We start from the raw sequence: 69,457 nt of genomic DNA, 5'->3' as shown, positions 1-69,457 counted from the left end.
CCTGTGTATTAGAGAGCAATAAAGAGCCAGCCAACGTCTCTGCGGTTACTGAAGGTCGTCACAATATTATTTAATGATATGGTTTATATGTTTTTTAATTGCATTAATTTGTCCACATTTTTAAAGCCATATGCTCTGGTATTTTACACACACACCTTTGTGAAACACTTTTTGGATTTTTGTATTGCACGCTTTCGCTTGACGTCACGCGTTAAACGAGGTGACGCACCTTCCGTTCTCTCAACTTCCGCCTTGCACGTGTGTTTACGACAAAAATGTGGACAACTTGACTTCAGTAACATTGTTAATAATATTCAACTCTCATTGACTGTACATTGGTAGAAATATGGGAAAGCTTAATGTTGTGGTGTTGAGATACTTATCTCGAGACGATTTCCGGGTCCTCACGGCGGTAAGTACAGTTTTATCCGAGTTGAGTTAGCCTGTGCTAGGCTAAGGTTGAGATGTGTCGGTGTGTCAGACAATACTGTTACAAACCTGAATAATGGAGCAGTACACATGTCAGCAGCTCTGATAGTGTGATGATAGTGTGTCGCTGTCACAGCGGGTAAAGTAATGATATTGTTGTCATAGCATTGTACAGGTATAAAAATACTGTGGTTACATGTGAGATATGATTGTAGTGCTTTCAGCAGATACAGTGGGTAATATGGTGTCAATACCAATTCTAAATAGGGTGGCCAAACAGGTCAAAAATGTAAATGGGAAAGTCTTACAATAGTTTCTGCACCCACCAAACGTTGGGTGACTCCAAAGAGAGTGATTAAAAAGGGGTGGTTAAAACGGAAAAAGCTGAGATAACCTGACTTTTAGAGTCTCCAGTAACTCTGTATCCTGAGTTTGTAATGCAGACTTTAAGCTATGAATCTATTATCGCGATTACATCATTGTGGTTATTTAATTAAAGTTGTCTAAGCTTTGCCAGTGCTAAAAAAGACATAACAACTGTGTGAAAAATTGGTGGGATGGCTCTTTAAGTAATATCATCACATTTCTATAAATATATTCCCTGACTGAGGTATCATTCAATAAACAGTACTCATTTATGTCTGCATGTCTTCCAACTCTGCAACTGATGTGGCACTTTCATCACACAGGTCGAGATGGGGATGAAGAACCATGAGATTGTTCCAGTGAGTCTTGTCGCTTCCATTGCCAGCCTTAAACACGGTGGCTGCAACAAGATCCTCAGGGAGCTTGTCAAGCACAAACTTGTGGCCTATGAGCGCACCAAGAGTAAGAAAACACATGCTTGTTTTATCTCGTAGAAGTCCTGATACATGTTAAAAGGATGTATGTCATGTCAAACATGTAGGTGTATAGTTCTAATTGGTGTGTATACATTGATTCCAGTGGTGCAGGGCTACAGGTTGAACAACGGAGGATACGACTACTTAGCCCTGAAGACCATGTGCTCAAGAGAAGTGATCCTATCAGTTGGAAACCAGATGGGAGTGGGGAAGGAATCAGGTAAACAAGACAATCACTAAGAGTGTGCACATATTAGTCAGAAATACTCAGTCTTGGCAATCATGATCACACACTTTTGTTTATGTTCACCTCTTCAGATATATATATTGTGGCAAGTCCAGAGGGGACCCAGTATGCTCTGAAGCTTCACAGGTTGGGTCGTACCTCCTTCAGAAACCTAAAGAACAAGAGAGATTACCACAAACACAGGAAGAACATGTCCTGGCTTTACCTCTCTCGACTCTCTGCTATGAAGGAGTTTGCATACATGAAGGTAAAGGGCCAATCTCTATTCATGGACAAAGTGTCATACATCATCATCAGCTGTTTATAAGATGTGTAGTAGAAATCCAGTTTAGTGTGGTGCATCTTATAAGCTTTCATCTCACTCCTCTCAGGCACTGTATGATCGAGGCTTTCCCGTTCCGAAGCCCATAGACTACAACAGACATGCTGTAGTGATGGAGCTTATCAATGGATATCCGCTGTATGTAAACAAGCATTTTCTCTTTCTTGATTTAATGTATTGTGTATAATCTTTATCCAGTCTGTTGCTGCATTTCTTACTCCAAAAAAGGTTTATTGTGATAAAAAAATTGTCATGGATTATTTTTCTCTCTCAGGTGTCAGGTGCACGAATTGCAAGACCCATCAGCCCTGTACAGTGAGTTCATGGAGCTCATAGTCAAACTGGCCAATAACGGCCTGATTCATGGAGACTTTAATGAGTTCAACCTTATGTTAGATGACCAGGACCACATAACAATGATCGACTTCCCTCAGATGGTGTCCACCTCACATCCTAATGCTGAATGGTTGGTGTCTATGCCATAAAGTTGAACATTAAAAAAACATTTAAAAGTAATTAGTATAGAAAAAGTTTTACCTGTTTTTCCCTTCTTCAATCTTTATTTATAGGTATTTTGATCGTGATGTGAAATGCATCAGAGATTTCTTTGCAAAACGGTACAATTATGAGAGTGAGCTCTTCCCAACCTTCAATGACATCAGGTAACCTTTTTTGTTTTGTTTTGTTTGTACTTTTTCATCAGCTAAAATTAAATACTGTACTGGAACTGGCATTTTATTGGAAAACCTTTCCACTGCACTGAGTTGTGTTTGTATGTTTGCATGACAATAATTTGTCAGATGTATAACACTGCCTAACTTTTAGAAAGAGGACATTTATATTGTGAGCAGTGTTATTTCTCTACATTTATTTCAAAGGCTGATTTTGAAGTAAAAAACAAGACAATATTTTAGTTGTTGTCAATGCATGTTCCTGCAGACGATCGTATTCTCTAGATGTAGAAGTCTCAGCCAGCGGCTTCACCAAAGATTTACAGAGAGATGGTGCGTTGCTACACCCAGCTGGACCTGAGGACGAGGAAGATGATGATGATGATGATGAGAAGGACGATGATGAAGACTCAACTGACGAGGAAGCAGGAGGAGAAGAGGAGAGTGTGGACATGGATGAATATAAACATGTAATGCTGGAACTGGAGGGTCTCAAAGTCACAGAGACACATGCAGATGAGGAGGAGGAGGAGAGTGAAAAAAGGGAAGAAGAGAAGACAGAGAGAGTTCCTGAAGCTAGAAGTGATGAGGAGACAGAGAATAACTTGGAGGAAGAGCTGAATGAAGCAGAGGATGAATGCCCAGAACTGGCGGACATTTCTGCCTCCAACAAAGAGTTCAAACCATTCAGGTAAACACAATGAATAGTTATAACAATCCAGTATCCAAAATGTGTTGTACCCGCAGCTGTGGAACAGAGCCAAATAATAAGTTTAGGTCTGTTAATAGGAATGCCTGAAAAAAATGAATTGAATTTCAGAGACAGTCACCCACTATTGAAGATGCTTAAGGAAGTCATCTTAATCCTTTTCTGAGAACTTGTTTCTTAAGAAATACAGCATAATTTGTGTCAAATTACGCAAATGCTAAGTACACCCCTGCAGTGAACTGTTTTGCTTTTTGTGTGTTATATTATAATTTTTTGTGTGTGTGTGTTTTTTTTCTCCTGCAGAGACTCAGACAGCCTTTTTCACATAGCAGAACACAGGAGGAGGACAGACAGTGAGGCTACAATGGGCAGCATAGGGAGCTGCTCTACCATCCCACCAGTAAGTAAAACACAAACACATCTAACTGCACGAGTCATACAGGAAATTGGGTTAGAAGGTTTTAATACCTTTAGCTCTCACATGATGTTGCATTTTTTTTGAAAGAATGTGACAAATAACAGTCGACGTACTGTTTGCTGTGCCGAGACACATGGTGCATGTCTACAGCGTCTGTAGTAACCTGGTGCCTCTGTTGTTATGTGTGCTTCAGGAGGTAGTCCGGCAGAAGGTGCGGAAGCAGCTCACCAAACAGCAGAAGGCAGCACAGAGGAGACGTCTGCAGAAGGGAGAAGCCAACTTGGTGACCAAATCCAGGAGAGAGAATCAAGTTAACATCAAGTCTAGTATGGAGAGCGCCTCCTTCTGGGGATAAACGGGACTGTGATCAACAAAGGGAATACATGTCAACATCCTTTTCTATGGTTAACATGCATGACGTGTTTCCTCATGGAAAAACCCAAGAAAGAGAATGTCTGCGCATCATCTCCACTGTTCCGTACTATCATGGAAAATTCACGAGGGAAGAATCACAAAACTGAGATCACAGCACAATGAAAACAAACTTTGTGTGTTCTTCTTGTTGGCTCTCACAATGTCAAGTTAGAGGATTCCCTTCCTCTATCAAAAGAGCAATAAACTATCAACATTCAGTACATTGTAAATATGGACTACTTATAATGAGGTAATTTGTATGACAATTAAACCATTTAAACTTTACTGCAGTGTGATTGTCTTTTTAAATTTTAAAAGAAGGAAAAAATGTTGTTTTGGCTCATGTGACACTGTATGAAACCTGTTAATGAGTTTGGATATATTATTTTAAACTGATACATCACACAACAACAGACAGAAACCTGCTGTCAGATTGACTAATGTGGGTCTGGATTCAAGATTCAAACAATACAACTTCATCAACATCTTTTATTTTTGCTAAACTCCAGAGATTCAAAGGTCTCTAACTTAGCTTGAATAGTTCACTACATCCACTCTCCCAGCAACCAATCAAAAAGAAGACTGACACAAGCATGTGGAAACAAGCATGCAACAGAACACATTAATACATTGCAAAGCTGCAGGAAATGGATTTGCATACCCATCACTCTTTCCCTCTGACACATCTTAACATACAGAGTCAAGCACAACATGTAAAAGATGACATGGGAGCTGAGAAACTACTTCTTTCTCAGAATCTCGCTCATTTAGGCTTTCAGAGCGGGTGAATTCAGACTTGAACAATGGCCATTCATATTGAGGACGTTGAATGGAACTCAGACCCGAGGCTCAGTGGCCTCAAACTAGATTTTGAAGTCAAGAGTGTCCCACCCCCCACACGTCTCACACTTTACATGTGCAGCATTATGATGTTGTATAGAGACAGTTTTATAAAATCATCTTGTAGTATAACAGACTTTCCACAGAACAAACTGTTTTCCTGTCCTCGAGGTGGTGCAGTGTGCTGTTTGTAGTTCAACTTGGCAATTTTGTGCAGGTCTTTAACTGTCTGACTCTGTTCAGGGATTAGCCAGCTGCACGGCTTAGGGGAGGGGCTCAGCATTCCAGCTCTCCACCTCTGTGTGTGTGCATGTGTAGAAAGAGTGAGGGGCCCTCTGAGCTAATTGGCAGCGAGGGTGACAAAGGTGGTCTGCTTCAAAAGAGAAACCCTAGTGAGATGTTCACACAGGAGAGGAGGAGGGGAGAAACGGAAAGGAGGTTTAGGAAGTTGAGAGAAGGAGAGTGGAGGGAGTTTTAGATTTATGATATTCCCATCCTGGGTCGTGATGATGGTGGAGACTGCTCAGGTTGATCTGTGCCGTTTTTGATGGACCATTTTGATGAAGCATGTGAGAACTGAACTGGACAAATTTAAAAGAAAAGTGGATTGAATGTGTTTGAGGCAGTGCTGGATGAGGATGAGTAAAGTGAAAGTTGAGGACAGCATCATGTCGTACCTGTCACAGAGTGAGAATGACCCAAACCCCAAAGACTGTGAGTAACTGAAGGATAACACAATAATAATAATCACTGAAGCATTAGAAAATTCTATTACAAGAAGGCAATTTATTGTTTTCTCTTCATTTGGTTATATTTTCTACACAGTAAAGTTATACCTGTTGCAATAGGCAGAGTTATAATTGTTTTGCACACATTTAGGGGAAACACAGGAAACTTCAAAACCTATTTCAGGGTCACAGAAAGCCCAGATGGGTTATAAAACGCTGATCTGTGTAAGTTATGGGGTGTTTCCCTTCACCTCCTAATTCTACTTAAATAAACACTGTCTAGGGGTTTTGATTTGCAGATGTCTGGCTTGTACAGGTTAACATTTACACACATTCTTAAGTGTGGTCTCAGATTCAGAGGAGCTGAAAAGATTTGGAGAAAGAATTGGATCTGATTGGGACAAATGCATTCATTTACAGTCCAACAGTGTGCGCTTCATGCTTCAATTAAGACACATTCACACTGTTGTGGTCATTAGTACTTTTACTGTTGTCAGTCTTCATTTTGACATGCATGTTTCTTCATCATGTGTGCAGTGAATGTAGTGGCCATGCTCCATAACTTTTGGGAGCAGAAGCAGACAAGTCAGTTAAATGGTTCATTCACTGAATCGGATGGTTCTGTCAGAGACGTCGCCAGCCAGGCAGAGAGCTTGCTGCTGTATGAGTCTGCATCTTCCCCATGTCCCCCGTACATCTGCTATGTCACCCTGCCTGGAGGATGCTGCTTTGGTAACTATAAGGTGTGTTTATCATTATTAAAGTCTGGCATGGTTTCAGCACTCTGTAGTTTGTGTGCTTAAACTGTCCCAGTGACTTTAGTTATATTCATGTGTTGTTGGAACTATCATCTATATGTCGTGAATACACAAAAATTATTTTAAAAAACATGAGATAAAAGTCAGTATTTAATGATATTGTAGAGATTGAAAACTGCAGCACAGTTTGTAAAAGTTATAGATGTCATGAGTTTGTCTGGTACCACTAATGAGTCGCCCTTTAAAAAGCATTTGTAAGTTGTAAGTCATTTAATCTTTAGTAACTAATTATAATCTTAAGTATTTGTTAATAAGTCATGTAGCATTGCTTTATACATCAATTGTAAATACTTACTACTTAGGACCAACTTTGCCTAGTTCACACTTTACTTTTTAGCTCAATTCATCATAAGGACCCTCTAATTGACCACCTTTGAAAAAAACTTTGGAAAGTCAAAAGCCATGTGTTAGCAATTTAATAACATGTATAACTGAATACTTGATAGCTTATTAGAAAGCATGAAATTCACAAGTATTTTTCCATACCAACACATATAATGACATTATTACTATTACTAAATATAAATGATGGATTTTTTTTCACTGAAATGTGTTATTTTTCATAACCTGGCAACCCGAAGGTTGGTCTTATAAAATATTTACTATTCATTTTTAAAGCATTAGCAAATGATTTAATCATTAATAAAGCCATTAAAAACAATATATAAACCCTTTTTAAATTGTGACTTATAACAGTGATATTATTGCTGCCAGATGCAAGTTTTGTTGCAGATTTTCATTTTTCTGATTAAAAGCATTTGTGACATGTATTAGTTCAGCAATTACAAGGATCATCTGAGGACTATTCACACAGTGACACACACTTCTGAGGTTGTTTTAAATTGATGTTGTTCAGCTTAAATCCCATGATGCCTCTCAATGGGTTCATTGTGACCCAGACATCAGCCCCCAGCTCAGAGCAGGCATGTGATTGGTTATCTGTGAATGCCTCTAATATCCTAATCTCATTGGTGATTTGAGTTCTGATCCCATGATTATTTGAAGTGTAAAATCAAAATGTGAGAGAGTGGGCAGCCACTTACAGATGGGAGTGACTAACTCAAGTTAGTCAACCCTAACCTATATATTTAGCAGGCCCTCATATTTCAGTTTGAAATGACAAAGTTGTACTCTTTTTAACATTTCATCCTCAGGTGTGTGACATTCTGGCAGAGGCCCGCAGGGATGCAGCTCGTGTGGCTCTGATGAACTCGCTAGTGAACGAGCTGCCATGTCGACGTATCACCCCTCAGTTCATCACTCAGAGTTTACAGCAGGCCGCCACAGACAGCGCTGTGAGTGTGGGCCATTCCCAACACACAGTACTGCACCTTTATATGAGGCAGATTGTTAGACTGACACTGTAAAAGAGTGTTTAGTCTCAGCATGATTACTGACTTGCATTGTCATCTCCGCACAGGTTTCTTTTGAAGATGCGTGTGATTCAAGCACAAGTATAGGAACCTACAGTTTGCTTCTCAACTCCTACATAGGCAGGAACATGCTGGAGTTCCAGGTAAAAACATGAAGCCAAAGCCTACTTTGTAAATGCTATTTTTCTTGTAGCTATACTCATAAATCATGAAGAGTCATATGGTAATCGTGTGAAAGATCTACTTACTTCAAATGATTCAGGCTTTATGAAGTGATACTTTGTGCTAAAGGATATTCATTTGTGTATTTAGAGTTGGACCCAAAAAAGTGTTATTACTTTACAAAATTGGGGATTATTAAGCCAAACATAGCAAAACTCACAACCCCTGGGTGGTAATTCCATCCTCCATTGTTATTATACCACTAGTCTGTTTTAGCCTATTTATTCCCATTCCATTGCACTCTCAGATAGACCCTGGCACTGGGTCGTTGTATGAAACACCCAATATTTCTAACTTTGTGTAAATAATCACGTCTGCAGACAGAAGGTTATTAGAGGGAGGAAATGGGTTCATTATCATTCCTGCTAAAGCACAGCTTTGAGTTCACACACACACCTCCATACAGTCTATACAGCACTCAAATGCATATACATACACGTGCATTCAAATGTTTTTACATACAATATTAAACACTGAGCATTTATTCGACAGTAACATACGGTACATGTCCCATTTTCCATCTATGTCCCATTATGTCAGATTCAGCTAATGTATAGATTGTCTCTGTTTAACACTAATGTCATTAGCTCCTAACACATGGCAGCTGTTCAACCAGACAGTGTTTTATAAATCATCTTGAAACCTACCTGGTTAATAAAGGTTTACAGTATCTTTTCAAACCAATCGTCCACAGTTTAGGTATAAGTTGAAGAAATCTCGTGATAATAATATTATATTTGTCAGAACTACACAGTCCTGAATGTTTGGGTCTAGTATTCACAAAACTTTCTCCCTGTCTTTTTCTCACTTACTTTCTCCCTATCTCTTTCCCTTTATAGGGGATGATGACAGTTTTCCAGTTGTTGCACTGGAATGGGACACTGAAGGCTCTGAGGGAAAGGCAGTGCTCTAGACAGGTACAGGTCTTGCAAAGCACATCTATTTGTTTTAGATTATGCTGACCCAGGTTACAGAAAACGTTAGTATCTCTGCTGCTACAGAGGGATTTACTTTTTCTCATTTTCAGAGCGTGATTGCTTATTACTCTCAGCGAGGACTTGATGAGTACATGCGCAGCAGCATGGCTCTGGATTGGCTTGGACGGGAGCAGAGGTCACCTGGACGACTGGGAGAGGAGCTACAAGTGGCACAGAGGGAGCTGGTGTTGGCCCGACGTCGAGGAATAGAACTGCGCTTCTACAAGGAAAAGACAGAGATCCTTAGCTTGGCTCTGAGTCAAGCATACATTCACCACACACCTGAGGCCTTCAGCCAGGCACCAAGTCACATGTGCAAGCAAGAACAACTTCCTTTACACACATTATACTGCCAGGATACAGAAGTCCAGATAACACCACCCTGCAGTCCTTCACCAACCCTCTATAAAAACACAAAGCAAACAGTCTGTCAAACCTCTGGCAAACACATGCCCTCCAACAGTTCCCCACCCAGTTCACAGCAGGCATATGCGCCTTTAAATCACTTTGAATAGACTGAAGTAGGAGGTTGAGTGTGAAAGTTGTCATATGACTTTGTGAATGAACTAAAGCTCAAATTTGACATTGGTCAGGAAGAACATTCTCTATCAAGCATGATTGTGGTCCTCATTTTTTGTAAACATAATCCTGAGAGTTACAAATACTGTTATTTTGTGTATTAATAATGTTCTAACCCTGTTAACACTGTAACATCAAATTTAGTGTTATGACGATAGAACTAAGATTTAAAGATAGTGTATTCGCAACTATAACCACAAGAAGTACTGCATTCCACTGAAATGTAGTTATACTGTAGTAGTCACCACCTATGTATGGATGAAGGTTACTAAACTTCACTGTCTTACTTTTTATTCATGGTAATTTCTGTTGTCTTTTTAGAACGCCACCTGCATCTTAAAAAATAATAATTTTATTATTTGGCCTTTAGTATAACATTACCTACCAGCATTTCAGTGCTCCACTGTGCCCCAGTCTTCCCTCCCTGTGTAACATGTCATCTGATGTGTTGCACTTATCAATGGAAATTACTTGCCAGAGCAGTTCAGGATGCTTACTGTGACTATGTTGGCTGGATGTTATAAGACAAATAGTCTGTTATGAGTCTAACACATATCTGTTCATGAAAAAGACAGCTGGATATAAAATACAGTCATATTTGTATGTAACATTGACATTAGTATGTGTCATACGGGATCAACTGCAGGTATAATTAAAGGAGCAAGCACTTATATTCTTGATAAAAGATCTAGAGCATCCAGTTGCCTCAGGTTTCGTGAAGCACTGTAAGCCTATGTGTGAAAGCATTTTAAAGGGAAATGTTGAACTAATTGTTGTAATATCTACTTGTAAATAAATATTTCTTTTTTCTCTCACTACCAAACTGTTCATCTGTGTGATCACTGCTGAGAATAGTAAGGCATTTTTTTAAATGACTACATGTGTGGGAAAGTATTAATTGTATTGTGATTTGATTACAAGACAAATAATTACATTTGAGTTACTGTTCTTGCATCATCACTACAGGGATTGAAATATAATTTTTGAAAGGTACAAACCACATCCCATCCCAGAATCAAACTGAGCATCTTGAGTGACCTTGAGTCACTCAAGATGACACTTTTTAATCTAAGACTGACACTTTTTGGGTTTATAGAGTTAAATAAAAATTATACATTATGAACTTATTTACTATTAAAGAGAGATCACATTCTAATCATAATGATAATAATGATTTTAACTTTATAGCAACTTCCATGCATAGATGCAGCCCAAAGATAAAATAAGATAAGATATTCCTTTATTAATCCCACAATAGGGAAGTTTACATTATTGCAGCATCAAAGTGGACAGTAAAAATAGAAGAGTATAATCAATAAAAAGGAATAAAGAACCATTAATAATAAGTACAAAAGCAATACAAATCAATAGTAGTAAAAAATATAAAGTAATGATAACATTATGTACAAGAGTAATATGGGTATTGACTGATAATATACCTATGTTTGATATTTTCATCGTATTGTATTGTATATTGTATTATAGGTATATATGTATATGTATATGTATATGTATGTGTGTATATATATATATATATATATATATACGTGTGTGTGTCTGTGTGTTTGGGGGGGGGGTGCTTCATGCTTGAATATTCTGATTCATGAAAACAGAAAAGTTTAACACAAAGTAAACAAAACATGGCCTTTGCTCTGCTCTGTTATGTAATATTTTGGGCTTTCAGGCTTTCCGTACAGAGGTGGGGTAGTCACGTGACTGAAGGTTGTGTGCTCAGAGTTCCTGAAATAAACAAAACAAATGACAGCTGACCAGCGGATGAGGCCGCTGCTGCATGTCAGTCGGCTGGACGTGTTGCAATTATGTTAATGATTTGAGCAACAACACTATGAAGTTATAAGACGCTGATGAATACATTACTGAGGAGGAAGACGAGCTAATAGCTACGCGTTAGCCTAGCTTAGCCTTGGAAGAGCGCCGCCAGCTTGTAAGCTAATTAAGTTTAATCAGCGTCGGTCTTAAAATGTATCCTCTTGATATTATGTCTACATTATTAAGTAGACTTGTTGTCCGTTGCTTTGATATTTTCCCCAGAGGCCATATAAGAGGAGATTTCCTTATAACCAGTGACAGTGTTTATCTAGACAACACAGACAGCCTCTAGCTTCTTATCACTAGCTGCTGCTCAAGAGCTGTTGTTTGTTTATGTGTTTGTATCATAAGTATATACTTATGAGGACTGTTCGTTTCCAATCGATCAGCTTCACCGATGTGAACTCAGAGGTGGGAAAGTCTGAGGTAAACAGACAGTAAAGATGGAGGCTGTAAGACCTAAGAAGACCAAAACAAAAACCAGCGGAAAAACTCAGGTGATTAAACACATTTACTGTCATTTTTAAGTTAATTTACGAACACACTAAATAACAGATTTAGAGTGTCCAAGTATTTGAATATCTGTCTTAAATGTAGGCCCTCCATAACATGTTAAATTGAAAGTCTCCTTGATTCGAAATGATTGAGCTGATTTACTGGATTATTGTGCTGAGATGACATAATGTTTTTGCTACATTATTCATAATGTTTAATGTTTGTTTTTTAGTCACGCAGCCATTGTCACATGTAGAAAACTACAGCTCAGGCTGAGTTGTTAACTAAGGGGAATTAAGCTGATTGTTTTATATGTTCTCAGCTGGTCAGAAAGCAGAAGCAGGCAGCAGAAGACAAAAGAGCTACAGCTCCCTCAGTTGTCTATGATGAGGCATCCACCTCTGACTTTACCGACATCCCTCTCAGCCTGCCGTATCAAGAACCAGAAGAAGTACAGCAGGACTCTGTTCAACCCCCTGAGATCACAGGACAGCCATTGGATCTGCTCCCTGAGAAGCAGAATACCTCTTCATCACAGACTTTATCCACTTCTGCATCAACCAAGAATTTACAGTCAACTGTGACACCACAAGTCACAGAGGATTTGACAGAATCGGAAAAGCGGGATGAAACAGATGGGGTGGTGAAAGTTCAGGGGACTGAGCTGAAAGGTGTACCACAGAGCACTGAGCTAGAAGGAGATCAGCAATCATGGAATCAACCATGCGTTTCTACACAGTTTGAGATCCCAAATGTCCCCAGTGCTCCTGCACTGTACCCCTCTCTCCAGACACTGGAGGAAGGCGCCATGATACAGTTCAGTGACGAAACTGTGAAAAATTGTGGAAAGGGACCTGCTGTGTTGGCACTCGCTGAGCAGGAGTCCTCTCCTATGAGTTTGCAACCTCTGGAGTCTGTAGCTGATCTTTCCAGGAGCAAACTCTACCCAGAATTACCCAAGACGGTGCCAGAGCTTCAGGTAATCTCATACATCATGTGATCACATTAAGTGAGATTACGAATCCAGTTTTAAGTTTATTCAAATAGAAAAAAACATAGAAAGTTACTGCTTTATCATTTCACTTAGAAGTGTTTCCCACAGCTTGAGAATTATTTGTGGTGGTAAAACAGCATTCACAACTTTACTTCTAATTAAGGAGGTACAATGTCCGTCTGCACTTTTGCATGTCGCATAACTTCTTAATATGACATTAATTAATATTTGGTTACGGTCACTGTATTAAGATATTTTTAAGGTGTGTGTTTTTACCTTATTAAACAGTTACAACAAAGAAAATGTATCAATACTGAATTATAAGGTGAAAAATTATATATTTGATATTGTATATATTGCCTATACCCAGTTATTAAAGGACTTCTCATCATTGTTGCCTTACATACATACTGCACATGCTTGAATGTTTTTCCTTTGCAGCCATTCTCACAGGAGCAGCTGAGTGTCTGGGAGCCAGCTGGAGGGTTACGTTCCTGGCTAGAGGGTGTTGAAGTGTGTACAACCCAGTTCTGTGCTTTGGCCCGGCAGGAGAACCATGAACTGACTGAACTGCTGCAGAACTATTGGCGCTGTCGTAGACAGCTGACCCAGTCTCACACACAGCTACACACACAGTCCTCTGACTGTAAAAGTACACAGAATCGTCTCTGGAGCTTCAGGGATGAACAGCTAACACTTCAGGTGTGTTTTTTGGAATAATAATAAAAAATATATAGTAAAAATAACTTTGATGGTTCTCTACTGTTTATAACACTTCTTACTGTATGTCATTTCTTCACTATAGGGTGTGTGTGCAGACCAGTCTAAGGTGTGCGGGTACCACCGCTTCCAGCAGGCAGACTTTAGTGAGAGTGTGCTGGCTGAACTTAGGAGACTCTTTGAAGCTCGGAGTGAGCTGCTTCATCAAAAGGTGGCACTGCACGCGTACACTGCTCTGCTGTCACGCCTTCAGGTGGAATCATACTTGTATCGCCTATTAAAAGGTGAGAGACTGGTTGTCAGTAATTGCTTTAAAGTGGACATAACGGACTCCTAAAAACATGCCTCTCACATACAACACTGATAGCAAGGACATACCTGACATTGTGACATCTGTTTTTTCTGGTTTGTATGTTTTTGTTATCAGATTGTCCTGGCAGCCAAACACAGCCTTGTTCTCTCCAACCCCTGAAAGAGGCCATCAGTGTCCTCTTTAGCTTCACACGAAGAGTCCTTGATGATACACAGTTCCAGACAGACATCCACCACTGGCTAGAAAGATTGGTATACATACAAAAAAACATGCTACAGCCTCCCTTTTTCTATATTCCTCCATCACTCCATGGTCACAGTATTTTGTTGCTGTGATTTTACATGTGGCTCTGGTCCATTATCCAGGTGGCAGTCCTGCTGCATGTTGGAGGATCTGGAGAGCACCTGTACCTGCTGTGCCATCTGCTGTGTTGTCCTGCTGGGGTGGGCAAATGGGCTGCACCTTTCCTTCAGGTAAGTTTTTGAAAACAGTGTCTTATTTATTGTTGTCATTTCAGTAGTCGTACATACAGATGACTGGAGTTTTTATCTGCTTAGATCCAAGTTTTGGGGAACACCTTTGGAGTGCAACACTTTATGCAAGCTCTGGCAATCATAATGTCACCTGCTCGGTAAATAATGAAGCACTTTCACTTTTTCTTCACCACTGACTTTGAACTGTTTTCCTTGAGAATCCAGGCCATCCACATCTCTGATCAGTGGCTTCTCTGTTTGTCTCTGTTGTCAGACATCGTGCAGAGTTTCTGGGCCATATGAAGCCATGTGAGAGCCAGAGCTCAGCAGCTTCCGGACCTGAGTCAGGCAACTGGACCCTTGTGGATGAAGGAGGAGAAGAAGTATGTGTCGCTAGGCAATGGTGGTAGTTTGAGGGAAGAAACAACTTTGAAAATAGAGAACTATCTAAAACTTGGGTTAAGTTAATATTTATGAACATTTTAAGTGTATGTTTACATGTAATGGAAAATAAAAACTATGATAAAAAATAGTTATGACAGAAAATACCCAGCTCATATGTCTGTAAAGAAATCATGAAAAGATTGTAGATGATGTTTTATAAAACATAATTTTCTGGTATTTGATCTCATCGCCTGAGTCACATTCAAAGCTGTTGTAAAAAGGGTGCTAAATAAGCACCTCTGACCATTTAAATATCAGTTGGCCAGCCTAAAACCACGACTGCTGCTAGTACAGGAACTACTTTGTTTTGAAACCATTCAAGACACGTATTACTTTGCCAAATAACATATTATGTTAATTATTATAATTAAATCAAAACAAAAAAATGCAATTAGAATTCACTTTGCACTGTTTTCTTAAAAACTGAGAAATACAGTTTATTATGACACTTTCACTGAAATGAGTTCAGTATGTGGTCATTTAACTTGCAACTGCATTACCTTGCTGTTCTCTGCATTCAGGATGAGGACCCGGAGAGCAGCTGGGTGCTGCTGTGTGAGGAGGACCTGATCTCCCTTCTGACCCAGTTCCCCTTCCAGCAGCTCTATTCACACTTGCTAGGGATGAGCAAGCAGGGTAAGTGAGTCTGTCATGTTTTTTTAATTTGTATCACTCACTGAATGTACTGACACAGCTAACTTTCCGCTTCCAGGTGTGTATGAGCCTCAGGCCTCCAGTCAGAAGATGATGCGTGTGTTTGCTTTTGCTTCCTCGCTCATTGAAATTCTCGCTCTTGGCCTACAAACCTACAACAGGGCACGATACAGACAGCTGGTCAAACGCATAGGACAAATCATACGGTTAGTACAATAGTGATACAAGCTTTTTAATGTGCACAAATGCACAGAATTGATTACATGTCTTGTCTTGTTTCTCTCAGAATGACATTGTGTTACGTCAGTGATCACTGGGCCCAGTATGTGAGTGTGACTGGTGCTGGTGAATCCAGTTCTCATGCACACTCTCTGTCTTTGGACAAGCTGCAGCTGGAATATGATCATCTCTTCCTCAGAGCTGTCTTACATGTACTCAGAAACAAGAGGTGAGGAATTCTCCTGAAGTTTTCATTTTAGCTGAATATATTCACTTTATGAGTTTTCACATTAGTTTTATCTGGTCCGCTCTCACAGGCTGGGCATTTGGTTGTTCATGTCCGAGATGCCATATGGGACTCTGTCCAGCTCTATGCTGTGGAGGGTCCTTTATGTTATGCAGTGTGCCGGGACAGCAGGACCAGAAACACTCGGCTCTGCCAATGACACACGCTCTTGCATTCATGCTCTCAGAGGTATACACACAAAATGTTACAAGAGTCAAAAACATTATCTAGATTTGGGTTGCATCCCTGTATGTTGTTGATTCCTGTTTGTTTATGTGAGGTTGGGCTTGTAGAAACTGAATTGCCCCTCGGGGATAAATAAAGCTCAATCTGAATCTGTAAAGCTGAATGTAATAACTTGTATTTCCCCGCCTTTAGTTCAATTTAAAAACATCCACTAACTTTGTTGACATATTTTTATGACCGTCTCTGTTACAGACCAAGAGCACCAGGAGAGGTTTGAGCATTGGTTAGGTGAGGTGAACAGCTCTGACGGCATCTCCCTTCTCACCGCACTAGCACAGATGGCCACACCAACTCAGCACTCCGACCCTGCCTTCATCACAACCATAACTCTGCTGATTTACCAGGTATGACAAGGAGATGTCGAGGGAGATACTATGAGGTGTGTCCGAGCCAGTAAAATAAGACCGTTTTATATGTTTTTACTGAGCTCTTTTATGTAGTCTAGTTAAATTAAGACACTGGAGTAAAGGCAGACTGTGAAGGAGACACTAACTGTACATGTATATGAAATTGGATCGAAATAAAAAATGGGTAGCAAGAGAAAAGAGGTTCTCACAAGCATATAACTAAAAATTAATCAGGTCCCTCTGGTTCAGAAGACCTACAGTGCCTTCCTTTTTTCTTTGACATTTCTCGTTATTGTTTCCTCCAGGTGTCTTATGTGAGTATGTCAACCAGAGAAACCTACTCCAAGGTGGGGAGAGAGTTGCTGGCTACCATTGCAACAGCCCATCCTTATATTGTCTCTGTGCTCCTGGAGAGACTGAGAGAGACCATACAAACTGTTGGCATGGTGAGTTCCAAATACAAGTAGTTGACCGCAATCAGAGGAAGATATGTAAATGGAACAACTAAAAACACAATTTTTGCTTCCGTCTATGTTCATGTGTGTTAGATGGCACTCTATTTGTGTAAAGAGCTGCCTCTGAGTCTGTGGCGGCCACAGCCAGAGGAGATATGTGTGATCGGAGCGTGGTTGCTCCAGCATCCTCTGTCTGCGGTGGAGAATCGGCTGGCCTGTGTTATACTGGAGGGTCTGAACTGGGGTTATTCACTGGTAAGTCACACATGCATTCAAAATAATTATTTCTTGAGTACAGTTGTGAGTTTATTGTTAAATGTCGAAGCCTGTTTTCATCTTGTAGGATGGATCGTTGGCCCTGTCTTCATCTTTGCACAGTGAGGTGGCTCTGCTGGTGGCTGAAGCCTATCAAAAATATCTCACTGACAAACCATACAGTGGCCTCATATCAGAGGGAATCAAACAGGTAACATGTGCACCAGTTTTTCAGCTGTATCCAGTGCGGTCCATTGTGACTGTAACAAAGAATTACTTTGTTTTTTTCCATCTCTGTCCATCTCCTTCCTTCAGGTGTCTTACCTTGCCAGTGTCCTTCGTTTGGGTGTGTCTCCAGAAGCATCTTTTAGTCAATGGGCGTGGCAACTGTTGCTAAGGCTGAAGCTCCATGGTAATGCCCAGAACCCAAAAGGTTCCTGGTCAGTGCCTGCTATGGCATCCAACCCACCTCCGGAGCTCACACACGCTCCGAGCATGCACTCTGTTCTCAGGGCTGTAAAAGCAGGCATCCCTATTGGATGCTACCTGTCCATTGCTATGACAACAGTGGGACATAGGTTTGTATGCACACATACCCTTTTATTTATTATTCATGGCTGAATTACTTGTAGAATCTGAATAAAGTCAATCTCTGTGTGATTTCTTTTTCAAGCCTGGAGCACTTTTGTACTGATGGAGTTGACTTACTAAAGAGTCTTATTCAGTCTCGCCACCTGAGGGCTGCTGTGCACCTTCTGGACAACATCCTACCCCCAAGCTATCCCCTCAGCTTCTACCTGCTCAAAAACGCTCAGTAAGCAAGATACGTCCTTCACACCCAACCTGTGAAAGACCAGGAAAAGTTTCTTACACTTTACATTTGCTCATAAGTCTCTTCTCTCTTATGTCCTGCCAGGTTTGTAAGTTGTATCCAGTTATTCCTGCAGCACGATAGTGTGTGTCCTCAAGGTGTGACACAGCAGGTCACTCACCGGGTAGCACCGCTCCTCACGGGAACCACCTATGGAGACAATGTCCGACTGCTGAACAGTGTCATTCAGGTAGCTTTTATTACAATGACTTCACATGCATCACAGCCCAATACTGAAATGCAGGATTCTTTCAGTGATTTAAAAAAAAGATGAAATATATAAAGTATGTAGGAAATTCAGATAGTCACTTTGTATTTGAATATGCCGCCAAGTGTCAGTGATATCATAAGAAAAGTCATTGAAATTATATTCCAAAAATATGATGATTATACAACTAAGATTTACAAGAAATGGGGCTGATTTATACCTATTAACAGTACCAGTACCAGTTTTACACACTCACTGTTTCCAAAATGGAAATAGTGGAAATATGAAAAAGATAGGTACATTTGAAAACAAAAACATCCTGTTTAATGAACATGAGTTTTTAACTCTAACATCTTTCTCAAAACAAAGAAGACATTTTTTAACGTGTCTATGTGTGCACTTTTTTCTTCCAGAGCCATGTTTTAGAGAGCTCAAAGCCCAGTCGTGTCGGAGCTGCAGCAGTGCTGGAATTTTGGGTGGGAATTCTGACTCAGCAGAACTTGTGGTACCGGGACAAAACAGTCCTGTTCCTCATGGATCAAATCTGTTGCGCTGCATTCATGCATCACCAGGAGGAATGTGTGCAGAAACTCCTCTACCAACAGCATAAGGTATTTCCTCAGGCATGTTAGAGGTTTGCATATTTCAGGGACTTTCATGGGCCCTGTGGGTGCAGATGGTGAATTTAGCACGGTAAATAACTTTATAAACATTAATATTGCATTAGTATTACAGTAATAGCAGGAGATGGGTTGCACCTTAAATCCATTAAATCATGGTACAAACGTTAGTGCTGTGCAGGCTGCCTCTGGATCATGTGATGAAACTGATCTCATATCATTAGAAATCAGTACAGCTGAATAATAAGGAACTCACACTGTGATTTATTTATTGATTTTCCCCATTTTCATACCTCAGAACGCGTTGGGTTACCATGGAGATCGAGGTCTGCTCTCTTCTCTGGTTGGCTGGATTGCTGGAAATGCCACACCCTCCTTTATAGAGGGCCAATCACTGAGTGCAGAGGTAAGCCCCAACAGTACGTGCAAGAAATATGATCACGTCTGTGAAGTTCTCAGTCCTGACAGGATTGTTTATGTGTGTTTTCTGTAGGTTTGGTTTGCATGGCTGGTGCTGAATATGGAGGGCATGTTTGAGGAAGACTCTCAGCTTAGACGATGTGTTGAGCATGAGCTCCTGTCAGAGCCCAACAATTCCCCAGAACAAGCCTTAAAGGTATGCAGACAAACACACAAAAAGTTATACATTTATTGAGGTGAAGGATCAGGATTTTTCATTTCACAATACAGGATTGACACAGTAAATAAAATATTGCACACTCTTAGTCAATTGAGAGAAGATGTAGTGTATGTAGGTACAAAGTCAAAAGTCATAGAGTGTTGGTGGTTCATAATCTAGAGTGTTGTATGGAGACAGCTTTAATTGTTTCTCTGTGTCTGAGCCAGAAGGCGCAACAGAGGCTGAAGTTGCCAGTAGCCCCATCTCTGCAGCGGCTGCAGGTGTACCGCTGGGCATGCCAGGCCTTAGCCACGCCCCCTGACCACCCTCTCCTTCCTCTGATCTGGCAGAAGTTCTTACAGCTCTACCTCAGACAGCCTGGGCCTGAATATGGGTACAATGCACACACATCACCATCCTTTACCCAGAGAAACCACAAAATAGAGAGAATGCATGAACAGTAAAGGTTTGTATGTGTTGTCCACTAGGTTGGCTGCAGGTGGATGTATTGGCCGAAGGTTCTTCCAGGCTTCTGCTCAAGCCACTTTACTCAGAGACTTGAGACAGAGAATACAGGAGGTGTCTGACTTCCACCATGCTGCCAGCCAGGCCCTCAGAGTGCCCCCGCCAAACACATCTTCACCAGACAGCCAAGGCGACGAAAGCCCCAACAGTCCCAAGCCACCTTACCTCACCTCTCCTCAGCTACACACAGAGCTTGTCAGGTAGGTCTCTGATGTGTGACGTTTTTCTAGTAGGTAATAGTCTATATACGGATACTCACATCTCAGCTGATCGGTCGCCTACAGGTTGTTTGGTGTGTTTGCTGTGTGGTTGGATGATGAAACTCTTCAGAAGCAGGAAGTGTACCTTCCCTCTCTTACTCCAGAGTATGAGCCACACAGACTGGCACAAGTCATGCAGAGGCAGAAGGTAGGTGTTGCTTTTTTGTGTGGTTGTGTGTGTGTTTATATTGAGGAATGAAAAATACACATATCAGTTATAGCAGGCAGGTTTTTTATATCATACTGCTCATACATTTGAATCTGTGTTATTGCTTTAGGAGCTTTGGCTTGAGTTTGTGGACCAGGAGCGTCTGCGATTTGATGAAAGGGAGGTTTTGTCTCTGTGGGAGAAGGTGCAGAGTGAGCCAAACTTCCTTCAGGCCCAAAACCCCGACTTCAATGACTACACCAGCCTCAGCAATGGTACAGAGACAAAACTGCTTCTCTCCATCCAAAACATTGCCTATAAGTTCATTTCAGCAGAAACACAGCAGTAAATGTGAAGGTGGACAATTTTGAACTGTGATTTGTGACAAATATGAACACATAACTCTAGTAGCAGTTTATATACAGCATGTCAAATGTAGTTGCTGATTTTAAAAAAGTGTAGACTTTTTACTTTGTTTTTGTTGTGTCCTAAGTTTTTGGGGTTTTTGCATGCAATATTGAAAACAAACTTCAACAACTCCAGTAATGTGAGTGTTGAAGTTTTTTAACCAGTTTGATGTTATACTTTTTGTTTGCAGCGAGGGAACGTATCCTTTCCAACCTACAGAAGCATCCAGTTCCTCGATCAGCTCCAGATCTGCAGCACCAGAAAGTTCCAGTAGCTGAGATCCCCTCTGTCTGTCTCACCGACTCTAAAGCTGCTGCTGAACTGCTGCAGCAGGACCTCAGCATCCTGCAGGACCAGGCCAGGTACATGGAGGTCATACAAACACATAATTCACTGACACACACAAATGAAAGGAAAACATATGCAAAGCTACACTCTGAGTACAAAATACTTGTTCATCATTGTGTCAGGATTGCAGTGGCACGCGAAGCCCAGCAGGTGGCGATGGAGCAGGAGTTGCTGGAAGGTCTTCCTCTACTGTATAAGAACCGACCTGAGCAAGTCAGCATGGCCCTGGAGTGTAAAGGGAAGGGAGGGCAGCCATGCCAGGGACCTGCAAACATCACTGTCACAGTATGATCACTGACTCTGTATAAAAGCCACATTTTTTAAAGTATCCGTGTAAAATCCTTGCCATAATTTGTTAATGTGTTTTTTTGTATTTAACTGTGTAGTGTGAGTGTGTCCAGAGACAGGAGGCAGTCCAGACTCAGATAACGTCACTGTGCAGGGACCTCAAGAAGCTTCAAACCGATGCCATGGCTCCTCCTCCTCAAAGCCTAGCCCAGGCTGCTGTCCACACCGAGAACTTCATCACGTCAGTATAAACACATCTCACTGCTCAGAAAGAAAATAGATGATCAACGTGACAATATGTACAAGTACAAACATATGCAGAAATAATGATGTTGGCTTATGTGTGTTTATGTGCTCAGGGCTCTGGTGAATATGTACAAGGCACAGAAATCCCCAGCAGTGCAGCATGTTGGCGTGTCTGTCTTCTATCAGGTGGTGTCCTTTGTGTGTGAGGACACATTGCGACATCCGCCAACTCGCCAGTACCTCTCCTCATGTGTGGAGATACTGGGACAGGTGCGCATATACACATATTACTATAAGATTTATATCAAGCATTGTTTTAGCATCATGTAGAATACCTAAATAAAGTCAAACTGTTACATCCTTCATCCCTTGAACAATATGTAACCATGGACACAATTGTTAACCCTACTTACTCCAATCACCAGGAGCCTGACACTGCTCTCCAACAATAGAGCAAAGGATGATGGGATTTAGGGTGTTACTAAAGCATAGTGAACCAGAAATGCTACTGTGGTAGTATTTCAAACAGCTGACCTCCTGATATTAGATGCATTTTTATATTTATATGCATTTAATTAAAGAACAAAAATGGGCAAAAAATGAACTATTTCGACCTCACAAACAAAAACCTAAATTTGAAGGAGTTCCTGTTCTTTTGGCCCTGTCAGAGTCAGCACCCTGCAGAATAATGGAGCAGACCCTGGTTACACTTGGTGTCTGGTCTAGCTAAACATACTTATGAATTAGCCTGTAAATCTTGTTTTGTGTGTAGGTGTTTATCCAGGGCAATGCAGAAGAGTGTGGGCGCGTCCTGAAGGCCATCCTGGAACAGAGGCGACTTTGCCCTCTCATCTCCCCCTTCTTCACTCCCAACGCAGCACCCAATCAGCTCGTCTTCCTCTACCAAGACGTGGTGACTTCCCTTCACCTAGACAGTGCTGATGTCATTTTCATGCTACTTACCAAGGTTAGTCCAGACACAAATACAACTCATTGAATATGATATACTGTACTCCCACAGTGGTTCAGTTACAGAAGCTAATTTTGCATCTCTGCTTGTAGTTTGATTTGTGCCAGTGGCTGATTGAAGCCCATCCTGTGTTTTCTGAGAGAACCCGTTTGCTGGAGTTGGTCCATGGAGCTCTCTGTGTCTGCGGCCGAGACCCAGAACCTGAACTTCTAACACCTTTTCACCTTTTCACCAAACACTGGACCTGGCTTTTACGCCACCATTTCCCCGACCACTACAGTGACTGCCTGCGTCTGCTTATGACCAGTAAGTGTGTGTGTCTGTGTGCGCTGCCCCCTTTACTATCTGGATTAAAATATTTATTGAGACACAAAGCCACAGCTTGAATTGTCTTTACCATTTTTTATATGATAAAGAATGAGACAACATTAAACTACTTTATATCAGGCTTCTCGAGCCTCACAAAAACACTTTTAATTATAGGTGCAGTTAGCTAATAGGCCAAAATCACATTTGATTGGATACATTTTTGTATCCTCCACTGAGTTCAAGATGAGTCATCAAATGGTGAGACACAGGATTAAAAATAGGAAAATGTACTCTTTATTTCTGTGTTTTTATGCCTTTAAATTCAACCCTTAGCCAAGCAAAGCATACCATGAATTTTAAGGTTAATGAATGAGTTTTTTCTAGCCACCACTGAGCCATTTTGCTTACATTTATGATCTGGAAAATCTGAAACTCGCTTGATATGGTTATTCTGTCATATTTAATAGCATCTTTTTAATTTTTTGTCTCTGATGTTCTACTGGCATGATAATGTACTTAACAGCAAGAGCAATGTTATATAATAAAAGGTCATCCGCAAAAGCTGACACCTTGTGGTGAGTACCGTTAAATGAAATTGGATGTATTTCTGTAGACTGACGTATAGCTTGAATCAGAGGTTCTAATGAAATAATGAATAATTTAGGAGAGAGAGGGCAAATAGAACTTTAGAATCCATACCTCATATTTTAACTCTTTTCAATAACTTTAGAAGCTTTTCTGGTTACAAGATAAATTGGCCTAAGTCTGCACTGATGCCATACAGGCATTGATAATCCCTTGTGTTCCTTTAACATACCAATTAAGAAAAGCTTTACATATTAAGGTATTGAAATACATCCTAATCTTCATTCTATTGTACATTCTAATTTTACAAATCAAGAAAATTGAGGCAGATTTAATGAGATGGTCTAACTCTAATATGCCATTTTCATTCCAAGCACGTGTCTCTATTATAAAGATGGATATTTTAGCTCGTATTATTATTTTTTCCTTCAGTGATTCCTTTGCCTCCTCCACCGAAGTATTGGGAACATTTTCATTCAATCATATCAAAATTTATATGGAAGGATAAACAGCCGAGACTAGAGTAAAATGATCTACTCTGTAACGTGACAGAACTGCTGGTGGATTGTCTCTCCCCAATCTGAATCTATATGCTCTGGCATATACTTTGAGATCTTTATATGTTTGGTTTGATCCACATGCACAGACGTCCTGGCGATTTATTACTATCAAGAAAACTAAATTACAGTTTGGTCCCATAATTACCCATTTGATAGTCAGTTGACGAGTGGCAATGAAAATAATAAAAACAACCCATAAATGGCATTCAAATTTTCCAATCTTCCATAACCATTCATTATTATCTGACTCTCGCCCTTTTACCTTTCTTGAGTGGTCAGACAAAGGAATTCATGTATTCAAAGATGTCTGTGGTGATGAAGGCCTTCGTGCATTTCAAGATTTACAAAAACAATACGACTTACCTAGCCATTCTTTTTTCTTTTATCTGAGATTGAGATCTGCAATGAAAGCTTATTGAGTACCCTGGGATTAAAAACTGGATGCATTGTCTTTTCACACCATTATAGCCAAACGATATACAACTGGCGGTTTAGTTTCTTTATATAAATTTCTTCTTGAGTCCTCATATAAACCTCTTGCGCTCCAGAACAGCTGGCAAAAAGATTGAAATATCCTGATACCACATTTTTACCAACATAAAACTGGCTTCTAAAAACCCTCATCATCAGCTCATCCACTTTAATTTGTTACATCAAATTTATTCAACACCAAAAAAAATAACATGCAATGAATAAAAATACCTTTCCATTTTGTAGCTTCTGTTCACCAAATTAGTACCTCTTTATCTAACATTCAGACGTTTCTCAACATCACCAGGCTCCTCAAACCAATTACTGAGCCCAGAGTGTTGGAAGGTGACTCTACGAGTGCTCGGCTGTTTACCTCCAACCCGCAGCAGCAGGAGCAAAAGTGAACAAATACTCAGCACCAGTGATGTCTCCAGCCGTAAAGCCGGACCTCCAGCCTCTCCATACAGATCTCCAATCAGCCTCTCTCCTCAGCAGGTTACTAATGCTGGTATCTTTATTGATAATAGACTCAAACTTCGTAATCTGATAATAACTAACATTTCATGTGTTATATTTACTGCTAACAGGTGGATGAGACAGTCGACTGGCTGAGTGACTACTTCCTGCGGAATCGTCTCAGTAAGGCAGATCTCCGCAGCTTTGGCCTCTACTCTGCTTGGACTCCTTACATCACTGAGGTTTTCTCCTTCTGGGAGCATTTGGTTGGTTGCCTGATCAATGTGTCACTCAGCAGCTGTGCCCGAGAGTCAGTGGGCAGCAGTAAAACAATGAAAGGTAAATATCAAATGCAAGATTATATATAGGGTATTTAGACCAATGATCAATTGTAGAATTCGCCGTTGGTTGTTTTGTGCTCATGCTTTGTTGTTATCTGTTCTCATAAAAATGTGAAATGTTTCTCACAGCTCTTCAGGACTTACACACTAAGATTGTGAAGTTGTTCAAGCCTTGGATCTTTCCCCTGGACACTGATGATGGCGGGCAAGTATCACACACACAGCTCTCAAGCAGCTGTTGGTTTTAGATACAGAACTATGGAGCTAAACTGTTACTAAGACAGATGTGAGAAAAGACTCAAGAGAGAACAGCAGATCAAAAATATTCATATTCCACAAGATAGATTTTTTTTCAGATATAATCTCTGCTCCCCTTTGCAGGTGGATAGCAGATGTTTGTGGTGTTGTAGTTGTTGTATTTTTAAACTGAACCAACATTGGGGGGTTTTCTGAATATTCAACACACACTATACATTACACCAAAAGAAAAACACAAACAAGACACTGCTCAGAAAGAAAAAGACAACAGTTTTTTAACTTTTTTAACTCTTTGTAAATCAACTTCATGTAGCCAGAGGTTTGTACTGTATCTCTTCTGGTCCATAGATGGTGAGATAGTTTTGTGCCTCCTAGTGTAAAGAAAAGGGAAAAAGTAAAAAAACAAACAAAGAGATTGTCAATATTAGCGTATTTGTGTTTCAGCAACGTCAAATGTTACCCGTGGCTGGAGACCGATGCGACTGCAGCAGGATCTCTGGTTAGCCTGTATGCTCAAGTCACTGACACACTGCACCACAAATTCAGAGGTGGGTTCCCAGCAGTCCGGTGTGCATACAGAAGTGAGTGTTAATGTGCCGCTATTCTATGTTGTCTGTGCTGTTATATATAACTATGTGTGTATGTTACAGATCGCCTGATCCCAGGTCAGAGATGTGCTCTGTGGTTGTGTATGATGCAGTACTGTGAGAGCTGCACCTCTCCCCGCACACCTGAATACCTGCTCTACCTCTACCACACACACCTCCGCAGTCTGCCATGGAGACACCTGTACCCTGACACTCAGCTCATGGAGCAGCTCTTCAATGTGAGACTCTACCCTCTGTTTCCTGACCCCTCACCTCCAGCACTGCACACTGATCTGTACAGGGACACAGGGGAGCTTGTTAATTTGAGACCTTAGTCCTTGGCCCCCAGTTTCTATTATTAGTCTTTGGACAAGACACTTAACCCCAAATTGCTCCCGTTGCCAACGGTGTGTGATTGTGTATGAATGGTTAGTTTCCCTCTGATGAGCAGGTTGGCACCCTGCGTGGTAGCCCCTGCCATCAGTGTATGAATGTGTGTGAATGGCTGAATGAGAAATAGTGCTTTGAGTGGTCATAATGACTAGAAAAGCGCTATATAAGTACAGTCCATTTACCATTTACCATTTTGTTGATTAAAAATAATGAACATCATGAAAATGAAAATGAAAATTCTAAATATCCAAGTATTTTCAGAAGACCTCTATCATTCCCTGTTATTTCTATGTGGCCAGTTAAAACAAAATACTTGTCAGTCCAATTAATATTTAGAATATTCAGATTTCTTTCAAATTAACAATCAGTTGAGCCATAGATGTGCAGCTTGCAGTTAATCGGAATCAAACTTATAAAATCTGATGTAATTTGTTAGATTTATTTTCTCACCTTTTTATGTCTACAGGTGGAGAGAGGAAGTCCCAAGAGCTGCTTCCTGTTTATGGGAGAGGTGTTATGTGAAGTAAACTGGGTCAGCGTCCTAAGTGACCACTTACAGACACCTCCCACATCTACAGTATATCCAGCTCTACCTGACATGGCTATTCAGAAGGAATCACATACCATGTTGGTCTATCTGCTATACATGCTTGTTTTTCTGGCAAAAGAAGAGCAGCTCCTGAGTCAACAGGTGAGTTCAACCTGTTCTTTATTAATTAATTAATTTTCTTTTTCTTTTCTTTTGTTTTTTTTGTCTTCTTTTACAAAAGGCTCGTTTTAGATCTCTTGTTATTCATTAATTTCTTCTTCCTCAACATCCAGGACTCCCCTCTGCTTAGTCTTTTGGTCCAGTCCACCTCTCTGCCCTGGCACCAGCTGGACCTGTCTTCATACCAGGGCATTCTGGGATATGTTGGCACTCACTACCCTCCGTCCTTGCTGCTTAGTGCAGATTCTGCGCCCCAGCTGCTGCTGAAATCACTGCGTAGTGCTGCTGGGCTCCACCCCCGCCCTAATGACACTCCCCACAGGGTGAGACAGGACAGATTTATTAAAGCATCATAAACCTATATATAAGTCCATATATAAAATAGAACCATCCTACTCATGATACAGTGTTGTGAGGTGAGCTTACTTACACATACATGCAGTGAGTCAGACATTTTTAATAAATTAGCCACTAAATTCATTCATAACTCTATAAATAAATGAATGAAAGCTGCTCACAGGTAAGATGAGACATTTCACCAGCAGCTTCTAAAAATAGTCTTTGCTCTCAAAGATAGATGCTACAAATAATAGCAAAGTATTCACAGAGAAAAGCATTGGAGACATTAAGTTAATTTAGTTCATGTATTCCTTTTAATAAAGTTGATTTACTATTCTTCCAGATTAATGTATGATAACTTTATATTCACTACTACTACAGGTAAACTGCATAACCTCACAGTAGCTGAGCATCCATATAATGTCCTTAATCTAGGAGCGCACTAGATTTGTGTGTCTTGAAACGACGTCCGTATATATATCGTGTTGTAAATAACAAAGTTAGGTATTTATCGGTTTATCAATGTGTTTTCTTTATTCCAGACAAACTAAAACTCTCTGATCACTGTCATTTTCTGTCTGTCAGGAGGAGACGCTGAAGGCGGCAGTGTACGTGTGCTGGTGTGTGCAGTCTTTGGTGACTCTGGAGCAAGGAGGTAGCATCAACCTCAACACCCTGGAAGCCCAGCTGGAGACACTGCTGGAGAGCATCGTCACATTCAACCCACCAGGTGAGCTGAGCCTCACCATCTTTAACATGATTATAAGCAATCAGTATTCAACTCTTCTCTTCCCTCACTTCTACATCTCTACATCCTCCTCCTTTTTTCCCTCTACAGAGACAGGTTTGGAGCAAAGGCACATGGCGTTCTGCAGTCTGTTCAGCGATGCACTGGCTTTGCTCAATGGAGTTGGCGTCTCAACGGGCGAGGCCCTTGCCGCTCATGTTATTAAATGGCTGGACAGGAAGGGGAGGGGCTTTCCTATCCTGCCTCTTCTCACAGCCTGTTCCCGCTGTCTTGCGTCAGTGCGTCACATGACACGCATCATGGAGGCATGCATCACAGCCTACTTCAATCATGGTAATGATTGGTAATCATTTTTTTTTAACTGAGGATTACAATGACCTGTTTTATAAATTGGCTCACATGTCAACAAGTAGATTTAGTCTCTCCTTTGTATAGAAAGTTGTGATATCAGAGGTTACATTGATTTTATTTCTGCTTCCCCTATGTCAGCTGAGGAGGAGTCAGTAGGTTGGGGTCCTGTGTTGGCATCACTGCAGGTGCCGGAGCTCACCGCAGATGACTTCCTCTCTGAGAGCCAATCGGGAGGAAGCTTCCTGACGCTTTATGCCTTCATCCTTCAGCGCCTTAACACTGAATACACAGCAGCCAATGAGAGAAGGACGCTGGCTCTCATTAACACATGGACCAATCAAGTCTTCCCCAGGTATGAACCCTTCATTCTCTCAATTATTTGTCTCTTTGAAAAAGATCCAACTGCAGACCTCCCTCCTGAGGCCCCTACTTCTGTGAGCCAGTGAGGTTTGAGCATGAGTAATAGGTGTTCTCTTGTATGAAAAATGTAAACTTTCACTAATTTTGCTTTAGCAGTCCACCCGAATCTGTTACTGAATCTTGAGTCATATTAAATCTACAAGACCTAATTTAAAAGTTTGGTCCAGCTTTTGTAAGGCAATTACAATACTGCACTGCCAGTTGCTACTGATTTCTTTGCTGTGCTTAAAGCTTGTGGGTGACACTGAAGCAGCAAAATCCCCAATGACTTGAACAAATTATTATATTTTATGGTGTGACATCTGTGTGGTTATGGTTTGGTTAGATTTAGGCACAAAAACACTTGGTTATGGCTAGGGAAAGATCATGTATTGGATTAAAATGAGCACTTGAAACTTGGTTTATACTTTCTCACAGTTACGCAACCTTTGACGTCATGGCAACAGTAAACATCAGGATAATGTTATTACAGGTTTTTTTTTTTTAAATGTCTAAACTTGTGGTTAGAAACAGGAGGTGAACAGTGGTTTACTTTTTGCCAGCGCAATAACATCTGAATGAGAGGGGCTTTAGAAGAAAGGTCTGATATGCTACAGTTGGATCCCCTTGGCCTTTTTTGGCTTTTTCATTTTGATTTTGCCTGTGACTTTAAGGTGTATTTTTCACTACACCTGCTACAATGTGTTTTTATGTTTTCAGTGGTCCTGGTGATGAAGCAAAGCTGTTTCTTTGGTGGCACAAGGCAATGAATCTGTCAGCGGAGCAGCTACAGCCACAGGCGGGCCTCAGTGAAGTGTCTGGGGTCGTCATGGGTCTGTTGAGGTTGCAAACAAGACTGTCTCAGCTGGGAGAAGAAAGACTCAACTCTGGATTACTAGGTGCTATAGGTCTTGGAAAGAGGTCCCCTGTTTCTAATAGGTAAGCTCATGTGCATTCTGTTACTGTTTAATAAACCAGCTGATAATGATAAACCAGCTGTTAATGTGTGTCTGTTGTGCATTTAGGTTTAGGGTGGTGGTACGCAGTCTGGCTGCATTCCTTTCAATCCAGGTACCATCTGAAACTGAACTCCGACTTCAACCCACCAGTGACTTACAGCTCTCTGCAAAAGCACAGCAAGTATGTAGCTGAAACTGCAAATAGTGTTTTCATTTTGTAGTCTGCAATTATCTCCTAAAATAACTTTGTCCTTTTTCTTCTTGTGGATGCAGACATTGGGGATGTTGGAGGCCATGCCCAGCAATAAGCAGTACGCTGACTTAGAAGACTCTGTGAATAAAGCCGTTCAGTTCATCCGCTACCCAGGACACTGTCTCAAAGATGGACCCCGACTACTCGCCCTGCTAGCTAATCTCCTGTACCCTGACCTCAGATACCTGCACATCATCCGTTAACCTTGACTTGACGTGACACGCCAATGCTGGAGATTTACAGGACGTTATTCTTCTTTGGCAAATACAGTGACAGTAAAACTCTCTTTTGCACAGAGAAATTCTTGTTTGAGCACAAAGTTTCCAAGTAGTACTGAACTAACTTTGCTAATATATCAGTGAGAGCTTTGTGTGAGTGAAAATGACTGTTCATCAGATCTCGCTGTGCAATTGTGAAAAATACTTTTCTGACTTATGATGAAGGATACAACCAGTCAGAAGTAATGAGAAATGTAATTTGCTAAACTTTTCTTGCACTTTGTTTTCTTCACTTATGTCTATGCCTTGTTGCTTTTTATATAACCTGCCTGTCAGTTTTCAATCACATCTATTTTAATCTTGATTTGAGAGGATCTTGCACATATTTATTGAAGCAGAATTCATGAATCAGAGTTCAAAACTGTGGTTTAGATGTGACTTTCACACCTGTATGTGGAATCCGACAAAGAAGAAGTTGAAGGGTCCACAGATTATTTGGAGGAAGTTGAAAGACAGATGTAATAGGCCTATATGTTAGTAGTACCTTCTTAAAATGGTGTGGAGGACACATCACAAAAGCTGGTTGACAGTCTGGTATTTCTGGTTTGCTGTTTTAAAACTTGATACTAAAGTCTAGCTAAGAACCACATGTTGAGGAAATTTCTGGATCCTAGGTACTAAGCACACATTCAGATAAATGAAATAATCATGTTTAGTTGCAGAACATTTGCCAGTATTATGTTCATGTCCAGCCAAAAGTGCTTTTATTGTTTTTGCCAAAGATGTTATTTTTTGTCTGCTCGGCTACTTAAATCTTCTCGACAATGTATTGTGGTCGTTTCATCTGTTTTGGTGACGAAATCTGCCATCTGAAAAAAGCACACGCATTAGAAAACACCACACAGTGCACCACACCACTTGGCTTCCTTATAAAGTAGTGTGTACAAAGTAATACAAATAGCTAATGCTGTTAGTATTACTTAAGGGGCAGGGACACTAGTTACAGGGTGTGATCTGATTTATATATACAATGGGGTTATGTAATGGTCATTTGAGGACAAAGGCTTATTTTTCAACTGTCACACGTCCAGCATTACTGCACATCCAAAACAAATTTTCACATTTTAATCATCTTTGCCAGTTCGCCACTTCTGTTGCTCTGTGCCATCTCAATAACAGTCGTACTGCACTTATAAAGCCTGAAGCTCGCCTTATTGCCTGTGATGTGTGGTGACTATTAATGTCAAAAGCATTTCTTTTTTATGAGTCAGTAATCAGGAATGGGTCTGAAGGAGGGTAGCTATAGAGGCAGGTTGCACAATGAAGACGACTCTTAAATAAAGGGAAATAAATGTCTCACAGCTGGTATTTATCAACCAATTCAATGATCTGGGAAGATATGTAGTACAGTGATCCTCTGAGAGCAGGAAGACAAATCTAAACTCCCCGAACAGATCACGTGGAAAGACACTCATAAATTGAGCTTCAACGGATCAGTGAAGGAGTCGGAGAAATCCAGACACTATACATAGAGCAGCCTCTGCAGCTTAACAGCAATGTGCATTCTCTGTGCATAACACTGCCGATGGTCAAACTGACGTTAAAGCTCCTTTGTCTAAGAAGCTTGTTATGACAAGCATGCACTGTATTTAAGTGATTTGATTGGCATCCACATCCTGCTATTCTCTGCATCTGAAGGTAGATGTCTCCAGCTGAAAGAAGCTCTTACAAAGGAGCTAGTCTATAAATTGGGACGTGTGCTTTGATGTGTGTATGCTTACACATACATCCAGAATCCTCATTTGACACCACTGCATGTCTGGGAGAAAACCTATCTTCAGGCAACAGTGGTCTCTATGGTTACAGGAAGGGTAGAAAGTGAGCGAGGAGGTGGAGAGGACTGGGTGTTCTGAGGCTGTGAGAGGGAGAAGGAGGAGGGGAGGTGGGAGATGCTTACCGACACTCATTGCTGCCTCCTCTTCATACTCATAAATGGCCTCTGGTGTATTCTTTGAACAAATTGTCAGCCGTCTCTCTCCATCTAATCGGCCTGCTGTCCTCATGTCTTTCAGCTCAGGTGGCAGAGCATGCTGAAGCAGCCGATATTTATGTGACAAACATTTCCCTCTTGTTTAACTCATCCCATGTTCTCAGCCGCATGTGCACAGAGGACCTATTGCTGAGTCTGGAGAGTTCCTGGCAGACATATCACTGTCTGGCAGTTTCTCGTGTCACCATGGAAACCCAGCATCAGGTCAGGGATTGTTGTTCCTAGACTGTTTCAGTGTACACACAGCATGAAAGAAGCACGTGGATCAACTCCCATCAGTCATCACTGGCAATTAGGATGAAGGCAAACAGTAAAACAAACACACAAACTACCCCCAGTCCAGAAACAGACAGTATGAAGTGAACTACCGCAGCAGTGTGGCTGTATTATCTGAATTGTACAAGAACCCCGGACAATATGAGTAAGAAAACTTGGCACAGACAGATGCAGAATTCAGATCCAATTTTCACCAGATGTTTCTGTCAGTACATTGCAGTCAATTTCAACATGGTGTAGTATCTGTAACAGGCTGATCAGCGAGCCCCTGCATGAATAACACTCCATGGCTGACCAGTTGCTCTTGTGGGACAGCTGCACAGGCCCTAAGTCCCTCCCTGCTGCCATAACACACACTCAGCTGGACGTATAGGAATGCCTCTCTCCGTTCCCCTCAACAGCCGTGCAACATAGTGAATTCTCTACATGATTGCATTGTTTTGAATGTTTAGTGTATGTGTGTGAGTCAGTGCTTTACATGCGTGTGTGAGGGAGCCAGTGTACATGTTTGCATGTGTCAGACAGACTCCTCCGTCGAGACACCCACTTCTCTCGCACCTCCTCGCCAGTCCGGAGGGGAGTGATGACTCAAGCTTAAATGAGCCTTTATTCTCTGTCTCTTTCTCGCTTGCATTGAACCAGCAGAGCACAAGCTCTTTACCCCGCTGAGTGTACCTTCCTGTGCACTTAACGATAACTATCTTCGATAATGAGTCAGACTTCCATCGGTGGTGTAATATGTGATTTTTTAGAAAACTAGCTAGGTTGCTTGTTGATCTGCAGATCTGCAGTAGACTCTGAACAGTGAAGTCAAAGATGAATGTGTGGCCTTCAGAATATACTGTGTGTGTGTGAGAGTGTGTGTGTGAGAGAGAGAGAGAGAGAGAGAATTCGATTTATTTAACCAGTGTTGGTTTATATCTCAATTGTGGGCTCAGAATTCTCACAGCAACACTGAATTTGAGGTCGGGGCTACTGAGGTGAGGGGTTGTATTAGGCATTAAAATAGAGGTCAGGGTTAAGGTTAGACTGGTTTATTTTGGGGAACTGTGAGGGTTTAGAGTTATTAAAGTCTTAAATTGGGATAAAATGTATAAAATAGGATGTGACTAAAGTATTTTTATTATTATAAGAGAAATGACTGTAAGAAACTGATGGAAATGAGAGGAAAGAGAAACTGGGAATGACATGAAACAAAGGTCCCCAACAAACTGTACTCAGGAGTGATACATGATCAATGCCTTAAACCTCTAAGCAACCATTATATCTGCATCCCAGAGTGTCTGTGTTTCATTTTAGGGCCAGTGTTTGAATATTTCTGCTTTCTTGGTCTATTGTCTACACACAACATCTACTGCACATCTGTTTGTCCTGTGAGAGGGATCCCCCCTCTGTTGCTCTTCAGGGGGTTTGTCCCCCTATTCAAAAGGAGAGTCAGAGGATGTTGTATTGCTGTACAGGTCATCAAGCCACCTGAGGTAAATGTGTTATTTGTGATATTAGGCTATACAAATAGAGTTGACATAGCTTGACTTGAATTATAGTTGAGTTGAAGCCTATAGCCAAGACTTTAAAATAGCCTAAAGGTCAGGGTGACGAGTATAGGGTGGGTTATTTTGAAGGGAACGGTGTAAATTTGGAGTTTATGTTAGGGCAAGGCTGAAACTGGGGGTGAATTTGAGGGGGTTTGGGAGCTTCGGAAGTAGGATGTGACTGTAAATACATTTTCAGTCTACACAAAGATAGAGGGAGGATCAGGGATGTGTGTGTGTGTGTGTGTGTGTGCAAGGAGTCATCACATGAATCAGCAGTGTTTATACCAACTCAACCCAGGCACGACTACAAAGACACACACACACACATACACATACTCACTTATATCAGGTGATTGTTCTGTCAGCTATCAAGACTCTCTCTCTCTCTCTCTCTCTCTCTCTCTCTCTCTCTCTCTCTCTCTCTCTCTCCCTCTCTCTTTCTCTCTATCTCTCTCTCTCTCCCCAAATATGACTTGGTTTTCTTGCACAGTGAAACACACAGCAGCCTCAAACCTCTCACATGCCTCTATCTTCCAAAAGGGGGAGATCTTAAGTATATTATGGCACTGTGGTCACTTTCTTTTTCAAATTCCTCAAACCAATTTACTTTGTACATATAGTCTGAGTGTGTTTGTGAGCAGATCTTGAACAAAGAGTCCTGCTGGCTGCTGGCTGAGGGCTGGGCTTTGCTCCCCACACTGAAAACGTCTTTTCAGACACCGACAGGGTCGGACCCAGAAGGCAGACAAGGTAACGGAACACATGTTTTTATGCATTTTTAAACAAAAATCTCTTAATTAGTGCAGATTTTACAAGTGGACTGACGACTGGACCATTGAATTAACATGATAATAGATGGAGGAGTTGACTTAAGATGCATCAAGACTTTGAAGTTATAACTTCTTCTTCTTCAAAGCCATAATCGAAATGTATTAATTGTAGCCTAAATATGGGTATGGTAATGAAAGCGAACTTCTTGAGTCTTTCTTTCCAAATCCCGATATTAGTTATTAGTACCAGCTGAGGAGATGTGATGGATGGACTGTGGAGGTGACACTTAGGTTTATGGCTGTACGGGCAGTTGTCCGAGGTTTTCCAGTGAAACGTCAGATTGCACCTCAGCGTTTGGTCACAGACTATTTCAGAGCCTGTGATCCTCCCGGCGTCCTGACGTCAATTTATAAGGACCCAGCACAGCAGTGCCGGAGCGGCAGGCAGATAACAGGCTGAAGGAAAGACAGAAAGAATAAGAGAGCTGGGCCATGGTGATCTGATTTTCCCCATAAATTGCTGTGCACTGGTAGGAATTTCTTTCATCAATTTTCATTTATTTCCATATTCCATATTTCTTATTTCTTATTGGTATTATATATAGCCTCGTAGACCGAGCTTCTGGTGTGCTTTTGAACCCGGGCAGTAATATTTCATTTTCTTATTGAGAGCTAATATGAAAAGGTTTATGGGTCGGTAGCCTCACAGTCGCAAAAAAATGGTCGAGCAGCAGGATTTTTTTTGGCTGTATCGGTATGTCTTTGTCTGTAGTAGAAGCATGTAAGCACCATATTATAATGTAAATTAAGGCTGGCTTTCTTTTCGCTTTTTTTTTTTTTTTTTTGCTCTCTTGGTCAAACAGAGGCTCATTGTGTCTTGTATAGAGGCACCGCAATGTTTCAGTGAACGGCTCTGTGCTGTCTGACAGGTTGTGTGGCTCTGCCCAGCTGATTTAACACAGTAAAGCCATGCCAAGTCATTAAATAGCTACAGCCCAAAATCACAACATTTAAAAAATGCAATAAATGACTCCAGGTATGATCCATACCTGCTGTAGGATGAGCTTGTAGGGAGAAGCCCTTTGATAAAGCAGTTGAAGGGGATTCCTCTGTACTCTACCTGACCACATCAACATGGCAACTGCATCCCCATAGCAACAGTTAGTAAAACCAGTACTCTGTGTCCTCTCTCCCAGTTGTTACTGAATAAACAGCACTTTAGAGCACCATACACCTCTGCCAGGACATATTCTCTTGCACCGGTAAGCATCTGCCTCTGATGAGTATTATAAGACCACATATAACAGCATAACTCTGCATCTCTCACCAGTGAATCCAACCACGAGCCTGAGTGGAAGGAAGAGAGGGGGGGTCCCAATCCTGAGAGTGTATGTGTGTGTGTGCTGCCATGGGGAAGGACTACTACAAGACCCTGGGTATTCCCAAGGGCTCCAACGAGGAGGAAATTAAGAAGGCATACCGGCGCATGGCACTGCGCTTCCACCCTGACAAGAACAAGGATCCCAACGCAGAGGAGAAGTTCAAGGAGATCGCAGAGGCCTACGAGGTCCTCAGTGACCCCAAGAAGAGGGTTGTCTATGACCAGCTGGGAGAGGAAGGTGAGAAGTCTGACCATCACATTATTTGTCTGTCTGTGTTGGTATAATGAACAGGATCACTGAGTGAAAACAGGTCAGAGGGTGCAGGCTTCAGCGCTGTCAGTGAAGCCTTGTTATGTGAAGTGTTATGATGGATTTAGATGTTGTTGAAATAGCTCAGGAACAGACTCAGCATCTGAAATCACAGTGGAGGACTTTGGTGGACTTCGGCCGCTGAAGTAATAATGCTGCGTGTCCTCCATGTTGTCATATTTCTGTTTATGTGCAGGTACATGAGTGTGTGTGTGTGTATTGTTATGTGTAGTGTCAATAGCAGCCAGCTCTGATTCCTTTCAGTCCACCTCTAGTGACGTGTTTGTGTGTGTGTGTGTGTGTGCGTGTGTGTGTGTGTGTGTGTGTGTGTGTGTGTGTGTGTGTGTGTGTGTGTGTGTGTGTGTGAGAGAGAGTGTGAGTGTTAGCTGACAGACAGATGGCTTAAGATCATTACGTGGTTGAGATATGAATAGCAGCGACTGTAGCTGTAGTTTGCATTTGTGGGTGTTTTGTGCATGTGTCTCTGTTAAGATAGATGTGTGGGTATTAGTGTGTGTTTTTGTGAGTGTGTGTGTATGTGTTGGATGGAGTGACCTGGTATTTCATGAGTTCCTCCACCTCCAGCATTGTTGGAAGATCAGTGATGCTGTGGGATTTTTCCCGCCCACGTGGGCTCCACTCTCCTCTCTGCTGTTACCCACACTCGGTCTTTTCTGAACACGGTCCTGTGTCTGGAGTTCATATAAATGTTTGTTTTCAGCTGGTGGGTGTTTGAGTGTGTGCATGTGAGGTTTCACGTTCCTCTTTCTCTTTTTTTCTCTTTCTCTCTCAGGTTTGAAGACAGGAGGCAGCAGCTCTTCAGGTGCTCCCGGCAGCTCGACATACCACTACACCTTCCATGGAGATCCCCATGCCACTTTTGCCTCCTTCTTTGGCGGCTCCAACCCTTTCGACATGTTCTTTGGCTCCAACCGCAGTCACAGCCGCTCTAACGGCTTTTCCTTCCACAATGACCACAGCAACGACACAGAGCAGGACATGGACGTGGATGAGGATGACCCCTTTGCTCATTTCGGGAGACAGTTTGGCTTTCCAGGGGGGATGAACAATGGCTTCCCTGGGGAAGGCCGCAGGAGGAGGGGTGCGCCATCTGAGCGTCTGGGGACTGGTCGAAAGCACCAGGACCCTCCTGTGGTCCATGAGCTGAAGGTCTCGCTGGAGGAGATCTTCCACGGCTGCACAAAGCGCATGAAGATCACCCGCCGCAGGCTGAACCCGGATGGGAGGAGCATGAGGACAGAGGACAAGATCCTCAACATTATCATCAAGAAGGGCTGGAAGGAGGGGACCAAGATCACCTTCCCAAAGGAGGGGGACGAGACCCCTGAGAACATTCCTGCTGACATAGCCTTCGTGCTTAAGGATAAAGGGCACCCCCACTTCAAGAGAGACGGTTCCAATATAATTTATAACTGCAAGATCAGTCTGAAAGAGGTGCGTCTGCCCTGTTCCATCTCACCTCTCTCTTTCTTCTGTCTTACAATCTGCTTTTCTATCTATCTGTCTTTTCTCTTTGTCATAGCTCTACATGTAGATGAATAGATAACAATGCTGAGGTTGGAGGCTTTGATTCCCAGTGGAGCAAACTGGGAATTCATGGAGCTGCAATGTCTTGGATGAATATCCAAAAATGGGATATTTTTCATTCCCTTTCTCTTCATCATTCTTTTCACTCCAACCTGGGCAAAAACTGGGTGTGTGCTGGCAGAGAGGTGTGACTGTAATTTAAGGTTAGAATTATGTTCTGGATGGGTGGTCATATAAAACATATTGAAGAGTGACTGTGTGTGTGTGTGTGTTTGTGTGTTTGTGTGTGTGTGTGTGTGTGTGTGTGTGTGTGTGTGTGTGTGTGTGTGTGTGTGTGTGTGTTACTGGAGGGCAGAATCAGTATGGAACAGAGTCTCTGTCACTGCGGTGTCAGAGAAGCAGCAAGAATGTGGAGTCCTTGTGTGACTGGTATAAAGTCATCATCCTCCTCTTGATCTGTCTGCTTTGCACAAACATGCATGCAGGTAGACACATAAAGCTACACATAAACATGCTCACATGCACACACACACTTGCATCTTCAAGTGTATCTGCAAACACACACACAGATGAATTGTGATGACAATCCAAGTTTCTATTACTGTGACTGGCAGAACATTTAATTAGCCGCTCCTATGAGGGCAACGAGTACAGCACAACTCTGATCTGTCTGTGAATTACATAAGCTTTAATGTTTCTAATCGCGCTGCCACTTACTGGCCTGCACTCCTCATGGTTAGCTTAATGGCAGGTGTTCTCAAAGACTCTGAGGTGTCAGGGGAGTTGTTTGTGCCAGTTTTCCTCTGAAAGCAACTCTAACTCTCATGAATAACTACAGAAGTGGTGCACTGGGAAACAGCACGACTATGAAGAAAGCCTGGTTAATGAGACCACATTAGAGATTGTTGAGTCACATTAAGCAGGAGATGGTACTCGATCAAACCTGCACTCTGATTAAGTTTGCACTGCACAACTCCCACAGCTAAGTCCTCAGCTCATACAGCAGCAAGATAAGAGACTTAAGTCTGATGCAGCTAAAGGAGGGATGGGGGTGAAAAGAGGGAGATGTGGATGGGGGTGGGGGGGTATCCGGGGAATATCAGGGAAGTGGGTCAGATGATTCAGTATCCAAAGCAAATAAGAGCTCATATTCCACTGCTCCGCTCTGCTCTGTTTCCCCGAAGATGTGATGCTAAATGCTGCAGTGAAAAACACAGCACCAGCTACACGCTGCACGCCAAATAACCTGCCACATGGCAGATGTTGCACCAGTAGGTTATATAGATCCTAACCAGCAAAATGATGGTTTCCATTTGCAAGAAAACTCAAGTGAAGTGAAAGTGCTCACACACAAAAACAGAAGAGGGTTTTTTTTCTTAAACAGATAAGTTATTTTGGTCACGTTTTGACTGCTGTATGATTCTCCTAGTATTTGATTGCTCAATTTAGTTTTCTGCCTGAAGCATGCATGTCCAGGTGAGCAGCTTGTTTAGTGCCACTCTGTAAACTGTTGCAGCTTCACTGCCCTCACTTCACCATGACAGCGGCCTGAAAAAGTTGGAGAGCTTAGCATGCTTTTGATAGTGTTTTCTCTGACTCTGGCCCACACATGGTTCTATAGGCCACCTTTCTCTGGCAATAATGATGCCTCTGCTATCATTAGTATTCTGTGCCACTGCATCTCTATCTCCTGTCACTTTGCACTCAGCTGAGCAGCAAAACCCACATCCAAATGCACATAGGTGCTAACTGTAGCTGTTGGGCTCTAAAGGATTGTCTAAATTCTAAAAATTGGAACTGCTCCACCTCTGATATGATTTAGAAAGGCAAAACACTCTTCAGGAAGAGTGTATGTGCCTTTGTGTTTTAATCCTGTCAGTGCATTTAAATACAGCAGTAGTAACCAGTATTCAGGAACATATGTATGAAGGGTATGTGTATTGCTCTATCTGTTGGGGACAAAAATGACAGGACAGTCTTGTGAGGACTCTGGTTTTTGAAGACACCTAAGTACTAACATAACTATAAAGGTTAGACGTGCAACAAATGTGATTTATGTTAGGGAATACATGTAAAGCTAAGTCAAAGTATACATGTGTCTGTGTTGGTTTCTAAAGCTGTGTCGTCTGAGATGAGGTTTATGCAATCAGTGGGTCCTCAGATCAGCTGGCAGTGTGTGTCGAGCGTCATGGCAACCAGTCTCTGTGTGTAAAGACTTGTGTTACTGAATGGAACTGCTCATAACAAGAGGATGAGCCAGTAGTCCCCATCACAGTCATAGGCTAAATCACCCCCTAATGTACAGTATGTAGTGGGTAAAAGGAGACTGATGTCATGACTGGAAAACTGAAGCAGCTGCTCTGCCTGACTGAACTTCACGTGTCCACATGTCCATCCCTGTTTGTTAAAAAACCCACCAGACGAGACATGAAAATCCCCCAAATGTCTTAATACAACATTGACCACATAATGACATGGACTAGGTGTCAGAGGTTAAGCATGTGCAATACACCCAAAATCACGATTACATCATAGCTTATTACATCACAGCCTGTTCCCAGTGATGCTGAGAGTTGGTTTGTTTTGGGAAGATCTTAGAGAGAGACCTGAACCCCATAACATCTAAAAGGTTATCTTGAGTCCTAAAGTTTTAATGAAATTGATTTTCATTGAATTTAATACATTAAAGCATAGGTACTGGACATTAATTAATTAATTCCTAGATGGAGCATTCTCATTTTAACCAGTTTCTTTTGAGAGATTTATGGTACAGCTCACACATGTTTAGCACATCATTTGTTGGGTTTTTTAAACTGGCTTAGTAGTTCCAAGGACTCAGTGAGCAACAAAAGCTAACGAAAACTCCCAAACTTTTGTACCTTTATATAAGTATAGCAGAAAATGAGCAAAAAGGGGCTGACGTGCAGGTTTCTAGAGAGATTTGTGTTACTATTTCAACTGTTTATCCATTCATTATAGCTATCAATCATTTATCAAATACTTTTAGCTAACTTATCTGCTCACTTCCTTTTATGGGGTTCTCTCAATATGTGGTGTTTAGGTTTAAAGACTCAATATGAGGATATATTTTCCAAATTAAAAATGTATTCCAAATCTTTTTTTTTTTTTAATTAGTTCAGCTATCATCTAAAACGGCTTTCCATCTTTCTGTCTCCACGGCTTTATGTATTTATTCACTGACCTCTTTTTGTTTTGTAAATCATTTTTAACAGTTGCTTTGGAAAGCATTGGTTTTTATTCATCACGATGTTCATTCACAGAGTTGTGGTTTAGAATAGTTCTTTCTATTCATTGCAAATCTGGTGAGTGATGCTCACTGGAAAGCCTGTGAAGTCGTGATAACCACAGGTCTCTGTGTTTAGTTTAGAGCTCTCTACGCTATGACTGGCTTCATCAGGCATTGTGATAAGGAGGTGAGGCTTAGTGTGTGTGTGTGTGTGTGTGTGTGTGTGTTCTCTCCCCATCCTGCCAGCCCATCTGACAAGCCCTCCAACTATTTACGAGCTCAGCCGATTCCTGCCTCACTTCATTAGCCCCGGCTAGGACCGCTGCTAAAATTAGTCCCCTGTGCAATGTGTAGCCCCTCCAACACTGACACAGTTACACACACACATACACAACACACAAAGACCGGAAAACTTTTCCACTGCCAAGTCCTGTTTTCCTAATGTTCTTGTTCCAGTGCTGTTCTGTGGACCCCACAGCACTGTAGTCAATACTAAAACGATTTGTCAGTAAGATCTCTTTCCTGTCTTTTAATACACACACACACACACACACACACACACACACACACACACGATGAACACACACAGAAAACACTTGGAGGTTTGACTTATTAGGATGACGTACTGGGGGAAGATAAACTAAAGTTTTTTGTTCATGGAAACATGAAGTCATCAATATATTCATGGCTTTGGCATTTCATTCCTTCTAAGGATATTAACCCCCTCAATCTCTTTTCCTTTCCTCTCCTCTCCAGGCGTTGTGTGGCTGCACAGTTAGCATTCCCACACTGGAAAACCGCATCATCTCGCTCCCCTGTCACGATATCATCAAGCCAGGGACAGTGAAGCGACTCAGAGGGGAGGGCCTGCCTTTCCCCAAGAACCCATCACAGCGCGGTGACCTCATTGTGGAGTTTTCAGTCCGTTTCCCCGACAGGATCCCCCCTCAGTCCAGAGAGATTATCAGACAACACCTCCCCCAGTCATAGAAAGACTCTACAACCACACACTTCAGACTAATTAAAGGCCCCAAACCAGAAAACCAGCCCTTAAAACTTCTTCATTCACTTTTCCTTTATATTTTGACCCTCATTGTAGTAACCCTTCCCACTCCCAGTATCCATGTTCTGCGTTAATGCAACAAGCATTAAACAGACGATGTTGTTTGTAAGGACTTCAGAGTGGGAGGAAGAAGGAAGAATGCCAAGATGAATGGCAGTATCAGGATGTAATTATTTGTATTTTTTTGTCTTTTGGCCCAAATACACGCACACACACACACACACACACACACACATGCACACACACGCACACACACAAAAGCACGTGAGCAGCGGAGCGGAGCGGTGCTGAGGATGGGCTCAGCACAATTGTGGCTTTTTCCTGAACTTCTTTTCTTAACTCAGTTTTTTACAGATTTATCAGTGGTTTTATATGCTGTCCAACTCCTCTGATCCTCGTCTTTTTGTGATAGGATGAAAGTCTGATATATTTTTTAAAAAGACACATTTTTTTCCAGGATTTTCTTTTCCAAAGGAAGTTCTAAATAGGATTTATTTATTTTTACCTTGAGTGTACCAGCAGCTTCAGTGTGTTCAGTGCAAACCCCAGTTTTAACATAACACACACCCCCCCACCCCACCCACCCTCTTCTCTCATGCTTTCAGTCTAATAAAGCTTTATGCTTAAAGGCTGTAGGCCATTAACTGTTTAGTATTACCTGTCTCCCCCAAAATTAGTTATATTATGATTCGTGAAATGCCAAAGCACACTTAAAGTCCCACATTACTCTAAGTAACATTATCATATCTCAACTGCATTGGAAAACATGGATTGACAATCACACACTGTAACAACAGTGTAAGTTTGGATAACACAATCTGCACATAATATGGGTGCTTTCCCTTCTGAGCCGTGTGGCTACTCTAAACTGAAAAGACTGGCTCATTATCTGAGGGACATTTAGGTGCCTTACCCGGTGTCATACCACACACACAGGTCACACTGTAATATATACAACCAGCCATGTCCAGCGCACCACAGACGATGCCCTATGCCGTGTGAGACATTATCATTGGGAGCTGGTAATCTTGGTAAGTAAGCAATGTAAAGTCAATCACCATAATGTAATGGATGTAAGCAAGGACAATAGATACTTTGATGAAGGCTGATGAATTTTGCCAGTGCATCCCTGTAAAGTGCCGTACAGTACAGGCTGGACTTCCCAGAGGAATGCAAGCATGACCTTAATCATTCAGTGTAGCTGAAATCCATAGTAAATAGTTTAGATTCCTCTGGGAAAGCCAGCTTTGTCGTGTATATTCTGCTTTCTCTTGTGCCATTTGAAGACCAATGTCTTGGTGCTACTGTGAGCAGTGCCAAAAACAGACCACCTGATGTCTGCTTTTTGGTATCATAGAGTCCTCAGTTTGTGATTTGATAACTGCTTCTGTCCTCTGTAACATCTGTAAATCAAACTTTGCATCTGTTTTTTCAAGTAGAAAAAAAAATCCTGTTTAGGAAACAGGTTTTGTATTATTGCAGCAGCTGTTCTCTGTTTCAGCTGCAGGGGGCTCTAAAAGCTCCCGTCAGCTCTTCCTGCTGTAGTTTATAGCAATGATAAAATGTATGTATGAGTATGGTTTATGCAGACAGCTCTAGTAGGTCGTATATATCATGTGTATGAGAAATGTTTGAATGTGACATGTTGACAAATGCACTTTTATGTCATAGAAGATACTGATGAAACTGTTAGAGGATCAGAGAGACTTGAAAGACTTGTCTGAGTGTGAGTGCCCTGCCTCTCAGAGCCACCAGGGACTCCGGACTGTGGCTACACCCAGAATGCACATGTGCTGCTGCTGAAAGACTCACCGTCACTGCTTATGTGCATTTGCCAATATTTATGATCTTTTCAAAATGGAAACAAATAAACCAAATGTGTGAACTTAACAGTTTGTGTGATTTGAGTTTCTCTTTCAAGAATGATGATGACTTTGGTGAGGTGTGGACCTTAGAATCCTCAAATCAAAAGGTTTCGCATGTTCCATTTAAACATCATTTACAGAATAAGATCAAAACCAGGAAAATACTCAAAACTGGGAAGCATATAAGCATACTGTTGAGCATATAAACCTATTAACTGACCTGCTATAAGTCTATCAGAAAGAAATAAAAGGAGCTAATATCATTTTTGGAATCTAATGTGATCAATCATTGGTAAATTATGTTTAACTGTGTGCCCTTATGGTGAGTTCAGTGAAGTTTGGACATTTTCCATCAGTTTGGGTTGCAGATAAACAAATTAAAGCAGACTTTGACCTCACCCAGTTTAAACTCAGACAGACAGTTACCCTCAGTTGATCACAGATTCATCTACCAGACCCGTCCCAGGTAGGAACTGAACCATAAACCAATTACAATCTTGACTGAAAAACCAAAAGACTTGTTTTCATTTCATATTTAATCTATGTACCTTTTGGTGACTGTTATGGCATCATAATTCAAACTCTACCATGCTACTCGGTCAGGAGGCAGTTAGGGCAGGTGATCTGTGTTAAGAGGTCATGTGAAACAACTGCAGTGGTTGATGAAAAGTGTGTGTGTGTGTGTGTGTGTGTGTGTGTGTGTGTGTGTGTGTGTGCACATCACATGGTGAGGATACAGCAGACAATTAACAAACCATGGGAAGGCTCTCTGAGATGTGCTGCAATAACACCACACTGTGACTAATGCCATATAGCTGTATCATCTATTTCGGGCAGTAAGACTAGGTTCACAGAGAGTTTATATTTCCACTGAAACATACTTTTCAGCTCTGAGGGGAATTAGCATATGACAAAAAGCAGCTCAAAGATTTTAAGCTGTTGCACATATTGGGCATATATGCACACAACTGCTGCTTTTTGCTGTAGTGCAGAAGTTAATGAATTCATATGTGAGTGATAATCAGTAACAGAGTATTACGACTTAGTCATGATGACTGGCCTGCTGCAGGGTCCACTTCCATAAGAGTGTGCACATGTGAACACCTCATAAACTGTCCCAATCTGTGTGCTCCTCAGAGTTGGAACATGAGTGCCTTCGTGACTCTGTCGACAGGGCAGAAGATGCCTATGGTTGGACTCGGCACATGGAAGAGTGCACCAGGACAGGTAGAGATGTTTGTTAAGGCAAACCATGTTTCTGGAGATTGATAATATTGACGTGATTGAGAAACAAGTGTGTGTCTGTGACTGTATCCACTTGTTTTCAGGTGAAGCAAGCGGTGCTGGCAGCTTTAGACTCTGGGTACAGACACATCGACTGTGCAGCTGCATACGGCAATGAACAGGAGGTGGGAGAGGCTCTCGCTCTCAGGGTCGGCCTTGGCAAGGTGAAAAACGCTGCTGATGCTTCAACAGTTCACTCTTGACTTTGAAATCTCAATGCTAGGTCCATTTACTCCCTCGTTCCAGAGCTTTCATCCATATCAGTTCATCAGCAGATGTCATTTGGTCAGATGTCATGGAACTGTAGAGGTTCAGTGATTCGAAGCATTTTTAGGACTTCTCATCCTTGTTGGCTTAAAAAGTTTAGAAGGGCATTTCATTCTTAAGATTTACAGCAGCTACTAACTAAATCATTTCAAGGTCCACTTACTGGCTTGTCCCTGAGCTTTAGTGCTTGAAGTGCTCAGAATATTGAAAAGTTTGAATGTAATGACAATAGAACAACAAAGTGCTGATGACAAAAGTGTGATAAGATTTAAAGTCGTGCAGTAAGTAAGTTGACCTTGAGGTTTGAGTTGATTATTTGTGAACTTTATTATGTTTCATTTTGATACTCAATGTGCTTACAGTTGACTCAGATGATCTGTCAGTAACCGAGATTCAGCTGAGTATGTATACAGTTTAGTATATGGTGAATATTTGGTTTGTGATTTGAAAACTGGACACTTGAGTAAGTTTAGGGTTGGATTTAGGATCAGGGACCAGGTTAGAGATATGCAGCAAATAGCTGGCTGACATTTTGTTGACTATGTACTTTTTAACATCTGATCATCCAATTGTTTTCTTGAATTCAGCAGTAAGTGGCTTGTAGACCAGATATCTTTTTTTCCTCCAGGCTCTGCGTCGTGAGGAACTGTTTTTAACATCCAAACTGTGGAACACCAAGCATGACCCCAAGGATGTTGAGGAAGCATGCAGGATGAGTCTGGCCCACCTGGGTGTCTCCTATTTGGACCTGTACCTTATGCACTGGCCCATGGCATTTCAGTGAGCGGCCACGCACAAACACACACACAAAAAAACAGATGAATAACGGATCAAATTATCTGAAGCAGCTTTTGTGAATGTGTGTGTGTTTTAGGCCGGGGAAGGAGCTGATGCCTCGACGGGAAGATGGGACTGTGTGTTACTCTGACACACACTACCGGGATACTTGGGTGGCCATGGAGAGCCTAGTGGACAAAGGTCTGGTCAAGGCTATAGGGCTGTCCAACTTTAACGCCAGGCAGACTGATGACATCATCAAGATGGCCAGACACAAACCTGCAGTGAACCAGGTACAATTAACAAAACCGCATGAGACTCTGACTATCAGTTAACTTTGAAAAGATTAGAACAAAAATGCTAAAAAAAAAACCTGTATTACTGTGTGTCTCTTTGTGCTGTAGGTGGAATGTCATCCATATTTGTCTCAAGCAAATCTGCTGGCTCACTGTCGGTCAGTGGTTTATTCCTTTTTTCTTTTCTTTCTTTTTTTGAAAGTTAGAATAAATAATGTGGGCCAGTAATAGCATTCATACCTCTGTCTTAGGTCAGTGGCAGTGTGTGTGACAGCTTACAGTCCTCTGGGCAGCGGGGACAGACCTTGGGCTTCTCCTGATGAGCCTAGTCTCCTGGAGGATCCACGACTGGGAGCCATCGCCCAGAGATACCAGAGAACACCTGCCCAAGTCGTACTGAGGTAAGACAGGAAATCTTTCAGTACGAGGTGATTTAAAGCAAGACTCTTGCCTTCTTACCCAGCTTTCACAGTTATGTTGAACATGAACATGTGTAAACACAAGCAAAATCCCCCACATACATCCATAGGTGGCACGTTCAGAGGGGCGTAGTGTGTATCCCTAAAAGCGTGACACCCTCCAGGATCCAGCAGAACTTGCAGGTGTTTGACTTTTCCCTGTCAGAGGACGACATGAAGCTGATGGAATCCTTCAACCGCAACGAGCGCTTCATCATCCCAACAGTCGAGGTCAGTCACTGCTCTCATGACACCTCACTAGACTGCAAAACCACTTCCTCCCCTGGATAGAGACCATGTATAAATTACTTCATGTTTATTTATATAACAGCTACTGCAGTCCAAATTGTTAACTGCAGTAAAGTCCCCCTGGGGACAGCACATGGCTGAAACATCAGCCAGTTTTAGATCTCCATGCATGTCTGATATGCAAAGACGAGTGATCCTGTTTCTTAAAGAGCAGGGCTGTTAGGTGCTGGGTGAGACGTCCGCACTCATGTATAGTTATGCTTTGTATGTTGTTAACACAAACATTTGTATACAACTATAAGGCAAGCGTAACTAATTAGCTTTGTTTTTCCACAGAGGGAAGGCAAGAGAGTGTGGAGAGATGCAGAACACCCTCATTTCCCTTTCCATGATCTTTATTGAGTCTACGCACCACAAGGAGTTCCGGATTTCTTTTTAAACATAACTGTCACACTGAAGAAAACCAAAATATGTTCTTTTTTCTCCTTGGGTTGAATTGCCTTAATATACAAGGGATTACATTTGTTAGGAAATTATTAATAACTCACAAAATGTGGACAAACTGATGTATTGTACTGAATGTGTGTACAATGATTGTTTAATTTGACCATGATGATTTCATGCAGACTCACTCTTGCAAACAAAAAGTAAAAATGTGTCCTACGTAATTTTATTCTGTTGACTGGGTCTTATAATCTAAATTAGCTGCCTCACTCTTCTCTGTGCTGCAACAGATTTTTGCTAAAGACAGTGGTTTACATGCATCTTTGCAGAAGCATAATTCAAGATTGACACACCAGATGATCAGAGATATCACAGCTTGACCATAAAGTTCAAGCTGGGATATCTGGGATTGCATCCAATCAGCAAGCAATGGACCAAATGGATTCAGGTGATAGAAGCACAAAATATGCCAAGTCTCTGAACAGAGCAGTAAAGAGATACATGTGTAGGAGGCACTCACATTGTACTCATCATGAGGAGAGTATGATTATTTAGAGGAACATGGAGGAAATATTCATTAAGTTGTTAAGAGTGTATAAAGAGGCTATCAAATGGTCTTTATATTGTTTTCTGACAAACCATAGTGATGGATTTTAACATGTGTCAAATTGACTTAAACATACTGGATGCATTTTTAAAAAACAAACAAATGGGGTTAGACAAGTTCTCAGAGGTCACTTCTGGCCAAAACTGCAAATAGAATCAGAAAATGGGACTTTTGTCTCCCCCTTCTGGCAGAGAAAGTAATTACAAAAACACATCTGACACGTCTACATTATGGGCTGCACCATAGACTACTCCTTACTGTTAGGCTGTAAAACACATTATATTGCTTTGAGCATTACACAACCTCCACAAAATTATTTCTTTCACTATCATAATTTGATCCATTGGGTCTGATAACCTTCAGAAAGTCTAGAAGATCTGCACAATTTATTTATTCCCATTCAGGATAGCAGAGGCTAACTGGGGGAAGTCTCCAAGTATGTGTTCATCTGACCAACGCAGGAACGTCAAACCCAACACCAGATTAGAAACTCTGGTAAAATACAGATATATCAGGCAGTGATAGCCTCAATCAGCACTACATGTTTGAATGTGACAGTAATTGATTTATACATATATGGACCAAACTGCAGGTTTAACTTTACCTGACTGACACTGATCAGTAACAGAGCTGCCTGTCTGCCCCATAAGAGTATCACACCTTTAGGTCACATGGTGTCTGCACCAAGTTCAGAAAATATCACCAAATTAAATCAAAGAAATGTTCAGCAGCTGCTCTCCAAGCAGAAACTGATCAACATTAATCACTGAATTAAAATAAAAACATGACATTTTAATTCCTCACATATTGTATGTTCTCTCTCACTGTCTCTGTTTCTGGTTTCAAAAGCAATAATAAATCTTTTAAAATTATAAATGTTCTATAAAAATATACTATCTCAATATGTCCATTTACCCACAAATTCTTTTAACTACAAATGATGTCCTTGAACACTGAATAGAGAATATTTCTGACATTTAACATTTTAAATGACATCATACACCTTAAATTTACTATTGATAAGACATTTAAAAACAGACACTGATAACCACTTCCATTTCGTGAGATTTTATTTTCAACATCATAACCTTGACAAATTTGTAATACATTATATGCTACTGTTTATTTAAAAAAAAAAATAAGAGGAAGTCATTAGCAATATGTTTTTTTCTTTTCTTTCTTATAGTCTAGCATAGAATCCCGTCACTAAAGCCATTCATGTTGGTTGTGATATACTGAAAATGAGGCCACTCAATAAACCCCCAACCCGCCCCCCCCACCCACAGAAAAAAGTCTGCATCAGTCACTCACCTTCCAATTTCCAACATCCCCTTATCCCCACCCACATCAAAGCCAGGGCAAACCAAGCGGCTACATGCTTTCTCCGAGGGAAATCATACAAAAAAAAAAAAAAAGGAACACAAGAAAGAAGCACAAAGTCCTAAAAATGTGGAATCTGGTGAGAATTTGTACAGGTGTGATCCCAGTACTGACCACTGTGGGGCAGTGTACATTTATCCATAAAGGTCATCGTCGTTATCTTCATTGAAAACGGGACCAGTGCCAGTTCCTCCGGAGCCATGGCTTGGACCGCTGCCACCTGTAGCGCTGGAGGGAAACCTGTAAGAAAGAAGACAGTCATTCAGAAGTTCATTAGCAGAGGAACTGATTTTGTACACTGGAGAGAGAGTGACACTTTTTAATCTTTTATGGTCACACTAACACAAAACATCAGAAAACGTACCTGAAGCTGCCGAAGCCACGGCTCTGCTGCAGTGTCTGAGCAAACATCTCATATTTGCGAATGTCATTGTCGCTGACGGAGCGACGAGCAAATCGCATCGCCTCTTCAAAGTGGTCCTTCCTGATCTCTGGCACAGGATCATCCTCTTCCACCTCCTATGAAGAAGATACATGGAGTGTTATAAAAACCATGAACAAGATCTGAGGCATTACGCTGATGTTGAACCAGACATGAAAAGCAAACAGTAAAAACTAACACTGACCATAGCTGATGGGTTGGTCTGCCTCTCCCTCTCTCTGCGGATCTCATTCTCGATGCTCTCTCTGATAGCCAGCTTACACGCCCGCTGGCAGATCTCTGTAAGATCAGCTCCAGAGAAGCCGTTGGTCATCTTAGCCAGGAAGTCCAAGTCCACATCCTGTCAAACAAAACAAAAAAAAGTTAGTTCAGAAAATTATTACACCTTTTCTGATTCATTGGAAGTCATGTTCAAGTCTGAAGTGTGTCGGGGGTCACCTTGCTGATGGGACTCTTGCGGAGGTTGGCCTTCAGGATGCTGATCCTGCTCTTCTCGTCAGGCAGTGGGATGTAGATGAGCTGATCCAAACGGCCAGGTCTCAGAATGGCAGGGTCGATGATGTCTGGTCTGTTTGTGGCTCCGATGATGAAGACGTTCTTCTTGCTGGACATTCCGTCCATCTCAGTCAGGATCTGGTTGATGACACGGTCAGCTGCTCCACCGCCATCTCCCACGTTGCCGCCACGGGCCTTGGCTATGGAGTCCAGCTCATCAAAGAACAGAACGCATGGGGCTGCCTGTCGAGCCTGGAAACATAAAACAGACAATAGTTTTTTAAAAACTGAAATATTTCTGTAGTGAAGAACTTCCAGAAAACACAGCATGCCATTTTTAGCAACTCAGTATCAACATTGTTACCTTGTCAAAGATCTCTCTGACATTGGCCTCAGACTCTCCAAACCACATGGTGAGCAGCTCAGGTCCTTTGATAGAGATGAAGTTTGCCTGGCACTCGTTGGCAATGGCTTTGGCCAGCAGAGTCTTACCACAACCAGGGGGACCATAGAACAACACACCTTTGGATGGGGTCATGCCAAACTTGAGGAACTTGTCTGGGTGCTCCACTGGGTACTGAATTTAAGGAAATTGAAAGAAAACAAAAAACATTCAAACTTTACAGTTTATGAAACATCAATCTGAGTGATGACTTCACCTCTAGGAAAAGGTTCATACCTGCACCAACTCCTGCAGCTCCCTCTTGACATCATCCAGACCTCCAATGTCCTCCCAGGTAATGTTGGGAACCTCAACAACTGTCTCCCTGAGTGCTGATGGGTTACTCTGGCTCAGGGCCCACTGCAGGACAGAGTTGAGCATGTTAGTAAGCGCTAACAGATAGCTGTTAGAGACCATATGAAAACCATTTTACACTCACCCCTAAATCAAAGATTATACAATAGTTCTTACCTTGAAGTCATCCATGGTGACAGCAAGAGAATTCATGACTTCAGCATCAATGGTCTCATCCTCAAGATCGATCAGGTCCATCTTCTTCCTGATGGCTTGCAGGGCAGCCTCAGAGCAGAGAGCAGCCAGATCTGCACCCACGTGCCCATGGGTCTCATTGGCTACCTGAATAAACAAACATCAGAGAGCTCAATAACCAGTGCATCCTCATTAAGTATAACCATCCATGAAAACTTCTGCTGCAATGCAGTAACTAAGAAAAATGACAGTATTACATGTATTTATTTACTTATGTAACTCATGCAGATTTGCCAGATGACACTGTAAGGTCAAAACTTTGCTTCAAATGAAGTTTCTAGTGTGCAGATGCATGTCCAACTAAAGCATGTCTTCCTCGTGTATGATGGCAAACAAATTAAACAAACATACTGACTACTGTGACACATTGAGTACTGACACAGTTTGCACCATCCTTTGTGAGAAATTAAGTAATGCAAACTTGGTGCATCTAGTTTGATAGTATAACTTCTATATTCTAAGCTACTGTCAGGATTCATGCAAGTCTATAATATACAATTTCTTGAATAGTTTTACTCAGCAACAATAAGCACATGACCTTGCTTCAGGGAAGCTGTGTGATGAGAAATGTCACCTGACTATGTGTACAGACCTGTTCTAAGTCAACGTCATCAGCCAGCTTCATGTTCTTGGTGTGAATCTGGAGAATCTCCAATCTGCCAGTGGCATCTGGGATGCCAATATCCACTTCCCTGTCAAAACGCCCTGGAGGGTGTGGAGGGTTAAAAACACATTAGTTACATTGACATAGGCTGAGAATACTAAGATAGATGAGCACCAGACAGTATAAGAGTACAAGATACAAGTTGAAAACATTTGTAGTTTTTTTAAAGGGTGTTTCAGTATCTGGTTAATAAGCCAGATACATTTCCAACCCTATGTTTGTTTGCGTAAAGCATGCCAGCCGTCAGACATCCAGACAGCACTCAAGTGCTGTTATTGGTTGAAAACCAAATTTGGATTTGCTGGTGATGAAATGTGGTCCAAACTTTCATGCTACAATAACTCCAGGCTGCTCCATAAAACACTAAAGGCTAAGCTGCTGATAGTGTTTGACCCAATGTATTCTAATATTGGGGCAATTGTGACAAAGACATCTTTAAGTTTTGCGTTGATCATCAACCATGAATATTTACCGAATCTCCTCAGAGCTGGGTCAATGCTGTTGGGTCTGTTGGTAGCAGCCATGACGATGACATGAGCTCTCTGTTTCAGGCCGTCCATTAGAGTCAGCAGCTGAGAAACAATGCGCCTCTCCACCTCTCCATGAGTCTACCCAAAAAAAACCCCACAACACATATTGTCGGTACAGAATTCATATTTTACACTTTATCTAGGCATCAGTGCCGTAAAAATCTAATTCCAAAGTGTAAAAAGAAACATTTCACTGTGCATTAGTGTGCTCAGATTTCTTATCGATTTCTTCAACCATCCATCCATTTAGGTTTCCACTCACCTTCTCTCTCTTAGGAGCAATTGCATCAAGCTCATCGATGAAGATGATGGCAGGAGCATTTTTCTCTGCTTCTTCAAAGGCCTTTCTCAGGTTACTCTCACTCTCTCCTGCCAGCTTACTCATGATCTCAGGGCCTAAAAACACAAAGCCAGACATTTTTATTTCAGATAATCAACCTCACAGCAGTCCCTTCAAATACTATGCGTAAAATAAAAAACCTGACGTTGGACAAAAGGTCATCAATTAAAAAAACAAAAAGCAAAAAAACACACATCAAGTAATCCAGATCTGATTTACAGGAATTCAAAACTAGACAAATTCAAATAAAATCCTCAAACACAGGCACTCTGATGGTTAGTGAAGCAACTAACTGTCAGGTATGTCACCCTGTCCCATCTCAACACTCAGTAACAATAGGTAACATTTAAAATGTAGCACTTACAGTACATAAATGGCAAAACTACAAGTGTATCAAAGTGTTATCTATATAAACCAGTTTTTCCTGACTGAAGCATTTTCCTCCTGATGAGAAACATTCACTCCTCTAAAACTCATCAGGATTAGGATTAAATATAAATAATACAGACTGGAACAAACCCAGTGCTTTTACAGAATGGCCCAGACCAGGAATGAGTCCTTATAAAAAGGGACAAATATGAAGTAGTGTTCACACCATTAATAAGGAAGAAGAAAGCTCCAGTTTCATTGGCCACAGCTCTGGCAATCAAGGTCTTTCCAGTTCCAGGGGGTCCATACAGCAAGATTCCACGTGGGGGCTGAGAAAGGGGAAAATTTTAAAAACACATTTAACTCATTTTTGATTTTAGAACAGCAAGTTAAATACACAAAGGATTTTATGAATTTATTTTCTATACCATCATCAGTAGATTAGCAGTGAGTCAAGTGTGTTAACTGCTCACCTCTTTAAATTTGGCATTTAAAATGTGTATTATACTACATGGGACAGCAGCACAAGTGAGGAAGACTCTGAAAGTCAACAAACTGACTGAACAACAACACTTATAGCAACATCTAACATAAGTCACTGGTCATACCTGAAAGGAGGGACAGTAAAACTGAGTATTTCAAATTGAGGATCAACAAATTTTACAGCTTAAAATTTTTCTATAAGAGAATTGACTTTTTAATCATTTAAAAAGCTACAAAAAGTCAATTAGAATTCCACAGTGAAGGCCAAACATGTTGTCTTGTTCGTCAGTGCAAATTAAAATGATGCCTTACCTTGACTCCTATGGCCTTGAACAGCGCAGGGTGTCTGAGAGGCAGCTCCACCATCTCTTTGATCTGAGCTAACTGCTTCCTCACTCCTCCAATGTCATCATACCCCACCTCGTTCAGGGACTCTTCCTCATCCTGCATGTTCAAACACAACAAGTTCAATTAAATATGAATGTAAGTTTAGTTAACGTTAACCTGTGTACAGTGTGTGAACCTGCTGCCCACCTCTCTCCTGATTGGCTCTCCCTCACAGTGGATGACCGTATCAGGAGCAACAATGCAGTAGGGAGAGGGATCGGTCTCCACCACCTTGAACTCCACAGCACGCATGCCTCCTCTGACAAGGAAAATATCACCTTCACAAGGAAACAATGTTGATTTTAGCACCCCAATAGTGCTACTTGTTATCAATTTAAAACAGATCTGTCCTGACACTGGAAGTGTCACACTTACCTTTGCGGATTGGCCTGTAAGCCTCTAGGAAGTATGGCTTCAGGTACACCTCAAACAGGTTGCCAGTAATTCCCTCTACTGTGTCATCTATTGGAAGGACATGGATCCTCTTTCCATACTTCACATCAGGACATGGCTGAATGCTGAGGCAGGGAATATTAAAATTAACATCATTTCAACACAAAAAAATCTTTGAGAAGAACTTAAGACAAATGTGTGGTTTTTCCCCCACCTGATAACGTCGCCCAGTCGAACCCTCAAATTGTTGCGGACCACCCTGTTCATGCGAACCTTTTCATCAGAACAGGTGTCATCAGACAGCACGATGCACACAGTCTCCCGTCTCTTCTTCCCCTTCATCAACACTGTGTCTCCACGGAAGAGCTGTAGCTCATCCATCTTGGTCTGAAAGACACATTATAACAAAATTAGCTATCGAAATGATGAATACTCTCCAAACATTGCTGATCTGTCACAACAGATCATGGGGACTTTGATCTTGTAAATACATCAACATGGCATTAAATCTCCTGATCCTACCTGGGAGAGAGAGACCACGCTGTTGTCTTCATTGATAGATTCATCGACAATCAGTCTGTTGGGTCTGTTCTTCTGTTTCAGAATTGCAGTGGCTAGATCATCATTTTTTGCTCTATAATGAGAAATGGATGCGAAAAACTCAAGGTCAAACAAAATTCTTCTTACTGTGCACCGTCAAGCAGCTCCTACAGTCAACAAGCCGCTCCAATTGATAAATCATTGTACATTAAGAAAAATGAATATAATAAAAAAGCAATAATGTCTTGCTTTCTCACATGTTCCGCAGTTAATGAATGAGTTGAATGTTCCAACTTCCTTGTGTATAATAATGTATGTGCAGAGGTTGACATTGTTTTTGAGAGGTGGGCATACGAGCATGATTTATGTCATCACAAATAGTCTGGAAGCTAATTCTGGATGCAAATACTCAACTTACAGAAGTATGATGTGTGAACTTTAAGCCTCCAATACACATACACTGAGAAAATACTTGGTAAAGCAGGACACATCTTGTGCCAACAGTTAAACTTCAGAGATAAAAAAAAAAATAGTCATATTTATAGATTGTGGAATTTTTAATGAGTGAAGGGTTTTATCAAGATAATTGAACTTTTTTCCCTTGGACAACAATATAAAGAGACATTATTATTCAGAGTTGAGTATTTTATATACACATCTTAAAACATGTCTGTAGGAGATCTTTAAGTTTGGTAGCTTCTTTAAATCTGCCGTGCTCCTGAGGTACTCTGTGACTTACAAGTTTCAAGTTGCATTTCTTTAATGAGGTGAACTTGGCCACAGACCTCAAGTTATTACAACTTGTATCATTTAAAAATCAGAGATGAACCCCTTCTGGAGAGAGATCAGGCATACATAGTGCATTGACTATGATTGTTTGTAGCTCTTATCAATGTATTTCTACTGTGTTGTCTTTTTTCCCACGCAAGCACATCTAGGAGTAAGCTGCAAATTAACTTGTATAATAAAAAAGGTATGAACATAGTTAATTTAATCAATATTTTAATGTATGGGTCCGTCTCTACGTTACTAATAGTATTGTAACCCTAGCCATAACAGTCATTCGGACAACTCGCCAGTTACAACATTGAACATAATCTAAATTTACGACTGAAACTTACAATCCCATGTAATTCAAATTGTCAGAAACGAAACCGCAAGGTGCAAATATCCTTAAGTTCTGAAAATACTCTTTACATAGTTTCCCTTTCATGTTGTTAGCATGCTAACATGCTAGCGCTAGCCTTGTAGCTAACTGACTGACGAGCCAGCAGATGACACAGCAAAAGAAATGGGGAAAAAAAACTTTGTTAGCTTCCACCTCCCACAAAGACGAAGCTAATAATTACTAACGTGTCTTTAAATGCGTAAGCTGCCAGCGGTACCGACAGCTAACGTTACATATTAAAATCAGACCACCAAATGTTTTATTTTACGACTGTTTTGCTAACAGCTGAAATAGACTAAAATGCCGATCATTAGGAATGAATAGCCTGCTAGCTTTGGTGCCATGAAGTTAGCTTTCTGAATGACTGGCGTCTTCTTTGTTTGTTTATGGCCAGCCGTTAGTCCATCAGCTAGTCTGTGTCGCTTGGTGATCAAATTTGTATTTGTTACATTCAATATAAGACGCCGAGTCTCCTGACAGGCTATCATCCGGTGGATAGGCCACCCTATCGGTATGATAGTGGCTGGCTTTGGCCTTTACACTGTTGCTAGGCTAAGCTAGCGCTAGCACTCAGACACGGCTACGATGACTGCGCTTTGTCACGGCGCTGTCACACCGCTGGATAACTCGGTACCGTTAACCGGCCGACGGCAACCGTTTGACAACCGCCAACAGTCCGTCAGGAATGCATCCAACGGTCAGTTTTCCAGCCAACGGACAAAGTGCGGAGGCTGGACTACCTGACCCCGTTAGCTCCCCGCTGTTAGACTCGGTGATGAATTAGCCACCGAGCTAACTTTAATAAACTAACGTGTTCTGAACCAACATTAACCGTCTAAAATAGGTTTTTAGGAGGCAGCCGTTGATCAGAAAAACGCATTTAATTAAGACCGAAATCTATTTCTACTTACTCCCCTCCCGATGCCATGGTCGTCCACCTGGATTACGATTAATAAATAAATTCTAGCTAAATGTTTAAGAGGCTTAACCGGTTCTCGTTACCCAACAGTGATATCACACGAAAGAGCAGCAGTTTCCGTGCTTTTCTTTACAATTATACTGTGAGCTACACGCATCATCTGCTCCAATTGGCTTATACACTGTCAATCAAATACGGAAACCAATGAAAGACTCTAGAGCCTGACGTTGCCGGTTACAAATGAGTGGGCGGTGCCTATTTTCATCAACTTCTCTCTTATTGGTCGTTTAACCCTGTCGCCAAACTTCTGTCATCCAATTGGTGTGTACCGCGTTGATATTGAAGAATCGTGAAAACATCTTGCGTGTGTTAAGATTTAAATCTGTGCAAATTAATTACATCTGTCTTACAATCTATATAAAAGCAGAAGCTCTATTCATTAAATAGTCCCTAAATTTGAGACAAATTAAAATACCCTAGACCAATACTCTAAAACAAAATTGTGTGTCTGATATGGTTTTACCACACAAAAATATAATTATAATGTTAAAATCCAATTATATCTAACAGACCAGTCTAAAAATCCTATTCTCCGCATATGTGCACTGCAGGATTCATGTCTCCACATCACATATGTGCAAATTAAATATTGGACCAGTATTGTCTCCAAAAAAGTTGTGACGTCACAAATGATGCTCACAGGTCCACCCCTTAAACTAAGATTTTTAATTAGCTAAGAGAGACTTGCTACTTTCAGCAGCTGCATGTGAAAACAGCATTACAGGGTCAAACAGTGAATACATACTTATGCACAATGATGCTAGTAACAAGACGCAAAACACATTTTTGAGTGGAGTGGGACTTTAACATTCAGTTGCTGCAGAACACGTAACACAAAGCTTTTTTTTTAATTGCAAAGTTTATCATGATAATCATCATATATAATTAGAGTTAACAGTCTTCTATACACATTTGTCCTAATACAAAGCAGTGCAGACCCTCAGGGACCAAACAACTTTACATCATGTCCAGAAATTACTCAACATTTTGTGCAAAAACTACCTGCAAGGTTTACCACCCACACCGTGTTCATTCTTCATCTTTAAATTACAATTCAAGATGCTTTACTTTGCTATCCCAGCAAACACGTTTGTTGTGGGTACAGGTTTTAGCTCACAGGCATGAGAAAGTCGATCTCGTTCTGTAAGTGATAGGGTATTCTTCTTTTCTACCTCTCCAGGCGCACTAGGGAGGACCAAGTTCCTGTATTCTGTTGTGGAGCTCTGTGGAGTCCAACGAGGGGCCAGACTGGGGTTCCTGCAAGTACACAGGAACAATTCTGCAACACAAAGGTATCTTACAGTTAGAGGAAGAGTACAACACAACATAGCAAATGTGCCCTTCATGAAGCAACAAGAGACTAAAATAAACAAATTCAGATTGCATCTAGATCTAGTTCATATTTTAAAATCTGTCTAATTTCATCACTTAAGTAAATATATATGTTTGACTTCCTGTTACCCGGTGATTACGTTGCAACAATGAGGTGAAACAACATTATGTAGCACTACATACTCTGACTTGCGGAATGAAGCTTTGAAACATGTTAGATCTTTGGATTCGGCAATCAACTGTTTCTGGAAGGTTCCCCATGCTATACACACACCAGACTGACTAAATGCATCTTAATTGTGGTTGGGGACACATTTGTGTTCACATCACTCTAAACAGCATATAGTCATATGCATTTCTGACCACTGTTTAATGTGGCCTGAACAATTAAATTCCACTGCAGAACATTTTAGGTGCATTCACAACAATATTTGGATCTTTCCACATGTAACCAGATCCACCAACATGCATTTTTGTTCCGACTATGAAGACAGTTAAAAAGCACACAAGTATGAAACCATATAAACCACACTCTGAAAGTCATTAAATGTAATGAATAAATGAATGACAATGTCTTACTCTGCAGTGGATTGTGTGGTGAAACTCCAGGTCTTTTCCCAGCAGGCAGCTGCCTCCCGTCTCCTGCCAAGCCTCCACAGGACTTCACCACACCACAACCCTGCAGCCACACACTCTGGAACAACACATAAAGCATGGAGACATATACTGACAAAGTTCACAACAGCACTATCTATGGTGCATTAATGTCAAACTGACTCATATATGAAAAGAACAGTAGTGTAAAAACATTATTAAAAATAAGAGGCTAAGATCATAATTACAGTAACATTTTCACATTTGTTAAGTAGCTGCTCCTTATTAACAAACAGAATATTTATGGAGGATTATTTTGTCTTGCGCTCAGCACCCTTTCACACAACTGTCATTGCTAAAATATTTTGTTACAGATTATTACTTTCATTTCAAATTCTAGTTAACCCTAACAATGAAATAAAATAAATAATAATGGTAAAACACATAAATCTCTGCCTTAGATTTAAATTTTTTACTAAATGTTTTCATACTCAATAAATAAGAACAGTAATATACATACTAGGATGTTGTCAAACTGTGGGATAAAGTTTTTATCTAACTTTGAAAATACAAAGGGATTACACAGTGGTATCAAATTATTAATAATCCCCATTTGGAGTGTTAAATGTTGGCCAATGGCTGACCTTTGCCTCTATGACCAGGTTGCTACGGTGCACTAGCAATAGTCCTGTCAAAAACCAATTTGAGCGTTTCTGTATGTTATTAAGGTACAACTGTGGTTTGTGTACCTGGGAATGCCTGCAGGCTGAGCTGTAAGTCTCTCAGTGCCTCTTTGAGTGTGTCTGTCTGGGTGAAGCTGACCCCTCTACCAGCTAATGAAAGCCCCTTCAGCCTCTGCAGGATACACAGATCTGTTCTCTGTCTGTCAACCATGTCGGCACTGGGAATCTGTGGTTGGAACCCTTTAATTGAACAAAAATGCACAGTTAAAAATAGCTGGAGGTTTTCTTTGGAAAACTTTTCTCCAAAACATCAATAAAGCAAGAAAGTGCTCACCTTTCTTTTTAAAGCGCACATTCACCAGCAGGTTGATACACCTGTAATGCAGAATACAGTCTTATGTGTTTGCATAGTAACATGACCATTTATGACAGAAATACAGTCACCCCCATCTCACAGACCTTGTGTAATAAGTTACAGCTTGTTTCCAGTCCTTCGTGTGAGTGTGGCAGTGACCCTGGAGGAGGTAAGCAGCACCAGTCCAGAGCAGCATCGCCACCCTTTCTTTATCCCCAGCACACACTGCCCCGGTCACTGCCTCACTCTTCTCCTCCAGCTCTTCCAACACCACCTTCTTTGGCAGCAGCTCCAGTGTTGTGCTGATGACTTCATCGCACAGCGCCACGCAATCCACAGGACGTCGGGCCATGAGCAAGGCAGCACCGGCTTCCAGGTAGAGCTCAGGTAACCTAGGGAGAGAAGGCACCTCAGCATACACCTGTGGTGGACACAATTAGTTAACAGATGTCAGTTAAAAAATATTTTTCACCATACAAGACTTATAGCATATGTGTTAAAAGACTGGACAAAAATGATATTATTATTAATATCCTGATAGAACTCATCAATAGTTAAATCAATTTGTGAGTGCTTCCAGTCTTACTTCGTGTTGATGTTCTGAGTGAAGAACAGCCAGCAAGTCCAGATAATACTCCACACTGTCTGACACCCTGCAGAAACACAACAGACACCACACCCATTTAACAACAAGCTGCAGTGTATGTGTGTGCTATTCTTAGATCAATCATCATCTTTGCGATCAGATGTCAGTGAATCAGAGCTTTTGAGCTCCATGCTGGTACTATTACCTCCCATGGAGCACGCACTTCAGAGCCAAACTGTGGAGGACAGAGAGGGCAGAGGGGACAAAGAGCAGATTGCTCACAGATTGGCTCCGAAGTAGTAAGGACGGGGATAAGAGATGAGTATCGGCTACAATGGGCTCTGTGGCAGAGGGCAACATCAATGTCTGTGGAACAAGAGAGGTTTCATGTTTCAGTGTTTAAAGCTACACTTATGTGAATGTGTGTCAGTGTCTGAAATTAACTTTTTGGTCCCACTTACTGAGGGCTATTCAACAACAGAAATGTGTATAATTATCTGCATTTGTCATAAAAAATAGTTCACATGACCCATTTTGGGTCCTTTCATTATTCATGATTAATACAACATAACTCTAACCAGAGTGGCAAACAGATAAAATGCAGTTTTCCCCATTAGAGCATATATATATGTACATATGTACAGAGCCAAACTGTGTAGGATGTGAGGATGTACATATGTACATATGTACTGTATGTTACCCACTGAATGCAGCAAACGAAGAGCTTGTATCTCAGCCTGTGTGTTCTCCAGCTGTCTGTAGATGAGCATGCTCTTGTAAAGAGCACATATGCAGCGTGAATCCGTCTCCAGCGCCTTCCTGAAACACTGCAATGCCATCTGAGGGCAGCTCTAGAGACAAGATGAAAACACACACACACTCTCACTGCTGTAATGCCAATCATTTTCTGTTCATATATGTTGACTTTGTCTGCATGTGTACCATATGGGCAAGGCAGGAGCCTGACAGGAGATGTGAGTATGCTAATAGAGATCTGGGAGCTGGCAGGGAGGAAGCTGTCTGCAGATCAGTCAGTGCTTCTGAACTCCGACCCTCATTCAGCCTCTCTGCACCTTAATAAATCATAAAGAACACAGCAAAACACTTAATTAGTTACTTTACAAACACAAAGAGTCAATTTATAAGTCACTGACATATATTATTTGTCTTTGGTTTAAAGAAAAACATTGTTTTCACTTTTTGGAGCATAAGCATGATCTATAAGAACTATTCTATATTTGTCACAGACATATATAGTGAAATGCTACATTGCCATTGTCTGACAATGTGTAATAGAACATATTTACAAAATGTAGGCATGTCAATGAGAACAATTTTAAATGCTAAAATTAAAGTTAAAAAGAGTGAAGAAAAAGAGACAGTAGCTGATGGAAATGAAATTTAACTAGAGTAAAGTGGTGATGAACATGAAAAGTCTTGACCTTTGGTTGAACATTTATTCTTTAAGCAAGGTCCATGTTAATGATTCTGACTCTGACTAATAGAAAGAAACTACTCATCAGCCTCTCTGTGCTAGTCCTCAGGCTGCGGTAACGCCTCCCTGATGACAACAATCAACACTCAAAAAAATATACTTTTCTGTTCTCATTACACAAATATTTTAGGTTGTCTGCCCCTTCACTGTTGGTGAATATATTACAATATGCTGAAACATGTATTTAGAAGCCAAAAAGAAGAAATCAAACTGACAAACTCCATTTTAAGCTCCACATGATATTCTGATCTGTTAATATACATAAACAAAAACATGAATGTTGCTGACCTTGGACAATAAAGGTGCAGATCTGCAATAATTCAATAAGTCTTATTGGGTCCATCACCAATAGTGAAGCGTTAGAAGACCTTCCCCTCGCCTCACTTGTCATGTCATCCCCAACTCCAGCAGAAATTTTCTCAAACAGACAGGACAGCTCCTCCTGCATCACAGTAAAAAACAAACAAACCCCACAATCTTTCATACTGATGGGTGGTAATCAATACATTGTAAGTGTGTAATTATCAATGAAATACAGATTACTACTATTTTACTTACAATTACCAACAAGTACAGGGTGTTCTTACTCTTCAAAGTGTGCACTGGACTGGACACACAAGTGACATTGGGAAAATTGCATTTAAATTCACATTTCTACATATTTTTCTTCAAAATGATATTTCCAAACAATTTAAAAGTCTCTGTTGGATTTGGGAGAATAAATCCAACAATTCATATTATTTGGTGTGAGGCACTTACCTCTGGCCTGAGCAGGAACATGATGGGTAAAAAGGTTACCAGGATCAGCAGATAGATATATTCATTTTGTTGAGCTCCTGAATTTCTAAACATAGTCACATATCCATACCACACAACTGTCTTGATGGTTACATCAAAGGAACAAAAAAAAACCATACTGAAGCTCACTTGGACACTGACTGAGACCCACCTTTTAGGAGGGTCTAAGAAGCACCATCTTACCTGAAATTCTTGTATAGTTTTCAGCCTGCAGGTTGTCAGCCAGATTGCCCACTGCAGGCAGAAAAGGTGCAGTACACTGGCATTCAAAGCTGTGTTTTCCACTGATTTGAGAACAATTCTCCAAAATACAGGGGTGTCTGAAGCCATGGGGTCATCTCCAGTCATCTGTAGAACTGCAGGGAACATGAGGAGGGGTACTATGAGAGTCATACTACCATGAAGTTGGATGAAATTGGACTATTTTCCATGTCTTCTTAGTCTCTAGTTTTATTGTCATTTCAAAGCATAAACCTACCTCTTTCTGTGGTTTGTGTGAGGAGTAGCTCAGCTTCTGAAGCCTGAGACAGAGCGATAGAGTACAAACAGGCATTGTACACCACTGACAGCTCTATCTGCATGTCTGCAAGAGGAGGAACACCTGCAGGAGAGTAACATGAGGTAGAAAAGAAAGGAGGCAGGTAAGAGGATGGAAAAAGGTAAGAGCTGAGTTCCACTAATTCACAAAATTGTGAAGCTTTTGTAAGATGAAGCTGTAAGATGAAGCACCTTGGATTTTTCTTAAAAGTTTGTGGAACTCAGAAGACCACCATCTACGGCTCTGGTTCTGGTCTGGACTCAAGGTATCTCCTCTTCCTTCTTGCTGCTGAAATGATTAGTTGAAACCAATCAAATCAAAACAACGTTATTGTCCACATTTGTTGCACAAAAGTAGAAATTTGTCTTCAGCTTGCCAATATCAGATATCACATCATACGTAACAAAAAAGTAAAAACATTTAAATACACTATATTAGATGAAAAAAAAATCAAGGGTTAAATTACTAAAACTTATTTGAAATAATTTACTAAAAACAATGTACTAAATGCCAGGTAAATTGGATTCAGAACAATATTTGAATGTCCATTAATTACCAATTTAGTCGCATATAGCATTGATAACAATCTGATAACGCCTCGTCTCCCCTCCCAAATGTGTAGGAGAACCTACAGTGGCTGTGTAAATCATGAAAAAAGCGACAGGCCCTCTCTAGAGCCAGTGTTTGGTTCATCAGTGGGCTACTGTACAAGCATAGAAGTGCAACATGGTGGACTCTGTGGAAGATGACTCATCCCCTATACAGATATAAATGGCTAATTCTGAGGTAACAAAAACACAATTCTTATGTTCACAGGATTATACACAAATTAAAACATACTTATGAATATTATATCACATTTCTGCCAAGTCTGTTCTGCTAGATGCCACTAAATTCTACACAGAAACACAGTGATTGCTACATTTAGAGAATAGTAAATGGTGGAGTACATTAACCCAATTATTCTTCCAGTACATGGACAACATTAAGGTAGCTATACTTGTTTATTTATATGTTTGCTGCTTTATACTGCAATACTTTACTACAATTTAGAGGGGAATATAGTACTTTTTACTCCACAACATTTGTTTTATAGATATAGAGATACAACAAGTAGTACATCTGTTTTGTTTATAAATGAGATGTATTGTTACATAACTACCGACAGTATATGTATAGAAATTAGTTCAAATGATCTCGCCATAAACCAGCTAAAACAATATGATACTTACATGTTAATACATCACCAGTAATAACAATACAATTATACAATACGATGTATACAATTAATCGCCTGACTCTGATATTTCAAGTTCATTTTTCAAGTTAAAACTTCGACAGCGGGACTTTTACTCGTAACTGACTATATCTGTAGTGTGTTATTGCTGCTTTTACCTAAATGCCATGAATGCCATGAATAGCCTACTTCTATGAGTATTCATGGAATGAATAGCTACTCATAGAAAACACCAGCTAAACACCACCACACACAACACTAAAGACTGTGCTATTAGGACAGCCTAACTTACCAAAAGCATGAATTTCCTATTAGTTTTACACTGTGACTTTCTGCTTTCTTTATCTATTCCCGAGCACTAAAATACTTAGGAAAAGTAACATTAGCTAATAGGCAGCTAACAACTAAAAATAAGAGAGAAACCTAACCTACCTTCCATTTATTCACCAACTCGTTGTTTTCCTGAATCCATCTATCCAATAAATTAGTTGGTTTATACACGTTATCAGACATTATATTGATATTTTGAGTAACAGTGTTTATTTATTTAAATTTTCCCTCGTCTGGCAAAGAGGAGCTAACAACCCGGAGATGAACACTGGCGAGTGCACTGCTGCGGGGCTCTGCTGCCCCCTGTGGTCGCATGTGGAGGTGACACGGGCAGTCTGCTCAGAGCCCAGCAGGTGGTGGTGTCACAGAGTCCTGACCTGCTGTTTTCTAGATCCTTCATCAGTCTGGACCGATCTATGAAGAGTTGCTGCTCTTTGGTTTTGTTTATAGACTTCATAATTCTGTACACAATCATACAGTGTATGATTGCATACATGGGGGCATTTATTTTATTTTATTTTACTGCTTTTGTCTCTCTATTGTGTACTTCATCTTTTATTGTGCTTCTATTGTGTTATCTATTTATTGTGTTTTATCTTGTTGTGCAGCACTTTGGAAACCTTGTGTTTGTTAAAACCGTGCTATATAAATAAAGTGGATTGGATTGGATACAGACACACTAATTGCACAATCAAATTAATTCAATTCAATTCAATAGGCTTTATCGGTGTGACACTGGACATGTGTTGCCAAAGTACAATAATGATTAGGAAAGACAATGTTAGGGAATGAAATTAAGAATATTAGTTAATGAAATAAATAGATAATGGAATAAATAAATGAAATCATTTATATACGTAACAATTGGGACTTTTATGATGCAAGACAAACAAAAACAATGCAAGTGTTAATCTACTGATGATAAAATAAAGAGATGTTAATGGTGGTGAAAATATAAGATATCCGTTATTCAAAAGATAATAAAAGAAATATTCTGATAATAAAATAAAATAAAGGGATGTTAATAGTAGTATTGGTGTATTCATTTTGGCTCAGTGTGTTGGCCGTTGACTCCTTAAAAAGGCAGCATTGGCCAAAGAGGCATGCTGCCACAATCACACGCACACACATGCACGTACACACACGCCCACAGGTTTAAAGCAAGTAAACGCAATCCAAGGCCTTAATTGTATTACAGCTGAGTCATCCTTGAGGCTGCCAGGACAGCCATTTTTCTAGATGTCCCTCCCAAGGTGACTCCCTCTTTTCTCACCCAGTTCCTCTCCTGTCATCCCTCTACCTTTTTCTCTTGACATCCTTCCATCAGTGCATCATCTTGTTCCCTGTTGTTTGCAGCCTCTATTGTCTGGCTTCCTCACAACCTCCCTGCTCCCCCTTTCTTTCATTGTCTCAAATCACAGAAAGCTCTAAATATAACACTGTGGAGAAACAAGGGCCACTGCTACACACACCCTAATACACTTGCAACTCAATAAGCATGCACACATACATACATGCATAGAAGATACCTCTCATTCTGCTTCCCTGTGTCTTTCATTCTCCTGGGCTGGGTTTCAACTTTTTTCCGACATTTTCCTCTGCATCGATCCTGCTATTTTCCATCTCTCTCTCTCTCTCTCTCTCTCTCTCTCTCTCTCTCTCTCTCTCTCTCTCTCTCTCTCTCTCTCTCTCTCTCTCTCTCTCTCTCTCTCTCTCTCTCTCTCTCTCTCTCTCTCTCTCTCTCTCTCTCTCTCTCTCTCTCTCTCTCTCTCTCTCTCTCCCAGTCTCTGTCCTCTGTCTCTCCATACATTCCTGTCAAGGACAAGGTCATTACATGGCAAGAGCCTCCCACCTCCTATTCTTCTGTCCCTCTCAATGTCATCTACATGGCAATACTTCAAACTTTGATTAAAAATGTTGCAGTGATAAGTCCACCTGAGGCAGCACTAGAGTGCTGATCATGTTCCTTTTGAGAAACTAACAACAGCCATGATTTTGTCTGTTTGTGACAGCTGCTGGACAGTTTGTCTCTTCTGTGGTATCTGCTGGCAGATTTTTTCTATCCTAAATGTGATTTTGGCTGGTAAACTAACAAAAGTTGTAGGTGAATTAGAGAACATGACAATTATAATTTTTTATTTCTAATTCATGTAAAATGTCACTTTTACACCCACTTCAATCCCCTAGATCCCTCAGCAGTGCTTTTAAACAGCTTGGTTTGTCCAGTTAACAGTTCAAAACTCAGAGGTATTCAATTTACAATTATTTATGACAGAAAAGCAGCAAATCCTCATATTTAGAAGCTGGAACTAGCAGATTTTGCATGATAAATGATGAGTTCTGACCATAAATACAGTATTTGCCCTTCACCCCTGCTAATAAATCACAAATATGGTATTGATTGTAATATTTCTCCAGTAGGTCTGTATATTCTGACACAATATGAAAATGTATGAGTCTGTTTTCTGTACACTTCAGCTCTTTGCCATTGGTTCAGATAACAAGAGATTGAGGAACATGAGCTGTACTGAACATGCAATCTTCATCACAACAGAATTCTGCACACTGTGCTCCATTATTCTCATTTATAAAACATGAAGCCAGTGGAGGGATGGCGTGTGCTGCATGTTATTTTTGTCCTGTATGCCCCTGAGAATGAGAGAAGTGGTACAAAACACACTGTAATTGTATATGTTTTATGAGGACACCACCAATATGCATTTAGTACTTCAGAAAACACATCTGGGTGGGCTGTTTTATTGTTTTAAGGGGTTTTACCTTAAAACAATGAAACAGACATGACAACACTACTTGAGGACAGGCTGAGGTCTTGGGTTGGGTGCTACGCAGTCCCTTGGGTGTCACTGCTGACAACACACATGTTCATAGGGATGAATAATGGCTGATACAAAGAACTGAGTGCTGACCCATCTATTCTTTAACATACTCCTCAAGGGAAAGGCAGCCTACACACTTATCCCTGTTCCTTTAAGGTATGCAGAGTAAACTCACTCACCCTGTGTTTGTGTAATCAATAGGTGCTGTACAGGCTCGGAGACAGCTCAGTTTGTTTTTGTGTGAATGCTGTATCACCGTAGCTCAGTTCACCTACCAGTGTGCATGCACTCAGAAGTTACAGATTTTTTGGTGCTTC

At 41.0% G+C, this 69,457-nt stretch overlaps 7 protein-coding genes across 8 annotated transcripts; 5 read left to right on the top strand and 2 right to left on the bottom strand.

Moving 5' to 3' along the window:
- The first annotated feature begins 260 nt into the window (after nt 1-260).
- Nucleotides 261-4,337, top strand: riok2 (RIO kinase 2 (yeast)). Its single transcript, XM_053326037.1, has 10 exons — nt 261-412; nt 1,119-1,257; nt 1,375-1,491; nt 1,590-1,765; nt 1,890-1,978; nt 2,115-2,306; nt 2,410-2,502; nt 2,780-3,202; nt 3,524-3,620; nt 3,832-4,337. The coding sequence occupies exons 1-10, from the start codon at nt 347-349 to the stop codon at nt 3,991-3,993; spliced, it is 1,554 nt and encodes a 517-aa protein (XP_053182012.1). The 5' UTR covers nt 261-346; the 3' UTR covers nt 3,994-4,337.
- A 1,187-nt stretch (nt 4,338-5,524) lies between these two features.
- Nucleotides 5,525-9,525, top strand: lix1 (limb and CNS expressed 1). Its single transcript, XM_053325552.1, has 6 exons — nt 5,525-5,606; nt 6,158-6,363; nt 7,593-7,733; nt 7,859-7,954; nt 8,873-8,950; nt 9,061-9,525. Exons 1-6 carry the CDS (start codon nt 5,525-5,527, stop codon nt 9,523-9,525), a joined length of 1,068 nt encoding a protein of 355 aa, XP_053181527.1.
- A 1,803-nt stretch (nt 9,526-11,328) lies between these two features.
- epg5 (ectopic P-granules autophagy protein 5 homolog (C. elegans)) lies at nt 11,329-31,594 on the top strand. The gene is made up of 45 exons (XM_053325153.1): nt 11,329-11,916; nt 12,237-12,893; nt 13,350-13,610; nt 13,714-13,912; nt 14,056-14,192; nt 14,307-14,414; nt 14,499-14,572; nt 14,689-14,797; nt 15,380-15,494; nt 15,571-15,718; nt 15,799-15,960; nt 16,049-16,206; nt 16,456-16,607; nt 16,916-17,056; nt 17,159-17,320; nt 17,409-17,531; nt 17,636-17,898; nt 17,994-18,134; nt 18,237-18,381; nt 18,813-19,010; nt 19,318-19,425; nt 19,513-19,635; nt 19,866-20,032; nt 20,127-20,363; nt 20,448-20,571; nt 20,702-20,846; nt 21,170-21,341; nt 21,450-21,612; nt 21,714-21,856; nt 21,975-22,131; nt 22,634-22,828; nt 22,924-23,137; nt 25,064-25,251; nt 25,344-25,551; nt 25,683-25,758; nt 26,256-26,359; nt 26,462-26,637; nt 27,258-27,482; nt 27,614-27,823; nt 28,425-28,569; nt 28,678-28,920; nt 29,077-29,290; nt 30,058-30,276; nt 30,363-30,477; nt 30,570-31,594. The coding sequence occupies exons 1-45, from the start codon at nt 11,863-11,865 to the stop codon at nt 30,750-30,752; spliced, it is 7,761 nt and encodes a 2,586-aa protein (XP_053181128.1). The 5' UTR covers nt 11,329-11,862; the 3' UTR covers nt 30,753-31,594.
- Nucleotides 31,595-35,893: 4,299 nt separating this feature from the next.
- On the top strand, nt 35,894-42,874 carry dnajb5 (DnaJ heat shock protein family (Hsp40) member B5). Its single transcript, XM_053325318.1, has 4 exons — nt 35,894-35,928; nt 36,729-37,017; nt 37,883-38,544; nt 42,641-42,874. The coding sequence occupies exons 2-4, from the start codon at nt 36,789-36,791 to the stop codon at nt 42,872-42,874; spliced, it is 1,125 nt and encodes a 374-aa protein (XP_053181293.1). The 5' UTR covers nt 35,894-35,928; nt 36,729-36,788.
- A 2,348-nt stretch (nt 42,875-45,222) lies between these two features.
- akr1a1a (aldo-keto reductase family 1, member A1a (aldehyde reductase)) lies at nt 45,223-49,152 on the top strand. 2 transcript variants are annotated; one of them, XM_053325351.1, is made up of 9 exons: nt 45,223-45,278; nt 45,950-46,039; nt 46,141-46,260; nt 46,992-47,143; nt 47,238-47,433; nt 47,545-47,594; nt 47,688-47,837; nt 47,966-48,125; nt 48,480-49,152. In XM_053325351.1, the coding sequence occupies exons 2-9, from the start codon at nt 45,959-45,961 to the stop codon at nt 48,543-48,545; spliced, it is 975 nt and encodes a 324-aa protein (XP_053181326.1). In that variant the 5' UTR covers nt 45,223-45,278; nt 45,950-45,958; the 3' UTR covers nt 48,546-49,152. The 2 variants fall into 2 exon arrangements, with proteins under 2 accessions (XP_053181326.1, XP_053181325.1); XM_053325350.1 differs by having other exon boundaries at nt 45,229-45,278; nt 45,942-46,039.
- Nucleotides 49,153-50,246: 1,094 nt separating this feature from the next.
- vcp (valosin containing protein) lies at nt 50,247-58,414 on the bottom strand. The gene is made up of 17 exons (XM_053324997.1): nt 58,288-58,414; nt 56,191-56,302; nt 55,883-56,055; nt 55,651-55,793; nt 55,423-55,553; nt 55,201-55,332; nt 54,632-54,734; nt 53,959-54,092; nt 53,639-53,774; nt 53,095-53,207; nt 52,425-52,589; nt 52,191-52,313; nt 51,876-52,088; nt 51,455-51,763; nt 51,201-51,356; nt 50,939-51,093; nt 50,247-50,814 (listed from the first exon to the last, which is right to left on the bottom strand). Exons 1-17 carry the CDS (start codon nt 58,302-58,304, stop codon nt 50,709-50,711), a joined length of 2,421 nt encoding a protein of 806 aa, XP_053180972.1. The 5' UTR covers nt 58,305-58,414; the 3' UTR covers nt 50,247-50,708.
- A 965-nt stretch (nt 58,415-59,379) lies between these two features.
- On the bottom strand, nt 59,380-66,531 carry fancg (FA complementation group G). Its single transcript, XM_053324971.1, has 14 exons — nt 66,406-66,531; nt 64,928-65,024; nt 64,677-64,799; nt 64,382-64,554; nt 63,689-63,842; nt 62,848-62,978; nt 62,610-62,756; nt 62,111-62,271; nt 61,906-61,972; nt 61,424-61,740; nt 61,299-61,339; nt 61,031-61,204; nt 60,267-60,381; nt 59,380-59,634 (listed from the first exon to the last, which is right to left on the bottom strand). The coding sequence occupies exons 1-14, from the start codon at nt 66,484-66,486 to the stop codon at nt 59,541-59,543; spliced, it is 1,875 nt and encodes a 624-aa protein (XP_053180946.1). The 5' UTR covers nt 66,487-66,531; the 3' UTR covers nt 59,380-59,540.
- Between the last annotated feature and the right edge of the window lie 2,926 nt (nt 66,532-69,457).

The sequence above is a fragment of the Scomber japonicus genome, chromosome 9 (genome assembly GCF_027409825.1).
Source record: "Scomber japonicus isolate fScoJap1 chromosome 9, fScoJap1.pri, whole genome shotgun sequence".
Lineage (NCBI taxonomy): Eukaryota > Metazoa > Chordata > Actinopteri > Scombriformes > Scombridae > Scomber > Scomber japonicus.
This window is presented reverse-complemented; position numbering and strand designations above follow the sequence as displayed.

Coding starts and splice junctions, on each gene's coding strand:
- riok2 (XM_053326037.1), top strand. CDS start 347: ATGGGAAAGCTTAATGTTGTGGTGTTGAGATACTTATCTCGAGACGAT. Junction 413..1,118: donor ATTTCCGGGTCCTCACGGCG/GTAAGTACAGTT, acceptor TTCATCACACAG/GTCGAGATGGGGATGAAGAA. Junction 1,492..1,589: donor GGGAGTGGGGAAGGAATCAG/GTAAACAAGACA, acceptor TCACCTCTTCAG/ATATATATATTGTGGCAAGT.
- lix1 (XM_053325552.1), top strand. CDS start 5,525: ATGAGGATGAGTAAAGTGAAAGTTGAGGACAGCATCATGTCGTACCTG. Junction 7,955..8,872: donor GGAACATGCTGGAGTTCCAG/GTAAAAACATGA, acceptor TTCCCTTTATAG/GGGATGATGACAGTTTTCCA. Junction 8,951..9,060: donor AAAGGCAGTGCTCTAGACAG/GTACAGGTCTTG, acceptor TCTCATTTTCAG/AGCGTGATTGCTTATTACTC.
- epg5 (XM_053325153.1), top strand. CDS start 11,863: ATGGAGGCTGTAAGACCTAAGAAGACCAAAACAAAAACCAGCGGAAAA. Junction 14,798..15,379: donor TGGATGAAGGAGGAGAAGAA/GTATGTGTCGCT, acceptor CTCTGCATTCAG/GATGAGGACCCGGAGAGCAG. Junction 29,291..30,057: donor ACCAATCAAGTCTTCCCCAG/GTATGAACCCTT, acceptor TTATGTTTTCAG/TGGTCCTGGTGATGAAGCAA.
- dnajb5 (XM_053325318.1), top strand. CDS start 36,789: ATGTGTGTGTGTGCTGCCATGGGGAAGGACTACTACAAGACCCTGGGT. Junction 37,018..37,882: donor TGACCAGCTGGGAGAGGAAG/GTGAGAAGTCTG, acceptor TTTCTCTCTCAG/GTTTGAAGACAGGAGGCAGC. Junction 38,545..42,640: donor GCAAGATCAGTCTGAAAGAG/GTGCGTCTGCCC, acceptor TCTCCTCTCCAG/GCGTTGTGTGGCTGCACAGT.
- akr1a1a (XM_053325351.1), top strand. CDS start 45,959: ATGAGTGCCTTCGTGACTCTGTCGACAGGGCAGAAGATGCCTATGGTT. Junction 46,040..46,140: donor GGAAGAGTGCACCAGGACAG/GTAGAGATGTTT, acceptor ACTTGTTTTCAG/GTGAAGCAAGCGGTGCTGGC. Junction 47,595..47,687: donor AATCTGCTGGCTCACTGTCG/GTCAGTGGTTTA, acceptor CCTCTGTCTTAG/GTCAGTGGCAGTGTGTGTGA.
- vcp (XM_053324997.1), bottom strand. Junction 55,333..55,422: donor GAGAGCCAATCAGGAGAGAG/GTGGGCAGCAGG, acceptor TTGAACATGCAG/GATGAGGAAGAGTCCCTGAA. Junction 54,093..54,631: donor TTTCTTCTTCCTTATTAATG/GTGTGAACACTA, acceptor TTGTGTTTTTAG/GCCCTGAGATCATGAGTAAG.
- fancg (XM_053324971.1), bottom strand. CDS start 66,486: ATGTCTGATAACGTGTATAAACCAACTAATTTATTGGATAGATGGATT. Junction 61,340..61,423: donor GCTGTAACTTATTACACAAG/GTCTGTGAGATG, acceptor TCTGCATTACAG/GTGTATCAACCTGCTGGTGA. Junction 60,382..61,030: donor CAGCCTGCAGGCATTCCCAG/GTACACAAACCA, acceptor GTGTTGTTCCAG/AGTGTGTGGCTGCAGGGTTG.